This window comes from Haliotis asinina, chromosome 4, assembly GCF_037392515.1.
Source record: "Haliotis asinina isolate JCU_RB_2024 chromosome 4, JCU_Hal_asi_v2, whole genome shotgun sequence".
NCBI lineage: Eukaryota > Metazoa > Mollusca > Gastropoda > Lepetellida > Haliotidae > Haliotis > Haliotis asinina.
This window is the reverse complement of record NC_090283.1, coordinates 55,991,003-56,062,414: the sequence shown is the minus strand read 5'-3', so window position 1 is coordinate 56,062,414 and position 71,412 is coordinate 55,991,003. Positions and strand designations below refer to the sequence as shown.

Genomic DNA, 71,412 nt, shown 5'->3' with positions numbered 1-71,412 from the left:
ATTAAATACGACCCTACAGGCTGTGGCTGTCCGTCTAACTCTCCACATTGCTATAACACTTTGTTCGTTGTATGTTTCCCCGTCGTCAACACTTACTGTTAAGGAACTTGATAATTTGATTGATCAACTCCCAAAGCCCTTTATACTCGTCGGTGATTTGAATGGGCATAATCCTTTGTGGGGTTCGTCCAGTTATAATAATAGAGGTAAAGTTCTCGAAGATTTTCTTGGTAAACAGAATCTTTGCATATTTAACAATGGTACTAATACGTATTTACACCCGGCAACGGGAACGTATTCAGCGCTGGATTTATCGGTGACTGACCCTTCTCTATATAATGAATTTACATGGTCCGTTCATAATGATTTATGTGGTAGTGATCATTTTCCCACAATACTTAAGACCATCAGTCCTCCACAGGATCTACCCACATCAAAATGGAAATTTACAAAAGCTGATTGGCAGACTTTTAATACTCTATGCCGTGTTAATTTGAATCCTGAAACTTTTGTTAATAAAATGGATGAGATTCAAACATTTTCCGAAACACTGCTTACTATTGCTACCAAAACTATCCCTAAGACCTCGGTTAATCCACGAGTTAACACACCATGGTTCAATGACGATTGCAGAAAGGCCAGGAAAACGAGGAAAAAAGCTGAGAGAATATTCAACAAATCTCTCTCCCCGGATAATTTGAATAATGTCAAGGTTACACGAGCTAAGGCTCGTCGATGCATAAAGCAATGTAAACGTACGAGTTGGAAACAATTTGTTTCTAAAATAAATACTCGTAGCCCGCTTAACAAAGTGTGGAATATGATACGCAAAATCAAAGGTAAAGGTTCCGGTAACACTGTGCAACATCTCAAGATAGATGGCAATGTAGTAACATCTGAAAAGATCATTGCTAATACATTGGGCGAAACGTTCAGTCAGAATTCTTCTTCTTCTAATTACGATCCCGCCTTTCAAAAATACCAGAAGCAGCAGGAGAAGAGGCATCTGAGTTTTCAATCTGATAATTCAGAAGATTATAATGAACCTTTTTCCCTTAGTGAATTACAAGAGGCTCTTCAGAAAGCTCATGATACAGCATCAGGGTCTGATGATATACATTACCAATTATTGAAACACCTCCCTGATGAATCTCTCATCACGTTATTAAATATTTTCAATAATATCTGGGAAACTGGAGATTTTCCCCCTTCCTGGCATGAAGCAATGATTATACCAGTGCCAAAACCAGGCAGGGATCATACAAATCCTACTAATTACCGCCCTATAGCTCTAACTAGCTGTGTTTGTAAGACCATGGAACGTATGATAAATGCTCACCTCGTCTGGTATCTGGAATCAAATCACCTTATTACAGACATTCAGTGTGGCTTCAGACACCGGAGGAGTACCATGGATCATATTGTCAGATTAGAGTCATTTATTCGTGATGGTTTTATTAAAAAGCAGCATGTTGTTTCTATTTGCTTTGATTTAGAAAAAGCATATGACACTGCTTGGAAATATGGTATTTTGAAAGATCTCCATACGATGGGCCTTCGTGGTTGCATGACTGATTTTATTGCACGGTTTTTAGACGATAGACAGTTCAAGGTAAGAGTTGGGTCCACCCTTTCTGACATCTATGATCAGGAAATGGGAGTTCCACAGGGAAGTATTTTATCTGTCACTCTTTTTAGCATCAAAATCAATAGTCTGGCTAAAGTTCTCAATGGCAATGTCGATGGCTGTCTATTCGTTGATGATTTTAATGTCATGTCGGGGTTCTAGCATGAATAGTATTGAAAGACAACTGCGACTTTGTTTAAACAAGGTACATAGATGGTCACTAGAAAACGGTTTTAAGTTTTCGAAAACTAAAACGTGTTGCACTCATTTTTGTACCAAACATAAAATGCATAAAGATCCTTAATACCACTCCCATAAAAATTGTCAGAGAAGCTAAATTTCTGGGCATTACGTTTGAGCATAAATTATCTTTTATACCCCACATCAAAAATCTCAAAACAAAGTGTTTAAAGGCTCTTGACATTCTGAAAGTTGTTTCCAATGTCAAATGGGGTGGAGATCAACTTACACTACTTCACCTTTATAGATCATTGATCAGATCCAAACTTGACTATGGCTGCTTTATCTATGGTTCAGCTCGCAAATCGTATCTCAGAGAGCTCGATTCCATTCATAATCAAGGTATCAGGCTGTGTTTGGGAGCCTTCAGAACCTCCCCATCGAGAGTATGTTGGTTGAAGCAGACGAACCGTGCTTAAAGTTACGGAGAATCAAACTCGCGCTTCAGTATACTGCTAAGCTTCACTCAAGTCCATCTAACCCCGCTTTCAACTGTGTATTCAATCCTTCCTATAAGGATTTATATGCTAATAAACCCAAATCAATCCCACCTCTTGGTATTCGTATACAGTCCCATATCAGGGATGCCCATTTAAATTTTGAGAATATATCACCATTCAACATTTCAGAAATACCGCCATGGCAGTCCATACAGCCGGATGTCAATTTAGATATGACAAAACTGAAGAAAGCTGCTACAAATACATTATTGTACCAACAAGCATTCTTAGAAATTAAAGACAAATACTCCTCTTACCAAAGCCTTTACACAGATGGATCAAAAGATGGCAATAAGGTGTCAGCAGCTGCTGTTGCTGGTGATAACATCTTATCCCTCAGACTGACTGATGGAAGTTTCATTTTTACAGCTGAATCTATGGCAATTTTATTAGCATTGCAGTTTATTGAAACATCTCGAAACAACCATTTCATCATTTTTTCCTGTTTGCAGGCAATCAAACACCGTAAACATAATCACCCGTTTTTAGACAAGATTTTAAGTCGCCATTTAGACCTATCTATGGCTGGGAAGGTTATTGTGTTTTGTTGGCTTCCAAGCCACTCTGGTATAAGAGGTAACTCTCTGGCGGATTCCGTAGCTAAAGAAGCTCTACAAAGTTCAGTTACCAACACTACCCTTCCTTTTTCTGACCTCAAACCTGCTATTCGACAATATATAAGAGATCAGTGGCAGCAGAGCAGGGATGATCAAGCCTCAAATAAGCTTCATTCCATCAAACCCAATATTGGACAAAATCCATGTACTGGACTTAGACGTCACGATGAGGTTGTGCTACGGCGATGTCGTATCGGTCATAGTTACTATACATATTCCTTTCTCTTGAAACGTGAAGACCCACCATTTTGCATTCCGTGCCATAGACCGATTAGTATCAAGCACATTTTACTTGAATGTATTGACTTTGCTCATATCAGAAAGCATTTTTATGACGTTGTTCCTACTTTATGTGCACTTTTTAACAAAGTTTCTAGCCACTTAATTTTAGCATACTTAAAAGAAATCAAACTATATGAAAAAATATAGCTTTTATTTCAGAGATCAGTTCTTACCATTCCATGTGATATGTAGCTGATATTTTAGTGATTTTCAACATCACTTTTTATTGTTTTCCAAGTGTTGTACAACGAGAGACTTTTTCTCGCCGCGAATAGCTGCAATATTGCTGATGTGGCGTTAAACAACATTCATTCATTCTATCCCTGAATCAAGCAAAAAGTCGTCGCAAAATCCTGTGTACCCTTCTCAGCGAAGCCACCATTTTGAAAGAAATCGGTCATCGGTAGTGATGTCACACGTCAACATTGTTACACATATTAGGCAATTTCTTTGAGGTGAAGGTCGGTTTAACAAGAGTAAACACAATTCCCATACCATTCCGATTGCACTTTTAGTATTGTGATGTATATTTTGCGCATCGTTCAGATATTTTTTCGTGAAATTGATTTCGGTATCTACATATATCCATGTTCAACACCATATCATGTGTGGATATAAGGTATCCGTTTTTATTCTTTGAAGGCTTTTGATTGTTTGAATAATATTTACATATGAAATTGACTCAGTAAGTGCATTATACCACATTTTAAGCCTCTCCACAAGTGTTGGAATATCACACGTAGCCATTAGTGCAACATGTGGTTTAGTTCCCGTGATGTGCAATATTCAATACATTGGGACAAATATTGCAGTTTCATATGACCAGGTTACTAAATAGCGATTTAATTCCAACCTGTAAGTAAAACGGATAATGTTAATGAAAATGATTTGTACATCTTATCAAATGTAGGGGCACACATACTACTATTTAAAGGAATTGTCTTGTTCATTGTATTGGTTTGTGTCGTTTTTTATAGACAAAACTATTATGAATATTAATTGACCAGGTGCGAGTTTGTCAAAACGTTTCACGATTCATTATCATTGTTTTTCGATAATAAAGTCAATTCAAATGCGATTAAAATATATCTGATGGCAGAATGTCTAACTCAAACAATATTTATACGAAAATTGTTAAAAATATATAAATCAGGTCATGTCTTAATTTGGACAAGTCTTACGTCCATTTTCTAATACTTCTTTACTGAAAAAACAAAAATGTGAATTAATGCCAAAAATCTGCAAATAGCAAAAGCTGCAACCATAGGTTCAGAATATTACATCTGTCAAGTTTGGTCTAAAAATACTGAGTGGTTTCTGAGTTATGCTCCAGAAACAAAATGATTACGGAAGGACGGACGGACGGGCGGACGAACGGACAAAGCGTCAACTATATCCCCCCGCATTACATGCCAGGGAGATAAAAACTGGGGATGAGTGGTGTCAGTCATCTGGGGGAGGGTGTCTCACCTTGGTCACTCTCCATGTAGACAACTAGGGGTGAGGGGTGTCAGTCATCCAGGGGAGGGTGTGCCAAGTGAGTCACTTTCCATATAGACAACTGAGGGTGTCAGTCGGTCATCTGAGTCAGACTTTTGATTTGTCCTGAGATGCTCAGGATTTACTAGGTCAAGTGTTGAAACCAACACCATTGTTGAAACCATTGTGTAACCCAAGATGACTCCAGACACCAAGGACTAAGACGAAGACTACGCACTTGTTGGTCAAGGTTGGAGGACATGGCGCTGTCGACTCCTGGCTGTGATGGCATCTGTACCTCAACAAGCAGGACCTGAAACAAGAGCAAAGAGAGACGACTTATAGGGTATACAACATTGTTCATCTTGGGTGGATTGCTATGATGTATCTGGCCTGTATACAGTCTCTCTGACCAACACTTCCAGAAAACACCTTTAACATGAAGTTGTGCAACCCACCTTCACAAAACTAGGGAGTCAATCCCTAGCTAGGTGTCAACAGCAAATGCTTCAACCACTGGGTTACCTCACCATCCCCTTTAACATGAAACTAAACAAACCACCCTAAAGACAAAATCTATGGGACTATTTGATGACTCACAGAGTATATCGTTAACCTGAAGCTGGAAAAAACACCTTGAAGACACCCTGTAACCTAAATATACCAATGCTAGCATAAACCACCCTGAAGAAACCCTGTAATCTAAATCTACCCATGCTAGCATATATAGTACTTAAAAAAAGGAACGCAGAGCTGAAAACTGTTATCAATCTATACAATTAATTTTCCGCAATATAGGGCTGTCATGAAGAAAACCTGAATGAACATTAACGGTGCAATCCTGCAAGATGTTGTATGTTACAACAGTCAAGGTCGCAGAGCAGTCAGTATCTTGTATGGCCACCATTAGCATGAATGGTTGCTTGGCATCGACGTCCCATAGACTGGACCAGATTCCAAACGAATTGCCTGGAAAGGAGTTGGTACTCCTCACAGTCTGATCAGAAATTGTTCTGAGTTCTGGCACTACTTATATTGTGGAGGATGCTGAGGTGAACCTGGTCTGCAAATGTCGAAGCCGATCACGTGTTGACCCATGCTGCTGATAGCAAAGTCAAAGTCTTGCTATGGTACTATGGGGACACATTCAGTTGCCTTGCAGACTGAGACTCCCCAGCATCCAAATGACCAATTGCATTGTTGCACTGAACCTCGGTAAGTCTAGGCATGACTTAAACACCAAGTTTAAGGTTGTCAACTGTCGCAAGAGCATTGAAACCCCACAACTTTTATTGGAAATGATGCACGGAATGTGTGTGCTGAAGGAAATGCATAAATTTGTTCACGATTGAGGACATGCTTGCCATAAAAGGTGACTATGCTTGTCTTAAGAGGCAACTAACAGGATGGGTGATCAGGCTAGCTGACTTGGTTGACCCATGTCATCGGTTCCCAGTTGCGCAGATCGATGCTCATGTAGTTGATCACTGGACTGTCTGGTCCAGATTCAATTATTTACAGTCCGCCGCCATATAACTGGAATATTGCTGAGTGCGGCGTAAACCTAACCTCACTCACACTCACTTATTTATTGAGGAAAACAGATATTGGTGCGTTTTGGTGAGCTGTCCTCATTAGCAATGGATTCAAACACAGAAATGTTTGCAGACAGCGTTCATCATAGATATACTGATAGCATAGACACTAATGACTCAAATTCGAAAAGTTAAAAGGAAAAGTACTACCTATGCGTTTCATTTTTAGAGCAGTTAATATGGCGGCTCTGTATAGTTTCCTTGACCAACATTGACATTTTCCACAGCAAACTTTATGCAGAGGCCACAGAAAACAAATCACCTGCAAGATACCTGCAAAACAAACCCACCTAATGTACCTATGTCATTCATCTGGTCACTTTAGAGAGTCTGTTTGACCAGTTGACACTATATAGAGATCCTGTAATACAAAACTCTACCTGAGCCATGATGCATCTGATTTGGTGTATTTGACCATTTCAAGAGGAAACTTTTACCTGCAGTTTCACAGGACATTCTAGTGCATGCATGTGGAGAATCACAATCACCCAGGACTTAAGTGACAACATGGAAACACTTCAACTACTGGCCTTTCTTTCACCTGAAATTCTACAAGCCAGCAATATCACATAAAGAAACAGTAGAAATGGGTTTCGCACACTGAACCCATGTGGAGAATCAAACCTGGGCCTCCAGTGTGACAAGCCAGCGCTTTAACCACTAGGCTACTGCATCACCCCTTCACCATTTTGAAGTGAATGTTACCAACCAGAACCTAAACTATTTACCTTTCAGACACCATGCAACCTACCATTGCTGCCTGGCTTCAACACATAATCTATATGACACCTCTTTACCATGTCCAGAGATAAACTTTATACAGGACAAAAATGCATCCTGTAAAGCCAATCTATCCGTGCTACTATTTTAAGCATGTGACACTTGGTGAATTACATTTAACCTGAAGCAAAACAAACCATACACAACACACCCTGTAGTAACTGATTACCTTAGATAAACTTTCATTCCCTTACCACAGAGGTTCCTTGTCATATCTTCCTGCGAACATCTGTTCTAATACAGCCATATTTAGCGGCTTTCATGAAACCCCCTAGCAGCAAAAAATTGCAAACTTGAATTATCTCCCTTCTTTCTATCTATTGCAACCAAGAGGAGGTTCTAGTTTTCCCGAAGCGTAAGGAAATTACCACCACCTTCACAGCAACATCCCAGTCAGGACCCTGAACACTCGCACCATGAAAGGGTCATATTAGAACAGTGGTTTGTAGGAAGATATGACAAGTAACCTCTGTGGGATGAGAATGATTAACTTTTCGAGCGCTAGAAAATGTCCAGACCATCTACATTTAACCTGATACTACGGTTGTATCTCCTGGGAGCCTGGGCTTTTATGTGCTACACCCACAGCCTTGTAAACATTTTCAGTGACAACTGCCTTCAGAAAAAAACTACTCCTTGGATCATGTGATCACCCTTGCTCACTTATCAATTGACACCTTTGTACACAAATGTGTAGATGTCACTCACTGCATTGTGTGGTCCAAACACCATTATTTATTCATTTGTCTTAAAGCTAGAATCCTGCTGAATGCAAAGCTTTCACTATGTAACAGAAGTCAGCATCAAGCCAAATACTGATGAAAGCATACAAATATACACGTAGTACTACGGGAGTGATTTCAGTTTAACCCCACTTTATATGTTTCAGCAGTGTCACAAATGGGGACATCAGAAAAGGGCTCTACATGTTGTACGTATGTAGGAACTCACTCACTCACTCACTCACTCACTCCAGAGTATCCAGCAAATGCTTTTACCAATAGGCTACCCCGCTGCACCTAATTCTATATGAACCCCTAAGGCATTGGAACACAATCTTAATGGACTGAAAAGAGATAACATTCCAGTCAGGAAAAATGCTCAGCAACCTGGATCACCATAAGCAGTTAAAAACATCTACACACTGAAAGGATTTGCTCCTTAATACAAACCTTTGCTCATTCAAATCAGGACTTGTACCCTGGAAACATCTTGATCTTGTTGTATGGAGTTGTAATGAATCTTGAATGGCTGGTGTAATCTTGGACCTGTCAAACATAATACAGAAAATATATAATCACTCGTATAAAATTGACGGTTTATCAAGCAATTTTACAAATTCCACATTCAAATCTCTTATGATTACACAGAAAGAAACCCGACCTTGCATCTCTAAATTTAACCTTCACCCAGCATCACATGACACCCAAAGTTGGTGACTGTAAACTCTAATGCAATTACGACATCTTAAATTCATATTTCAGTTCAAGAGCAATGATCTTGGCCATCATTTGGTCAAAAAGCTGAACTATCTCATATAACTAATAGGGCTACCCAGAGACAATACTTACTCAGAATCAATCACAGAGATTTGTCTCCCTTACAGAACACTGACTCTATGGTCTGTGCATGGATCTGGTTACCTGAGTATGTCTGGTCATGTGGGTGGAGGTGACGATAAGGGTCGATCTGGTAGAAAGAGTAGTTCTTCTCACTTTGGTGGACCTGGTCATCCGGGTTGTTCTGGCAATGTAGTAAATCTAGTCATCTGGTCATACAGGTGGATCTGGTCATACAGGTGGATCAGGTCAGATGGATGAATCTGGTCATTCGGATGGATCTGGTCATCCAGTGGATCTGATCATGTGGTGGTTCTGGTCATGTGGTGATTCTGGTCATTTGGGTGGATCTAATCATGTGGGTGGATCTGGTCACATGGGTGTATCAAGTCAGATCGAAGGATCTGGTCATTCAGGTTGACCTGTTCATCCTGGTGATTCTGGTCATGCAGGTGGTTCTGGTCATGTGGTGATTCTGGTCATTTGGGTGGATCTGGTCATATGGGCGTATCAAGTCAGATGGATGGATCTGGTCATTCAGGCTGACCTGGTCATCCGGTGGATCTGGTCATCCAGCTGGTTCTGGTCATGTGGGTGCAACTGGTCCTATCTGGTGCATCAAGTCAGATGGATGGATCTGGTCTCACGGGTGGATCTGGTCACGTGGTGGATCTAATCACTTGGGTTGATCTGGTCATCCGGTGGATCTAGTCATGTGGGTGGATCTGGTCATTCAGGTTGATCTGGTCATCCAGTGGATCTGGCCATGTTGTAAATCTAATCATTCGGGTTGATTGGTCATCTGGTGGATCTGGTCAGGTGATGGATCTGGCCATATGGGTGGATCTGGTCATACAGGTGGATCAAGTCAGGTGGATGGATCTGGTCATTCAGGTGGATCTAGTCATCCATGGTCATGTGGTGGTTCTGCTCATCTGCTGGGATCCGATCCTGAGGGTGGATCTGGCCATGTGGTGAATCTGTTAATCCACTGGATCTGGTCTTTCGGGTGGATCTGGTCATCCGGTGGAGATTTGGTCAGGCGGATGGATCTAGTCACTTGCATGCATCTGGTCATCCGGTGGATTTGGTCAGGTGGTGGATCTGGCCATGTGATGAAACTGGTCATTTGGACTGATCTAGTCATTCAAGTGGATCTGGTCATTCGGGTTGATCTGGTAATCCAGTGGATCTGGTCATTCAGGCGGATCTGTGCCCCGTTGTTCAAAACAACCTTAGCTAAGATCAACCTTAAGCACTAAGGTTAGAGTTACGATCACCTTAAGAAAAAGATACGCCTGTTGCACAAAACAACCTTAGGGCAACCTTAACTTGGGCTCCAACCTTAGCCGTAACCTTAACCCGTGGATGTCGTTTTTTTTTTTTCAAGCGCACATTTTCATAAGGTTTGAAAAGTGAACGTTGTGCGAAAATTGCGCTAGCTTGGTCCTGGATCTGTGTACGGCTATGAAATTACACAGAAATGTAGAATATTTAATTTCCTATCCGTTATTATAAATATAACTGCGAAACCTCAGGGATTTGAGAAATAGATACTGCTAAATGTTGTCCAAAACTTTTGTGTGCGTTAAAAAATCATTAAATTTCTCCGCTTTCATCGTGTACCAATAAAGGCACTCTGCTACGATTTTTTAAGTTTATCATCTTTACGAAAAGTGTGAGCGAAGAAAATACAGCCTAATGTCAGAACGACATAAGTGTATGTGAAATGGATTTGTGTGTTAATGCACAACGTTATACGCTCAATATTAAAAATGGATAGCAATAAATGTCAAAAATGGATTCTCTCCTATGACGTCCACAAGGAGACGATGCATGCATAAAGATAAGGGGGCATAACCCCACTATGCTTTACATCAGGTCAGTGTAACTAATATCATATGGAGAGAATATGATGTGAATACGGACAGTAATGTTTTGTACACAGTGAACAAACCTATTCCAATACAAAGTTCCCCAATGTGAGGGGAGACTTTTTGGTAGTTTCACAGTTTATAAGGAAAGATACCAAAGTACTACATAAGAAATCGATTTGGATTTAGTGCTTAGATTCCCAAATTCTCCTGTTTGTGTAGATGTATTTTGATTAATTTTGCATTACTATTAACGGAGTAACAGACACATCTTAAAATGTAATGACACTATAAAATAACAGAACTGAGAACTGAACATTTTAGTTAACGTCATGGCATGTTTTGTGCATTTTGTGACGTCGGAAAAACACGAGTCGGATTGCTGATTAGTATATATCTAACCTAATTTCCATTGAATATGTCAAAGGTCTCGGCTTCTATGCCAGAATTCAACACTCTTTACAGAAAACGAAAAAAAAAATATATCAACAATTAGACAGTTTAACTACGTATCTTATTGTGAGCAACACGTGCACCTGCCTAGCTTCAATTTAGCGTAAATGAATATTCATTTAGGCTATAAACATTTATGATTATATTTTTTCTCTTCATAGGTATGTAATGAAGGGTAAAAAGACAGAACTATTAGATTGTGTACGAAAGGTTTGTCCAAATTAAGACGTGACCTGTTATGTATTCTTAAGCAGTTTTCGTATAAATATTGAGTTAGATATCTTAGTTGCTATCAAAATATGTTTCAAAACGTTTTTGACAAACTCGCACCTGGTCAAAATACGCAAAATATACATCACAATACTGAAAGTGCAATCGGAATGATATGGACATTGTGTTTACTCTTGTTCAACCGACCTTAGTAAAGGTCTTAGGTTGAAATCTTAGAGATAAGGTTGACCTTAGAGATAAGGTTGTTTTGAGGAACGGAGCACTGGTCACTTAGGTAGATCTGGTCATCCGGTGGATCTGGTCAGGTGGGTGGATCTGGCCATTTGGGTGGATCTGGTCAGGTGGATGGACCTAGTCAGGTGGTGAATCTGGTCATCTGGTGGGATCTGGTCCTGAGGGTGCATCTGGTCAGGTGGATGGACCTAGTCAGGTGGTGAATCTGGTCATCTGGTGGGATCTGGTCCTGAGGGTGCATCTGGTCAGGTGGATGGACCTAGTCAGGTGGTGAATCTGGTCATCTGGTGGGATCTGGTCCTGAGGGTGCATCTGGTCAGGTGGATGGACCTAGTCAGGTGGTGAATCTGGTCATCTGGTGGGATCTGGTCCTGAGGGTGCATCTGGTCAGGTGGATGGACCTGGTCAGGTGGTGAATCTGGTCATCTGGTGGGATCTGGTCCTGAGGGTGCATCTGGTCATATAGGTGGTGGGGGATACCCTCAATCAAATTGAAATAAGCCATTGTCTTTATGTAATCTGCCCACGTAACACGTATCTGATCACCTTCAGTCAATCTGTCCAACTGACTGACCTAAAGCTGCACAATGCAGGGACACCATGCTAACTAACTGAGCAAATGGAGCTATTCAGGATATATACCTTCAACCAGAATCTAAACAAACTGACCTCAAGGCAAACTATATTCCACATCTACTCTAACTTCACAATCAATCTTGTTTATGATCTAAATCTACCCAAGCTAGCATCTATCTTGACTATGTACACAGTCTACTTGATGACATTCAGGGAATACCTTTAACCTAAAACTAAACAAACCATCCGGAAGACACCCCTATCATCTAAATCTACCCAACCTAGCATGTATGCTGCCTCTGCACACAGTCTACTTGATGACTTCAGAGAAAACCTAAAACTTGAAGCTACACAAACCACCTTGACACGCCCTGTAATCTAACTATGCCAAGTTAGCATGTATCTGACCTCTATTATTAGTCAATGTAACTACTTGATGACTTCAACAGAATACCTGCAGCTAAACAAACCACCCTGAAGACACCCTGTCATGTAAATCTATGCACGCTAGCATGTATCCTGCCTCTCCACACAGTCTGCTTGATGACTTCCACAGAATACCTTCAAGGTAGACAAACCACCCTGAGCATGCCCTGCAATCTAAATCTGCCAAGTAAGCATATATCTGGCATACCTACCTGATGTACCTACCACAAGAATCCATCTGGTGATTGAACGCAGTGTATTGACCAAAACTTGGCCACTTCCAGAAAAACCAATGAAGATACACAAACCACCCTTAAGACACCCTAGGCCTATAATCTAAGATACACAAACCACCCTTAAGACACCCTATAATCTACCCATGTTGATATCCATCTGGTGATTGCATATAGTCTATTTAACCACCACTTGACCATTTTCAGAAAGGCCTCTGTATTGAAGATACACAAACCTCCCTGAAAACAACCTATAATCTACCCATGTTAGTATCCATCTGGTGACTGTACACAGTCTACTTAACCACCACTTGACCTTATCCAGAAAGGCAACTATGTTGAAGATACAGAAACAACCCTGTAATCTACCCATATTAGTATCTATCACAGTCTGTTTGACCACCACTTGACCATTTCCACAAGGGCCTCTACACTGAAGATACACAAACCACCCTGAATACACCCTGCAATCTACCCATGCTAGTATCCATCTGGTGAGTGTACAGAGACTATTCAACCACCACTTGACCTTATCCAGAACAGCCTCTACACTGAAGATACTAAACCCCCCTGAATACACCCTGCAATCTACCCATGTTAGTATCCATCTGGTGACTGTACACAGTCTATCTGACCACCACTTGACCTTATTCAGAAAGGCAACTATGTTGAAGATACAGCAACAATCCTAAAGACGCCCTGTAAACTACCCATATCAGTATCTATGACAGTCTATCTGACCACCACTTGACCATTTCCAGAAGGGCCTCTACACTGAAGATCCTAAACCACCCTGAATACATCCTGCAATCTACCCATGTTAGTATCCATCTGGTGAGTGTACAGAGACTATTTAACCACCACTTGACCTTATCCAGAAAGGCAACTGTATTGAAGATACAGCAACAATCCTGAAGACACCCTGTAAACTACTCATATCAGTATCTATCACAGTCTGTTTGACCACCACTTGACCATTTCAAGAAAAGTCTCTACACTGAAGATACTAAACCCCCTGAAAACACCCTGTAATCTACCCATGTTAGTATCCATTGAAGATAAATCAACAACCCTGATGACACCCTGCAATCTACCCATGTTAGTATCCATCTGGTGTCTGTACACAGTCTAACCACCACTTGACCATTTCCACTATCTTGCAATCTACCCACATGGATCCCCTTATCAGGGAGAGGGTGTCACCCAGGTATATCTACATGGGCCACCTTATGGGAACTTGTCATCTGGGAGAAGTGGGAAGCAGTGTTCACCTGGAGGGTCCGCCATCTGGGTGTATCTACATGGGTACCTTTGTTGGTGTCTGTCATCTGGTAGGACAGCTTTTACCTGGTGGGGCTGCCATCTGTGGGAAAGTGTCATCTGGGGATGGGCATATCACCTGTGGGTATCTACATGGGCACCTTATGTGGGTCTGTCATTTTGGGAGACAATGTTAGAGGGGCTTTCATCTAGGTCTATCTGAATAAGTACCCTTACTTGGGTCTGTCATCTTGGACAGTTTCTACCTGAAGGGGCTGCCATCTGGGAATAGGTGTATTACCTGCAGGTATCTACATGGGACGCCTTATGTGGGTCTGTCATTTTGAGGGACAATGTTCACCTGGAGGGGCTGTCATCTAGGGGTATCTAAATGAGTACCCTTACTGGGGTCTGTCATCTGGGACAGTTTTTACCTGAAGGGGCTGCCATTTGGGGATGGGTGTATTACCTGCAGGTATCTGATGGGTGTATTACCTGTGGGTATCTACATACGACACCTTATGTGGGTCTGTCATTTTGGGGGACTATCCCCATCCCCCCAGATGACACATCTCCATATGGGGTCCCATGTAGATACCCCGAGGTGACACACTCTCACCCAGATGACAGACCCTCAAGGTCAACATCATGACCCAGATGACAGACCCTCAAGGTCAACACCATCCTCCCAGATGACAGACCTCAGACCTCAGGGTAACCTCATTTGGGGGAGGGTCTGTTATCTGAGGGAGGGTGTTCACCTGCAGGGTCTGTCATCTCAGGGTATCTACATGGAACACCTTAGGGGTCTGTCATCTTGGGGGACAGTGTTCACCTGCAGGGTCTGTCATCTCAGGGTATCTACATGGGACACCTTAGGGGTCTGTCATCTTCGGGGACAGTGTTCACCTGCACTTTCTGTCATCTGGGTGTTTCTACATGGGACACCTTAGGGGTCTGTCATCTTGGGGGACAGTGTTCACCTGCAGGGTCTGTCATCTGGGTGTTTCTACATGGGACACCTTAGTGGGGCCTTTCATCTGGAGGGACCCTGTTCATCTGAGGGGTCTGTTATCTTGGTGTTTGTACATGGGACACCTTAGTGGGGTCTTTCATCTGGAAGGACAGTGTTCACCTGCACTTTCTGTCATCTGGGTGTTTCTACATCGGACATCTTAGTGTGGTCTTTCATCTTGGGGGACAGTGTTCACATGAGGGGTCTGTCATCTCAGGGTATCTACCTGGGACACCTTAGTGGGGTCTGTCATCTGGAGGGACCCTGTTCATCTGAGGGGTCTGTCATGTGGGTGTTTCTACATGGGGCACCTTACTGGGGTCTTTCATCTGGAAGGACAGTGTTCACCTGCAGGGTCTGTCATCTGGGTGTTTCTACATGGGACACCTTAGTGGGGTCTTTCATCAGGAAGGACAGTGTTCAGCAGAATGGCACATATACTATTAATATTACTACAAGCGACATTTCAAGTGGCATATCAAGAAAGAGACTATGGAAACAAAAGAGAAACCTACCCTTTTGGTGACACGGGAGCATGGTCTAGCACCCAGCAGCAGAGCAGCAAACACGAGCACGAAATCCGACAACATATTGAAGACAGGCATTGTCCATGAGTCAATGTATAAAATAATACCATTTATACATACTTGAAACTACCACTGTGGAGTTAAAAACAAAATGCAGAATCGCGCCTACTTTTAAATGTACCTTTAAATGGCCCCTGCTTTGAGTGCCTGCCAGGGTTCCAAAAGATAATTAACGTGATATTGTAAAACACATATAAGCTGTTCATCACATTCAATATTCTGTTGTTGTATCTGCAATGTTTATGAAAATCATTTAATATGATCTGGTATAGTCTGTCATACGTACATGCACAGAACTAGATCTCGAAGTACCCAATGCAGTTTATGCAGGGTTAGAATATGTGCTGATAGCTAGTTTAGATAAGGAAAATCCCTTTGCTCCTGCTATACTGAATGAATAAAAGGTTGGAACTCTATATTCTGACACACGTGCTCATTTCAGAGACTAGATGTTAATGTTAGTCTAACCATGAAATATCACGTTTGCAGACGTCGTTATTTGTAAAAGCCATATTTTGTTCTCTGGCCAGTCGGACAAGACATAAAATCTCTATCTGGCATAAGCTTCGACAGGCGACCTGAAGCCCATGACGTCAGACATATAAACATGACGTCATTACCCTTGTCCTCGTATCTTGTAAACTTGGCAGTGACTCAACTAACAGTGGCAGACGTCTAATCGCAGTTCGGCCTGAAAACCGGGGCATTTTAGAAAAACTGTTTTCAAAGGGTGACTGTTTCACTAACTGGTTTTGGATTTGAAGTAATATCATCGATTCATTTCAATGAGATCTACTCTTGTTTTTAATTTACAAATTTGACCTGGAACACCCATGCAAATGAATTCTGGATTCTATAGAAAAAGAAATAGATCTATATCTACCTGCAATGTCACGAAACTTTTAATGGCGGCCGGGTCAACTAAACATCTATCGACCCTAAACTTGAGACGAAACTTAAATATATGTTTGCAACAATTAAGCGATTAAAATTCATGTGGACCATTGTGACAATGTTTCAGTGAGCCCTTTAATAATCAGGACATTTTTCTTCTTTTACAATACCTGAATTTTGAGAACATTCATGATGTCAAGTGATTTTTTTTTAAGATTGATCACACTGGTGGTCAATTCTTACCGCGATCAGTTAAACTGCATTTATATCTAGTGAAGGGAAACTGGCTGTCCCAACCCAACTACATTTTTTTGCTACTCTCTTTAATATTCCTGTCTTCTGTAAGTGTTCTATGACGGACCAGACAACCCAGTGATTGGCATCTTCATCATCGATCTATCTAATTATTCAACAAGGCCTAGGATACATGGGCGGGTCCAAAGGTGGTTGGGAATGGGGGGTTTTAGGGGGTTCGAACCCACCCCCACCCCCTTTGAACATGACGTATGACCACACTGAAGAATTATTTTCTCCATAGGCTGACCGGGTCAAATGGGATTCACAGGGTTCGAACATTCCTCTCCACCCCCCACCCCTACACACTCTAACCAACCATTTTAAAATTCCTCGATCCGCCCATATAGGATAGAATGATGTACATCCATCACCCGACCCATTCATTTGCTGCTTTAAACCGCCACTTATCCCCAGGCAGGCACCTAAATTCCAAACTGGAACCATCACGGATTACCAGTTGTTAAAATATGTTGGTGATATATTTTCTCTGTTTTCCATCATTTAGTCAAATATTCATTCATGTCATATCATATCAACATATTATCATATACCTGGTTAAACTCATATCCAAACGTACCTTTTTACATTCTTTATACACTCGCCCTGAAGACATCTGTACATTTGAGTTTCCAGCAAAGAGTGAGTGAGTTTAGTTTTGCGCCACAGTCAGCAATATTCCAGCCATATGGCGACGGTCTGTCAAGAATCGAGTCTGGACCAGACAATCCAGTGACCAACAACAGGAACATCGATCTACGCAATTGGAAACTGATGACATGTGTCAACCAAGTCAGCGAGCCTGACCACCCGAGCTCGTTATCGCCTCTCACGACAAGCAGGTACAAAGTGCGAAGTCCATCCTGGTGTCCCCAGAGTACCAGAGTGATATTGTTGGATTATTGCTACAAGCAGTATTAAACGATAAACTCACTGCCCCACAAAAATGGGAACAGTGATGTACCCTCTAGCAAAGACAAACATAATTTACTGAATAAATAATAGTTAGGATCACTTAATAAAACAATATTCAAGAAACTCGTTTTCAGACAGGCACTAATTTTATACAATTGCATAGGCTTTCTAGGATATATTTGTTACGGTTCGGGCGATTGGAATTCACGCCTCAGTTGTCAAAGTTTCGATACCATTTCTTCTTCAGATCCAAAGGCGTGTATCTACAGTCTGTCCAAGTTTTATAATCTGGCTACGGCCGTTTCATCATAGGCTTCTGGTCCCCTGTGAGTGGGAGGGACTGTGTTGCACGAAATTCCGGTGGTTGAAACTGACACAAGACGCAAGGATATGCAGCATAGGAGAGCCGACGCTCATGTCATCTATCTTCAGCCAGTAGTTTTGAGTGAGTGAGTTTAGTTTTACGTCGCACTCAGCAATATTCCAGCTATATGGCGACTGTCTGTAAATAATCGAGTCTGGACGGACCAGACAATCCAGTGACCGACAACATGAGCATCGATCTACGCAATTGGGAACCGATGACATGTGTCAACCATGTCAGCGAGCCTGACCATCCGATCCCGCCAGTCGCTTCTTACGACAAGCACAGTCGCCTTTTTTATGGCGAGCATGGGTTGCTGAAGGCCTATTATACCCCGGGACAGTCACGGGTCTTGTCAGTTTTGAATATCGGTGTATACTCTCCCCGTAGCTCTGACAACCGAATCCACATTCTTCCATACCATGGGAACGCGTCTGTGTTTCAAACTTGACAAAGTTTAGAAAATGTTCTCAGCTTTGATAAAATATTTTGAGTAGGCCTTAAGTCAAAATCAAATTATTTAACTGTGACCAAACATTTGATAAACCCGTGAACATCTTTTAGAAGATTATCAACAAAACCCACCATATTCCAGCTACATGTGATGGTAGTTAGTAAATAATCAAGTCTGGACCAGATAATTCAGTGACTGTCATCATGAGAATCGATTAAATTACAAATGGTCTGTGATCATACACAGTCATTTAGCATCACACAAGAATATAAAATAAAATTAAAATTTCATACCGTGTGGCCTCAACATGTCGATAAGCTGTCCATGTCCAAGATCCCGTCTGGTTTGTGTAGTCCTGCTGTAGTCCTCGAAGGGCGCTTTCTAGGTCATCTCCATGGAGACGATGGCTCAAAACACTCCTGACCATGTGCTATGGTAGGATATATTGCGTCTTGTTATAATGAGTGAGCTTAGTTTTACACCGCACGCAGCTATATGACGGAGTCCGGACCAGACAATCCATTGATCAACAGCATGTTAATTGATCTGCGCAAATGGGAACCGATGACAAGTCAGCGAGCCTGGCCACCCGATCCCGTTAGTCGCCTCTTATGACAAGCATAGTCGCCTTTCATGAGTTGTTGAAGGCCTGTTCTACCCCGGACCTTCACGGGTCGCGTCTTGTTTGTGCCCCCTGCGAGCGAAATAATTTTACTAATTAATCACAAGCAGCATATGAAATAAATCTACACCGAATTATATGAGAATTACATAAACTTTGCTATAATGGACACAGCAAAATGACTGAAATGTTGCAAGGATTCAGATATAAATAGAGTACATATAAGTACGAGTACATAGTACTGTATACTTCAGAGTTAAGTAAAGTTAGATACGTCTATATAATGTTTTTATAATACCAAATAAGCGCATGTGAAATCAAGACTATTTGCATGTTTTTGTTTCGGGAAATTGTTACAATTTCCTGACTTGACGTCCTGACCATATGCACAACCACGACATTGCAATATTGTTGTACAAATGTATCACACCGACTCCCTCGGCTGCGTTGCCATGACGACAGAGGTCGTACTTGGTTTTGTAAGGCTTTGGTGCAGTGTTATATACATAACGGAATAAAAAAGATTCTTTCTATACTGTCATTTTGAATTTTGAGGAAAAATATAGTCATGTAGTCATTAATTTTAAGTGGTGATTATATGACTCCGTGAATTTTAAGTGATCAATGAGGCGACAATGCTTGTCGTGAGAGGCGACAAACGGGGTCGAGTGGCCAGGCTCGCTGACACATGTCATCGATTCCCAATTACTCAGATCGATGCTCATGTAGTTGGTCACTGGATTGTCTGGTCCAGACTCGATTATTTACAGACCGCCGCCATATAGCTGGAATATTGCTGAGTGCGGCGTAAAACTAAACTCGCTCACTCACTTAAGTGATCAATGAGAATTCTGTGAACAAACAAATGTAACTTTTTTATTATTAATAACAAAATTGTCAATCCATAGAGGTCGTTGTTCCCGTCCTGGTTGTTCAAAACACCCACTTCAAAATGCCACTCAAAGAATTTACGGAGCTCTGTATTCAATAACAGTATTAATCTCACCAGGTCGTCAGATGTAAAATTAACTTCCTATAACATGTCAGCATGACAATGCAGCTGCGATGAGAGATGAGAGCTGGATAACTGTAACTGTCTACTGGGTAATGTACGTCAGGTTCTTGTCGCCAAATTACACCGCGTTCAGAATGCTGCTGCACGGATTATCACCAGAAGCGGGAAGCGGTCACACATCACACCAGTCCTTGTCAAACTACCCTGGCTGCAGATCAAAGCAAGGATCGAATATAAGATCCCGTGCATCACATACCGCTGCATATATGGCTCGGCTCCATCCTACCTGTCCAACCTAGTGAAAGAGTACGTTCCATCTCGCTGTCTCAGATCAGCCAACAACTCGATCACTGCTCAAAATTCCCACAGCCAAACTGAAAACCTTTGGACACAGACGCTTCTCGTTCACATCCGCCTTTCTCTGGAATGATCTGCCCGTCTTTATTAAAAACACTGAAACACTGTCTAACTTCCAGTGAAAGCTGAAAACTTCTCTCTTCCAAACATATTACCCTGATGTCTAGACTAGCTGTCTTATCAAAAGCGCCGCGAGCAATCACTTGGTGTTTGCACACTGTGCGCTATAAAAGACGACTTATTATTATTATTAAGAAACGAAAAACATATGGGCGGTCTTATTCAATTAAAAATAATTACTTGTTTGTTCTGTTGGCTTTCTCACGCAGCACTCAGCATTAATTCAGCTATAGACACGTGAAGGAAGAGGGTCGACGCTCATACCATTGATCACTGGATTGTCTGGTCCACACTAGGTTATTTACTGACAGCCGCCATATAGGTGGAACATTGCTGAGTGCGGCGTAAAACTAAGTTCACTTACTCACTAGTTCACCTATAATGCTGCAGGCTGTACCAGACAATCCAGTGATGATGAACACCATAAGCATCGATCTGTGCAGTATTGGGATACGATACCATGCATCAGTCAACTCAGCCGGCCGTTAGTTAGTCACTGAAATATATCTATGTGCTACGGGCGAGCGGTTTACCATCTTTCGTGAATAGTGGCATTAGAATGAATGTGTAAAGGGATGAATGAGCGCGGATTGTTAAATATTTCTTCTCCTCCAGCAATATATAAGGGAGGGGACAACAATTCTGGCTTCACACAGTGCTGTAAGGATCAATCGTGGCATTCAACTGGCTGATGCAGTCAAGTCTAACAATATAATCCACTACGACTGTCTCTTTGTGACGTATCGTCTTAGGTGCAGCAACCTTTCTTGATTTATAAATATATACAACAAAGGTTAGCTGTAACAGCGAAATAGATTTAGTTTAATCAAGACTCGTAAAGAGGTACACTCTTCTTGATCAGCAGAACTTCTGATCTGAAAACAGGTATGATCGGCTTGTGTGAACGACATGTAAGATCGGAAATTCAACACCTTACCTATAAAAAACAAACCAACTTACTGACAGAACACAAAGAAATTGCATATTATAGCTATACCGGGTGGTACATTTAATGGTGCAGTATGGTACATGTCAGTGTTGATTTTATGCGATTGATATTAATTTCAGTTACAGGGAACAAAAACATGACACCCCCTCCCCCTGTCATGTCATATACAATTTATTAATTTTTCCACCTTAATATCGGACCATACTTTTGCAATATCATCCAACATACGCCCAGTATAGATATCACACGTCAAATACATGATATTTTGGGGGTCTTTTCTCACTTTATGAACATTTGAATTGTTTTTTGTTTTCTTTTGCTATGAAATGCACGCTGAAGCTAAGTATTTTTCGCACAATGCATTTTTTTTCAAAATCTGTTTTCAATCTAAAAAGTTTCCAATTCATGCTTGAAGATTTCTTTTGGGATATATGGGTAGCTCTGAAAAAGGCTGCGGCCCTGGACCCAGATTTTCCAAGCTCTCTTTAGGCATAGATAGTCGTAAGTGTCATATATTAACATTAACTTACGATTAGCTTACAGCGCTAATGGAGCTCCGAAAATCTAGGAACTGAAACGGGCCGTTATGGGAAGTTGTCAGGGGTAAACTTTCACCATAATTCCACGTTGATTGATTGATTGATTGAGTGAGTGAGTGATATTTCTGCCGACATATATGTCAATGATGCTCTGCAGCAGAAAACTGTACGGATGAGTGAGTGAGTGAGTGAGTGTTCTGCTGTCATGGATGGTAGTCTGCAACAAACCAGTGAGTGAGGAATGTGTTACCGCTAGGGCCAGCAAACCAGTGGTGAGGTGAGGTGATTTATTGATTGGTTTAGATGGTGCTCAGCTAAAGTTCGTTCTACAAACCAGTGGGTAAGTGAATGAGTGAGAGTTGCTTCCGTCGGTGCCAACAGTGCTATAAATGACGCAGAACACATATCCTTCAAATTTGAATATCAGTTTGAAAAGACCAATTGGGATACTGATTTCAAGAGTGAAATGTCAACACGATATAGCCATATACCTATACATGACTTACTGAAATGTTAAGTTTCATTTCTCCTTCAGATGGCACAGTGCTGGCCTTCAGTATTTATTTCACTTATTAAGTCAAACAGTAGATGTGAAAGATTATACTATTATTGAAATAGACGTTTAATGAGGGGCTACAGCTTCTGAAATCTGTGTTCATGGTTTCCTCTGTTGCTTGTTTCCTTTCATGACATCTAAATACTGCTGCCTGGGTCAGTCTATTCGGCTCTAGCAGCCCTATGGTATATACTATACTGAAATAATATCATATTTGGGATCAGTAACAACATTTGAAATTAATGTTTTTCATAATTATTTTAATTAACAATTGAAAGAAATACGCAAAGACATTTTCAGTCACACTCTGTCCGCTAATGTTTGTAGCACTTGTTCTAAGTGGTATTTTAAATGCAGTACTAATCAATGATATTATAAAGTATTACATGGTATTTGGTATTCTGATAGTGGTTGGTACCCTCACCTATAGAACTGCATAGAGATAGAATTATTTGCGAGAAATTACTCTGCGGCATTAGAGAGTACAGACAGTGCTTTTGAAAAGAGTGAGTGAGTGAGTAGGGGTTTTGACCTGCAGTACACAGTCAATACAACACCAGAAAACAACCAGTCTTCACTTTGACGCCTTTGAATTTATTTGACTGGAAACGTAAAGTCCTACTTCTCTAAGGATTCGAGATTGGGTGCATAAAAGAGGTGGCAGAACGGGTACTTTCACATGTAAACACTATCGTGGGGCCCACATTAACACTCCCAATGTAATGGCTTCAGTTGCTTGTGGGTTACACATTGTTCATACAGGTTGGTGAAATACAATAAAACGACTTAATCTGCTTCTCATGCCATCTAATAGACCTCAATATAAGACCGATGAAATGGAAGCTAGTCTTGATTCAGTAGGTAGGCAGAACTGTCAACTAATTTTAGAAATATTCTATTTAGTTCAGGTCTTGGCTGTGCTTGGGTTTACTGGGAGGTTTCATGTAGAGGTAGTTTTGTTACCACTTTTCAAACCAGAGTGGAAGATATGTGCAGCCAATAACGGACAACTATATTAACATCTAGCACTAGATATGATTGGTATTAAGAACCATATTATTATTAATTCTGGACTGGCAACTATCCAGCCGGTCTTATAACTATCAAAAGCTGTCAGGCTGAAATTTTGGGAGTTTACAACACTGATTCAGTATTTGTCGTTAGCCTTGCTTTGTAGTATGTTTAATACTGTCTGTATAATAGATAAACGCGCAGTACATCTGAAAATGACACTGTCCTAAAGTGGCAGCCTGTTCTCATTACTTACGGGAGATCAATCGTTATCACTGAAAATATTTTTTATTGACTTAGAGACTTATGCATGCCCAATCCGCTGTAAAAGGTAAACCACAGACACAGTGACACCCTGTCACATCCGATCCCTGCCGAAGCCTTTTAAAAGAATTATGTACATAATGATAGCTTAAACATTTCTCATTTTCTTTTGCTAATGGTAAAGTTCCAGTATCTTGGTAAGATGATATATTTGACCCAATACCAAAGCTCGCGACTTAAGAACTTACTTTTCTTATTTATACATTGCCACCCTGCAGAGAATGGGTACCCGGTGGGATAGAGTAATGTGATTATAACTCTGTAACATAACAGACAGCACACACACCCCCCACCCCCTACACACATTCACTTGGACGTACAAACACATTAGAGGCATTCCCAATTCAGATTCTTACATCATTGTTAAGCATGCACTGCATACTTTCTGTCTTTGTTTTTTATAACATTATATGGTTTATATTAGCATTATTTTTATATTCTAAAAAGTTTCGCTTTAGTTTATACACACAAAAATTAGAAGTTTCACCTTTTCACATTTTTTTGCTGTGACTACACTTTTTTGGGGACAAGTTGGCCTCCGCCTTCAAATACTTTGATTCAGAACGCAAGCCAATATTCTAAGCAGCCCAAGCAAAATCTATTGTTAAATTGTTGTGCTTTGTATGGAGAGATCTCACTGAAATTCAAGTATCTTACACTTCCTTTTTCATAATTTGATCTACCATTCTACCACGAATTATTATGCAAACTCACATCCTTGTACCACTGAAAGGAGCTGCTACATGTTCATTCAAACAGACAAAAAATGCGGTTAAATGAGTTTCAACGCAATTGGAAACTTGCTATTCAGGAGATCTGCGTGTCATACAAAGTCACATATTGTAAATGCCACTTTAAATCATAATTGAGAAAAGTTTCAGCACAGTAGGCTTTTAATATTGATAAGAATTAACTTTATTGCAGTGATTTTTAGATTCCTGTGTTCATCTTTTATACAAATGAAAAACACTGTATGCTTGTGCTGTTTAATAGAGTTATATGCAGAGTTACCCTCACATAGGATAGTTGAACGAGTGGTAAGAGTACATTTCGTTCGCAGATTAAAAGAGAACTCGTCTCGGCGTTGACCGAAGGTGTACAGAATGGATTTATACACCGTTAGCATGATACGTTGAGTGGGCTGTAATCAATTTGCTTCTATGAGGAAGGTTAATCACTTGTCACGCCCTGCGACGGTATAGAATGAGTTCAATGTAAAGTCACAGCTGTTTTCCAGCACTCATACACCGATTCCGTCGGTGCGTAAATGGTACAAATATCACATCTATTCATCCCGTACAGCTATCACAAGAATGCCAACAAGACGGAGCCTGTATCGAACTTATAAAATATCTACAAGATGTCTGAAAAGGACACTTTACAGATGATTGACAGGTTGGCAAACCACTGAAACAGAACGTCCAAACTTTGAACTCATATACTGGTACCATCTATGTATCTATGGCACAAATATCATGTTTGTTCATTCACTACTGTTATCACAAGAATGCTGACAAGAGGGTGTCTGCTTTGGTTTCGGAAAGCTTCAGAAATATCTAGATGTCCAAAAACGACACTTTACAGATGGTTGGCAGGTTGTCAAACCATCTCAATGCAGAATTCAAGAAATGTTTTAAATGCTTACTCTTCCTTCCTCGTGCTATTCTTCAATGTGGTTTAAGCATAATTTATTCACTTGGAAAAGGACTGGCAAAACAAGCCTGTATGGCTTATATTAATGCATCTCCAGAACACATACTTTGTTCACACTTGTACGAAGACATTTTACATAATATTACTCTACATTGACATAATGTTGTATTAGATGAGTCAGAATGTTTCGTACGATAAACCAGTCAGTCATCAAAGTAAGAACGGGTTGCATTTGTATAACAAGGTTTAAGTTACATTAAGAAGTAAACGTAGTAGCTTTACTAATATTTGATCATATTTGTTTCGTGGCCAGTTAATACATGGAAGTTATTACCTACTAAAAGTTTTAAGAATCAAATCGTTTTGATGCAATGATGAACTGATGAACTGAGTGTAGAATATCCATATTTGTCTGATATGAGACTGAATTATTGCCATTCAGCACGTCTCGTAGTGTGAAACCTTTCGTATAGAAATATGATTTATGTCGTATACTGTTATATTTAGGACACGTGAAGGAATAATGGAAAGCATCCTCAGAAACATGTGAGCAGGAGCAAGAAGCATTATCAGAAATGAAACGGTTGTATTTGTCACTGTTTAAGTGACTGCATCCCAGGCGACTGTGAATTATTTGACTGAATCGACTACCATAGTCTAGATCAAACTTAATATCAGTATCAGCGCGGGATGTGATTTGATTCTTAAACTGTCAAACAGAAGAAGCACTAATCGCATTAGTAGGTAGATTATTCCACAGTCTGATTGTATTGGGTAGAATTTTATAAAACAATGTTAATTTGCATCTTTGTATTCTTTTCGCTAAGGAGGTTTGATTTGTGTCATTATACACCTTATCATGGCATGTGCCTCTGACTGCGCCGCGTATTGTGTGTATGGCATCTAAGTGGAGGTGTTCTAACGACAAGGATTGCTCATTTGTGCAATTGTCCCAGTGAGTGAGTGAGTGAGTTGAGGGCTAATTTTGCTGCTCATTTCATTTATGTGGGAATGCCAGCTTAAGTTATCCTGAAAGGTACTACCTAAGTGTTTATGTGTCTGAACATCTTTTATGACCGTATCATTCATGGTGAGGGGAGGTTTTACAGAGTGTTCAGTTTTACGTGAGAATTGGATGGTTTCAGTTTTGTTTAGATTACATTTAACTTGCCAGGTTTCTGCCCATTGTGATACACTGTCTAGATCTGAGTTTAGGGCAAACGAGCTTGTATAAGGATCGTCAGTTATCACGTAGAGTGACGTGTCATCTGGGAAGAGACGTATATTACTTTCGATTCCACCATTAATGTATACTAAGACCAGAAGAGGCCCAAGAACTGATCCATGGGGAACTTCGGCTACAATCGGTTTGGATTCTGACTTTTTACCCTGAATAACTACTCTCTGCTTTCGATATTGTAGATACCTTTCAAACCGTTTCAATAATGTTCCGCCTTTTTCGCAGGATTTAAGCTTATGAATAATTCTTTTGTGCCAAACTTTATCCAATGCCTTGGTTATAGCGCAGAATACAGCTCTAACTTCTTTTCCATAATCTATAGCTTTAGCAACAAAATTATACAAATGTGTAAGTTGATACGCTGGTGAATCTCCTGGAATAAATCCAGATTGTACGTTTGAAAGGCAGTTATTTTCACTCATGAAATTAAAGACATATTTAAATACACATTTTTCAAAGACTTTCGACAAGCAAGACGTCAAAGGAACCGGTCTATAATTACAACGGTCGTTAATGTTACCTTTCTTATGCATAGGTATGGCAAATGATGCTTTTCATATATCTGGGAAGACTGATTTTTGAAGTGACTGGTTAAAACGATGAGCTAATGGCAGAGACAAAGAAGACGATACCAAACGTAAAATATGATTTCCTATCCCATCCGGTCCTGTCGCTTTATTAATGTTTAACGATGATAACACTTCTTGAACATCCTTTTTTGAGTAAGATGTAAATCAGTCAAATATGCACTGTTGTTATTCAGGTTCACGTTTGGAAGATTTTTATTAGGGTCAGCTACTGTTGTTATTTATTTCAATATCTAGTTTTGCAATATAACCCTTCTTGGCTTTACTAACTGCAGAAGTAACTTAGTTTCGAAGTGTTCTAAAAGTGAGTGAGTGAGTGAGTTAATACTTAACGTCACATCGGCAATATCTCAGCCATATCGTGACGAGAACATTCAACAATGAAAAAGAGCATATATAAATCATAAAAACCCGTCAACGAAGGACAGTAAAACAACTAGAATATCACAATTTCAATTAAAACTAGCATGGAAAGTTAAAACTAATACCACTATTTAGACAATACAATATAAAAACAGACTATAGATCGCCAACAACAGAAGGTAGATCACCACACTAGGAACCATGGGGACTTACAGTACCTTTGCTACCTGCATGGTCCCTAGTTGGATTTACACCATCCCTTCAGCTGCTGGCGATTGTATGAAAAGTTAGCCGAAATTAAAAGAACATGAATGCTACGATTAAAATCCTGGTAGACTTAAATTTACTGTGAATGTTTGTGGACTTACGTACCCTCTCAGGAGGACAATAATTTTACAATACTTCAACCCCCTTTGAGGGTACAGCCACCAAAGATTCAAGTTACTAATTCAAACTACCAATCATTAAAATGCATCTATTTACACAACATAATTTCAAAATTCCACCAAAAAATCAATTTCTTTTAAAAAACCAATAATTAAATGACAACTAACAGTGCTAAAAAGGTCCTTGATAGTTTTGACATTGAAAAATTTATCCCTTGTGATGGAGAATTCAACACAGTCAAGCAGAATATGCTTGACCGTGACTCTCTCATCACAAGGGATACAAAACGGAGGATCCTCACCTTTTAAAAGGTATGCATGAGTGTATCTTGTATGGCCAGTGCGACATCGTCGCAAAATGACTTCTTCAAATCTGGACTGACAACCCAAGTATGTATAACCAATGTAAGGTTTTATTTCATGTAGTTTATTTATACCTACTTGGGTGTCCCACTTCTTCTGCATCAGATCACGAGTGTAAGCTCTAATGCTAGCTTTGTAGTCAGAATAAGGAATAAGAAGTGGTGTCACAGATTTGTTAAGTGCTGCCTTAGCAGCAAGATCGGCCATTGCGTTACCGGAAATGCCAACGTGGCTGGGTAACCAACAGAAGACGATGTCGCATTGGCCAGTAGCAAGATCATTATATAATTCAATTATTTCTATTAAAAGTGGATGTTTACAAGAAATATTTTTAATAGCCTGAAGGCAAGAAAGAGAGTCGGAATAGATTATATATTGTTTATGTTTATGGCGTCTTTGAATATATTTAAGAGCTGTTAATATGGCGTTAGCCTCAGCGGTAAAAATAGAACTGTTGTCTGGTAATCTAGAAGATATTGTTCTGGATCCAATGACAGTGGCACAAGCCACCGCGCCACCGTCCTTGGACCCATCTGTAAATAAGGATTTATAACTGCTATATTTATGTTTCAATTCATGATATTCTTGTTTATACTGTAATTCATTAGTTTCTGATTTTTTAAATGTGGTCAGTGTTAGGTCCACTTGGGGCCTAACCAACTGCCAAGGAGAAGAGAGAAGACGGGAAGGAGCTATATTTTCCAGCTCAATGCCGGCAGCAGCAAGAAATGGTTTAATTCTTAAACCAAGAGGCGGTGCAAGCGAAGATTTCATATTGTATAAGTCCTCACACAGAGGACTGAAAACACAGTTATATGCAGGGTTTGACTCACTGGAATATAATTTTGTTACATACTGTAAAGCTAATTTGATACGTCGCTGCTCAAGAGATGGCTCATCAGCCTCAACGTACAGGCTGTCAACAGGTGAAGTTCGAAAGGAGCCAAGACAAAGTCTTAGACCTTGATGGTGAACAGAATCTAAAAGTTTCAGGTTGCTTTTACAGGCTCCACCATAGACAATGGAGCCATAATCAAGTTTTGACCGGATCAGTGATCGATAAAGTTGCAGGAGGGTAGCTTGGTCCCCTCCCCATTTAGAATTTGAAACGACTTTCAACAAGTCAAGTGCCTTCAGGCATTTAGTTTTGAGGGATTTGATATGTGGTAGAAACGTTAAATGTGAGTCAAAAATTAATCCCAAGAACTTGGCCTCCTTTACAACTTTGATGGGAGTGCCATCTAGAGATAGTTCTGGGTCCTTATGTGGCTTATATGTTCTGCAAAAATGTATACAATTAGTTTTGGACTTCGAAAATTTGAAGCCGTTTTCAAGACACCATTTATTTATTTTGTTTAAACACAACTGCAGTTGCCGTTCAATAGTATGCATGTTTTTACCTCGACAAGAAATATTAAAATCATCCACGAAAAGCGATCCATCAATTGAATCGTTTAAAACTTTTGATAAACTGTTGATCTTGATACTAAAAAGAGTGACAGATAAAATACTGCCTTGTGGAACACCCTGATCCTGATTGTAATGATCAGACAGGGTAGAACCCACACGGACCTGGAATTGTCTGTCATTTAAAAAGTTGGCAATAAATTGAGGCAAACGACCTCGCAAACCAAAGTCATGTAAATCCCTCAAAATACCATGTTTCCAGGTTGTGTCATATGCTTTTTCAAGATCAAAAAAGATAGACACAGCATGTTGTTTATTAATTAGTGCGTTTTTAACAAATGATTCTAAACGCACTAAGTGATCGACAGTACTTCTGTTTTTACGGAAACCACACTGTATATCTGTGATAAGATTATTTGTTTCCAAGTACCAAACAAGTCGATTATTTATCATGCGTTCCATGGTCTTGCAAACACAGCTAGTTAGTGAAATAGGTCGATAATTGGACGGATCCGTATGATCACGTCCAGGTTTAGGTATTGGTACTACTATGGCGTCACGCCATGACGGAGGAAAGTTACCCGATGTCCAAATATCATCAAAAATATTGAGAAGAGTTTCTAGGCAGGATTCCGGTAAGTGCTTCAGGAGTTGATAATGTATGTTATCAGCTCCAGTAGCAGTGTCATGAGCTTGATCAAGAGCAGTATGGAGTTCATGAATAGAAAACGTTTCATTATAATCTTCCCCATTATCAGAATTGAAATTAATAGTTTTCTTTTCTTCTTGTTTTTGATATTGCTGGAATTTTGGTACATAATTAGAAGAGGAAGAGTGTTTAGCAAGGGTTTCACCTAGTTTATTAGCAATATCTGATTTATCAGTAAGCAATTGATCTCCATGTTTAAGATGATGGACAGTAGATTTAGTACCTTTACCTTTGATTTTCTGGACCATGTTCCATACCTTGGACATGGGTGTCCGAGAATTTATTTTGGACACATAATTTTGCCAAGATTGGCGTTTGTTTTGTTTAAAAGTACGCCGTGCTTTAGCATTTAAAATTTTAAATTTATTTAAATTATGCACCATAGGATGGCGACGGAAATAATGTTCTGCTTTCTTCCTTGCCTTCCTAGCTTGTTTGCACTCATCGTTGAACCATGGTTTTCTTATGTGTGGAACTACAGAGGAATTTGGTATACACTCATCAGCTATGGAATTCAGTTCATCAGAAAAAGATTTAATAGCATCAGGAACGTCAATAAAACGTTCTGGTTTTAGTTTTTCAGCACACAGTGTTTCATATAAAGCCCAATTAGCCTTTTTAAAATTCCGCCTTGATGATGGAGGAACATCAGATGGAGTTACAGCTTTTAATATAGTAGGAAAATGGTCACTTCCACACAGGTCATTGTGGACTGACCATTCGAATTCATTTAATAGTTCGGAATTTGTCAATGACAAGTCGAGAGCAGAATAAGTCCCAGTACCAGGGTGTAAATATGTGTTGGAACCATCATTATAAATACATAAATCATTGTTGGAACAAAAGTCCTCCAACAATTTCCCTTTAGTGTTTGTAGTTACACTACCCCAGAGTGGGTTGTGCCCATTTAAATCTCCCATTATAATACAGGGCTTCGGGAGCTGGTCATATAGAGCTTGAAGATCAGTTTTGGCAAACGTTGAAGACGGCGAAATATAGAGAGAGCATAGCGTAAATGCTACATGTAAAGTAATTCTCACTGCAACAGCCTGCATGTTAGTAATAAGTGATACAGGGCTTTGAATAACGTTTTGTCTGACTAGAATGGATGATCCACCAGAGGCTCTATCACCCGGAGGTGAAAAACAATGATATGTATTAAAATGACGAAGGTCAAATGTATCTGTTTGTTTTAAATATGTCTCTTGGAGACATAACGCTGAAGGTGTGAAATCTTGGACTATTAGCTGTAATTCATGTAAATTAGTCCTCAGTCCTCTGCAGTTCCACTGTACAATATTATTGGAATAAACTATCTTTTGGGGGGATTTATTGGGGATCTACCCCGCACTCTTTTGGAGGGCGACAAGCTATGTGCCCTTGTTTGGATGTTTTCGGAAACATCCATATCTTCCAAGGATCCGAACTTATTAAAAAGTTGGATTTTGTTACTAGACCCCTTTGAGGCTCTTCCACTTTTACCCTTTTGTGAAGATTCACATCTAGATTTAAGCTTGTTTTTCTCAGTTTCTTTCACATTGGATTGAGACGTCCGTTTTGCATTTGTCTGAGATAATTTCTCCTGTGTACAAGGTACATCCTGAACACCCATGGGCTCCGGAAGTACGTCAGCAGTTTGAGTGGATGATTCAGGTAGCAAAGTCTGAGGAGTGTCAGTATTAATCCATGTTAAGTTGGTTTGACAGCAAACAGAAGACTTGATTACATTCACGGTTGGCGAAGGCGATGTTCGGGTAACAGAAGCATAAGTTTCTGTTAAGTCTGATCTTTGGACAAGTTTTTTTGCATCTGCAAAGCTAATGTTTTGAGTATATTTGATTTTGTTGATTTCCATGTTCCGTTTCCAAACTGGACAGTCTTTTGAGAAAGACGAGTGACTTCCGGCGCAGTTAACGCATTTCTTAAAGTTGTTGGTACAATCTTCTGTTGTATGTGTCTGCTCACCACAGTGAGCACACGTGACAGACAATGTACAACTATTCACTCCATGTCCAAATTTTTGCCACTTAAAACACCTTAATGGGTTAGGAACATAGGTATCAACAGCGATGTTACAGTATCCAGCTTTCACAGATTTTGGAGCAGTTGGCGAGGAAAAAGAAAACAAGTATGTGTTTGTTGGAACAGTTTCTTTATTTTTCCGGGTTGTAAACCTTTTGACATGCATGACACCTTGATCTTTCATCTCTGTCCCAATATCTAATTCCGTCATGTCCGCAAACAACTGATCACGATCTCGAATTATGCCTTTGCTAGTGTTGAGCGTCCTGTGAGCTGAGACTGACACAGGAATTCCTACCAACATTTCAGTTGTCATCAGGTTTGTAGCTTGCTGTCGTTTACTACATTCAATGAGAAGAGCTCCTGAACGCAAGCGTCTAACATTTTTGACATCACCCGCAATGCCTTGAATAGCCTTCGATACTGCAAACGGGTTCAACTTTAGTGGTGTCTTATCATGAGTCTCGATCACTATAAAGCGTGGCCAGTAGTCAATTGATTGGGTCGGTCTGTGTTCATTATCATCTTCATCAGGGTCCAGTGGACGTTTTGCTTTTTTAATGGGGGTTTCGTAAGCCATAGTTGGTTTTAAATGGTTCATCATCCGAGCTCCCCACCCACCACGGAGTATCACAAGGACAACGCCAAAGCAAGCGGGCCTCCAGCTTGCAGCACCAAGGATACCCGGATGATATACTCCAGTAGAAAAATCAAAAGATTAATATTTCCACCAGATTGGCCCATGAGCCACCGCCTTCTGGGCATACGACTCTAGGCAAAAACAGATATAAAATGATGAATTTCAAATTACAATCTCCAAAGAGCCAAGCATGAAAAATCAAATTACCAGTTTCATAAATTTTGAGCATGAAATAGTTGTAGCTCAGGGCTTGGCGTGACCAGCCGATTGATAGAACTGGGCCAGTTCTACCACCCGTCTAGGTGAAGTAAGGGCCAAAGTGGTGTGTTGAGCAATAGGAACATTGGTCCTGCTCCCATTGCCCTCAACCACCAGGATCCCCTCCTCCACCGACACAGGGCCGCAACCCACGGCAAACGGGTTGGTGGACCAAATATCCCCCCGGGTCCACTACGGGGGTGTCGGCGAGCTCTTGGCGTTACCCAGCACCCACCACGAGGAGGTGGCTCGCCACGGGTGCCTGTTCTAAAAGTAGCCCAATCGGCTTCACGATGTTTTTAGCTTCGCGATTTTATGTCGTCCAGTCCATTTTCGAATGAGCTTGAGGATATTACTATTCATCCACAGGGTATCTTTACTTCTTATCGTAACAGTTTTCTTTGTTATATGAGAGTCACATATATGTGATAGAGTTGTCAACGAGTGGATGTAGTCATCGGCTCGTGGTGAATTAGCTCATGATTTTGATGAACATTACGCTGACGAAGACAAATGCATAGTTAAGTTGTTCAAACTTCTTTACTTGGTTTCACAAGACATGACACATAAGTATACATGAATGAGGTGAGCGGACTTCCAGCTCAACCCCAGGGCCTTTCCTGCGAGCGGCATAATCCTGCTCGCGGTCGTCCCTACAAAGACAGTCGGATGCCACACTCACATCTCACGTACAGTATAGATGTGAGCATACATATATATAGTTTTTAACAACAATAGACAGGCAAAGATTCAACAATGGACAGATAGAGAAACAATAGCACTTCCTTCTACAGCTGATGTGATGACAGACAAAGTCATGGGGAATGACCAATAAAGGCCATAAATGTCATATAGAGTAATTAATGGAAGTGACAAAGAGGAACAATTTAGGTGACAAAACAATGTACTCTGTGGTAGTGATAAAGATCAAGATTGCAGATTGAATAATAATAACTAAATATCATATAACCTGGCTACATAGTTTGTGGTCTGTAGAAATATTTGGAGAGACTGTCCTGAAGTATAACACTGACACTATAACAGAGGTTTGACGAACAAATGTGTATTCATATTTATATCCGGTGATGATAGGTACGTTTTCCCAGTCAGTATTTTCGACATGGGAGCAAATATTATCTTTATCTTAATCTTACCTAATGTTTCCATACGTTTAGCAATGAGTGTGTTCTTAACGTAAATAGCGACCCTACCACCCCTTGTAGGTCTATCTTTCCTGAAAGGACACTGAAAGCTTGGAATCTGAATACAATGATCTGAAAATTCCTCCACGGAGCCAAGTTTCTGTCAAACAGATAATGTCATAGTCATTCAATTCTGCATTTATGAGATCGATTTTATCTTTAACACTGCAAATGTTTAAATGAATAATCTTGAGTTCAGTGTAGTGAAATGGCCCTGGGTTGGGATAGACATCGCCACAGAGTAAGAGCAACAAGGTTAACATTAGGGGTATTCTAGCATCGTAAGGACAAGCCATCATTACAACAGACTTATGAAGGTCTAACAGACGTGGTTTATCAAACGATAATTTTAGGGAGAATAAACCCACCGATTGCCTGTATTGAGAAATGTCATCTGGCATTATCAATCATGAAACTGTCAAATAAACGGCGGCAGTGGTGGGAGTAAGATCTATAACTGGTAAAGACTGGCCACGAAACATGAACTAAGTCAAGTTTATGATGGACTAGATCATTGGCAAGCAAAACAGGCAAATAGATTCTGGTTTCTCAGGACAAACCAGGCAAATATACATACATTTTGTGAACTCGAATCAGCTGTTCATGACGGGAAGACGCAAAATCAGCATTTGGTTTGGGGAACAAAAAACGAAAAAAAAAGAAAAAAGTAGCAAGGCAGATCATGATCTGCGGGTTAGAAAGAAAAGATCTTTCATGGAATTTGTGGAAACAACTCATGCATGTGCACACACCAATTATAGTAGGAAGTGATAACCATGGTTGTAATATGGAAAGATATAAAACTTATATACATGTACTCAAAATTATATATCATACACATCTTGTGAGGTGTAAACATATATACATACACTCAAACATGTACACCATATGCAACTTGTAAGATGTAAAGGTGGTGTAAGATTTATGTGCATATACTCATGCCTAAACGCGCGGACAGGCACATAGCGACCCAGACACACAGGTAGACAGAAGACAGGCAGTCGCGGAGAGAGACAGGCAGAAAGACAGACCGTCAGACAGACAGGGGGACAGACAGACATACACTCCCACACATTTATTTACATGTACTTATATATACACACACAACATGTATACCTACCTACCTACCTACCCGTCTACCCACCTACATACCTACACACATACACATTCAGATATGTACATACATACATACATACATACATACATACATACATACATACATACATACATACATACATACATACATACATACATACATACATACATACATACATACATACATACATACATACATACATACATACATACATGCATACATACATACATACATACATACATACATACATACATACATACATACATACATACATACATACATACATACATACATACATACATAAATGCACATATCTACACACACATACACATATACATGACATACATATCCACATATTCATAAACACATACATATACATGAATATACACACCAACAAGCTTGTACATATACTAACATATGCCTACCCGAATACATATACATATACACACATACCGATATACATATACACCCGCATACATGCACACACACATACACAAATGGATATACACGTGCACATACATGCACATACGCACGTACACATATCCAGATAAACTCACTTATACACGCATAGTCGCACATACACATATGTAGATACTCTTCAATGTACACAACCCGGTTTTCCGTGCAGTGTACCCTACTGGCAGTCAGTTACCACCTGTCAACAACATCTAGGTACTATTACACATGTAGATAATGTATACATATATTCATGACACACTTAACCAACCCCAAAAGTTACTGCATAGCTAATGCTACCTTACTGGTTCGTCATTGACTTGGATATAACATGCGAGGTAAGACGCTTTAAATATAGTATGTTTGTGGATATCACCCAGTTTCAAAAGACATGCTATCAGACCGACACATGAAATCCACATGTATATTATATCACGGTCATTATTAGCCAACGTATTCAGTGTATTAAAGAGCACTACCCTGCCCTGACTGTTTCAACTCTTGCTGGATGTACCATTACATGTGGAATCTGATGTTATCGAACTCACACGAGTTTCACCGCTTCAGTAAGTCACCGACCATTTGAGTCATGGTAGGGGTGGGGTAGGGGTTGAGTTGGAGATTAGATATCTTTATGTCTGTACCTCGAATATTGTGCGTTAAAGAACGAGTGTTTAGGAAAATTACAGCAATGCAAGTAACCCATTTGTCATCATTTCTTGTTCATGCATGTCCGTGTACAGATGGTGTTTGTGCCCCGGTCACCTTGTGTAAGATATTGTGTACAGTATGACATAACTACATATTTGATAGCCCGAGAATATTTGTTCCCTGATAATATTTTTTAATCAAGATTCTGTCTGAAAAGGTGGACTAAATAATTTTTTTTTTCTAATAATTCATCAAAACGACAGAGAGGTATGAAGACACACAAAGAGCAAGTCACTCAACTCTGCTAACGTTGTTGAAATATTCAGCTAATAATCATTATCAATGCAGTCCCACTATTCACATATTCATCTTTCCCAAGATCATTGGCAAGGTCGTCACTGGCAAGGTCGCGTGATGTAAAGGAGTCGTCTTATGTGATGTCCCGCCCTGACCCTATATTGACGGGACAGATCCTTGAAAACAGTTTCGCCATGGCGAAACTGGACCTGCCATTTACTTTACCCAAATAAGGATAGCACTGCAGAGGATAAAATGCCTCAGTATTTACTAACAAGGAAAGCTTCACTGCAGCATCTACTAACAAGGAAAACATTATTGGGTTTCGAAGGCGTGTACTGCTTAAAGCAGCAACGACCTCGGAAAGGAAAAAGGTGTTCGTGGTTTGTGAGAAAAGGGCCAAGTGAATAGAACCTCCGTAATTTCTTGCTGAGTGACTGAAACAACATTCTGATGGTGGCTAACTTTTCGGCTTGCTGACGCTCTTCTCTGTCCCTTTCTCCCGTGACATTGCAGCCCGCAACAGAGACGTATCATGTTTGGGACTCCACAGTACCTCGGTACTAAGATTGTTATTATGGGTTACTCCACAAGTGATCAGTACACCAATTATTTCCACCTTGTCCGTGTTCAACAATTCCTTACCCGACTATGATCTATGCATTTTGACAGAAATATTTTTTTTTAAAATGTGTGAGCGTGAAACGCGAAAAATATAGAAACGTTATTGTGATGAAAATTGAGCCCTGGGGTCAGTTTTTACCCGAAGCATTACACAAGGGATAATTACAGGAAGGATGTCAAAATATAAACAGCTGACACTACCCCATTCAATCGCAGCTGCCACATGTTTCTGTATGTTCTGTTGTAACATACGGTACTCGCTCAAGGAGCACGTGATTATGATTCTCGTCTGTTGTAACATACGGTACTCGCTCAAGGAGCACGTGATTCTGATTCTCGTCTGTTGTAACATACGGTACTCGCTCAAGGAGCACGAGATTCTGATTCTCGTCTGTTGTAACATACGGTACTCGCTCAAGGAGCACGTGATTCTGATTCTCGTCTGTTCTAACATACGGTACTCGCTCAAGGAGCACGAGATTCTGATTCTCGTCTGTTGTAACATACGGTACTCGCTCAAGGAGCACGAGATTCTGATTCTCGTCTGTTGTAACATACGGTACTTGCTCAAGGAGCACGAGATTCTGATTCTCGTCTGTTGTAACATACGGTACTCGCTCAAGGAGCACGAGATTCTGATTCTCGTCTGTTGTAACATACGGTACTCGCTCAAGGAGCACGAGATTCTGATTCTCTTCTGTTGTAACATACGGTACTTGCTCAAGGAACACAGGATTCTGATTCTCGTCTGTTGTAACATACGGTACTCGCTCAAGGAGCACGAGATTCTGATTCTCTTCTGTTGTAACATACGGTACTTGCTCAAGGAACACAGGATTCTGATTCTCTTCTGTTGTAACACATGGTACTTGCTCAAGGAGCACGGGATTCTGTTTTAGTGTAGTGGAAACAAAAGTAACTACCGTGGTTTGTTTGGGTTGATGTTTCTGAACAAACCATCCATGACTTCGACGTAATGACATAAAACGTCAACCCAAACTGTATTGAGTACTTTTCCTTGACGTATACTGTTATGTAATAATCAAGAAATAGCTGAATATCATCTTTCAAATCTGACTTAAGGCGTGAGGATTTGGTTTAGGATTGACCTTCAGCAACTCAGGATCGGGTGACCCGGTTCACTAACTTTGTTGATACATGTCGCCATATCCTCCATTGTATCAACTGATGCGCACGTGTCATGTAACACTGTATATATTTATTTCCGCGTGCGAAAATTGAAAACCTTGTTTCGACCCCGGTCATCTTTATATACTGTGTTTGGAATAGACATTCAGCAGTGACTGAGCTTAGGCTATCAAGGTACAATGCAAAAGCACATACACCTGCCTAACACGCAATCATACAGTGGGGACTGGTCTTCCACATTCCATATTTTTTCGTCAGAGGTAGCTGAAGTGACTGGATGGTCTGGCTCGCTGGCAAATTTGATGCATATCACCGCGCAACTCAGTTACACACTATTAGAGAGATATTTACAGATCATCGTTTCTTTCCTCTGAGATCTTGCTTGCTGCTTCATTACAAAGCACATATCCTCCTTGGTGCAGGAACGATGGAAGTATCCAGATCAAACATAGACCGAGGTTACGCTTGGGTGACCCTTGCAGCTGCCTTCACTTTACAGTTCATGGCAGGAATACTGGTGTACTCTCCTGGTGTCATGAACATCGCTGTGTTGGAGGAAATTGAAAACGATCTGACCAAGACCTCATGGATAGGCTCAGCCAACTTCGGAGCGTGCACTTTACTAGGTATGCATGATCGGATTTGAATGTCGTCTTCTTACACAAAACTGTCGGCATTTTCAATGTGCAAATACGAACTGAAACCGGTTGATCAAACGCACTGCATGTTTGTAGACTTCAGATTGATTAATATAATCTATGGCAACGAGCCATATGTCAAGGGTTTCTTCAGACCATAGACGACTGTAAGTGGAACTGTTAGTCTTTGGGACATGCCTGAATACGTTTAAGCTTTACAAGAGTGACAAACGTCAATGACATGCATGTTGTTTATTTTTACTTTTGTAGAAAGGCTACATGACTCATGCCAATAGTAAAGAAATGGGCAAATATCTGAGTATATGCGGTATTGTATCCCTTTGCACACATACTCTCCACAAGGCGCTCACGTCAGTCTTTCCAGCTTTTTGTCAAATTCACAGGTCCAGTCGCTGGGCTGATACAGGCTAAAGCTGGTTCCCGTGTGGCAGCTATACTTGGTGCCGCGTTAGCCCTAACTGGCATGACTGTTGCCTCGTTTTGCAAAACGACGTTTGGCCTGGTGCTCACCTATGGTCTTGTATCAGGTATGTACTCTTCTTACCATATTGCATCAGAATAAACCTTTACCCTTGTAAACAATGTGTATTTTTGGAAAGGATATACTATCAGTGAGTGAGTTTAGTTTCACGACGCACTCAGCAATAATAAAGCCATATCGCCTTTTACAACAAGCATGGGTTACTGAAGATCAGTTCTAACTCAGATCCTCATCGTTCGAATTGATATACAATGATGTGCAGCACGCAAATGTCTTCTTTATAAACTTATAGAAAAAAACGTAACGACGGTTTATCAAAGAGCGTGAAACAAACTTGTATATTCTTATTTGGACTTTCGTATTTTTCAGGACAAATACTTAATGTGTTTTTGTTTCAGGATTTGGTGTTTGTCTGGCTTGCAATGTTGTTGGCGTTGTAACAGGGAAGTACTTTTCAAAGAGGCACGAAACAGCTTTTGGTGTGTGCATTGCTGGTGGAGGCTTGGGTCTCTTTGTTGCCGGACCTCTGGTGAGATACCTTCTCAGTCAATACAACCTAAGTGGGACGCTCCTTATCCTTGGTGCAATAGAATTCCACATGTGCGTTGCAGGTGTTACCTTGAGACCACTGCGGAAGGAACAGGCTCAAGGTGTAACTGAAAGTAGGAATGATCAGCGAGAAGACACAGCCACTGACAGAGGTTACATTGACAGGTTGTTGGAATCAAATGTTTGCAAAGTCTTCATGTCTTTTAGAGTTCTAAAACATATTGGATTTCTTCTATACAATGTAAGCATCATGCTCTGGGCACTTGGCGAAGCAGCAGCTGTGTTCCATCTTCCATATTATGCCCAACAAAAAGGAAGCTCTCCAGATCAGGCTGCAACGCTGTTCACTGCAATGGGAGTTGGAAGTGTATTCTCGAGACTAGCTGCCGGAATAATGGCCTCCGATTCGAAAATCCCATACTTCACTCTTCACACAGGCTTTACTGGCATATCTGGAATATTGCTGCTGTTATTCCCTCTTTATTCGCACACATACACTACACAGCTTGTATTTGGGAGTCTCTTTGGGACTTACAGCCAAGGTATGAATACTCTGGTCGGTCCCATAGTCCTTACCTTGGTGGCTTTGGAGGAGGTTCCAGTGGCTTATGGGTGGTCATAGCCTGTCCTATTTCTACCTATCCATCCACACTTTCTCTTGAAGTGTTTTTAGTGTTTGTTTTAGTCTTTTCGCTGCTGTTAACAATATCTCAGGAATATCATGGTGTGGAACATCGGGAATTAGTCTCACACTTTGTACACATGTGGAGATTCGCTGGAATAACAAAAGTCCCGAGACTCGATGATTGTTCAGCAGTGAGATCAGATTGTACAGCAGCAGTCCACCCATCATGTCATCAGTACCAGCTGCATTTATCTGCTGTTTGATCTTTACATTGTTTGAATATAGCCTATCAAGGCTTCTTCCGCCACCAGAAAGCTTAAATATTCCACTCAAACACACAAACGTGAAGCACAATGAGTTTTTCTAAAGTGGGTTTTGATCATGAGGACACAAATATCGCTATCGACTTGATGTGATTATTCAAAGCAGGTAGTATATTGTCCAATGTAACCTTACTCTTTATTTTCAGGTTTGATTTATAAGTTAAGTGGCGTTTACGATTTTACCTACGTGTTTGCAGGTACGATTTTACGTCAGTCCCAGTGAATACACACAGTGCACAGATAATGAAGGGTTCAGTAATTGTGAGATCTGTCTTATAATTACGTGGAATGATATAAATTGCCAAGCTTTCATGTCGCCGTGTATCACCATCTGTACTCTCTTGGAAACATGTTTTACATTGTCATCTTCACTGCTCTGTACTGTTTCATTGTAACAGGATCGTCCATGGTGTTAAGTTCAATGTTGGCAGCAGCTGATGGGGTGGTAAGAAGAAAGGATTTACAGAGAATGGATGCATTGACTCCGGATGTACAACAGGGGGATGTCAAGTATTAATGAAATCGGCAACAACCAGAGAATACTCCGTTGATTTACATTCCATAGAAGATTATCATTTTACCTAGCTACGGTAGTGTTATCTCTAGCTCCATACGACAACTTGGATACATACCTGTCCATACAGAGACAGTAACAAGCCTAGGCTGGTGTTCACGAATTGGTTTCCATGGAAGACTGCCAACCAATTCACTTCCTCGTATATCTGCCATCAAATGTGTGTACTTCTAATTTCGATTAAGCGCATTTCTAAAACCGAGAATGTGCTGAGCGAAATGAAAGATACAACAGTTTTGGTTTCCAAATCGATGAATGAACATACGTTTTTCCAAAATAGAAAAGCGAAAGCGAGTGCCTCAGGAAATGAATCATATTACGTCTCCCGACAGATCACGACACATGCAGCTTACTGAAGCAAAACAAGAGTGACAAACAAAATATACTATACGACAACTTCTTTGAGTGGCATTATGCAACGTTTCAATACAGATTATTGTGTCTTTGTTCCAGCCTGACAACGATACAAGAATCTGTATCGAAACGTCGCCTCATCCGAATAAAGAAGCTGTTAATCCACAAAGCTTGTCCTTATAATACTAAGGGACAGTCTGCGGCTCTATACTGAGACAAGTTCAGGTCAAAACCTTTATGCAAAGAAGCACAGATATGTGTAATGCAGCAATGTTCTACCAACCTGTTCAACAGTCAACAGGAAGATCACCCACACCAGCATTGCATTGCTGTATATATTCACATATGTACATCTCTATGCGTTTTTGCGTCTACACAATAGAACGATAAGGAAATAAACAATCGTAACACCCTCATCCAGTGAGTGTTGTAACCTAACTAGTCCTTTTCCCTATCTCAACATCTTTAGGTCTGTGACTGTCCACAAGTAGCATCACGTGAGTGAGTGAGTGAGTGAGTGAGTGAGGTGAGTTTTAACGCCACTCAGCGATATTCCAGCCATATGGCGGCGCTCTGTATATAATCGAGTCTGGACCAGACAATCCTGTCATCAAAAGAATGCCCACTTGGGAATCGATGACGTGTCAACCAAGTCAGCAAGCCTCACCAATCCCGTTAGCAGCGGACATGCGTGGGTTACTGAAGGCCAATATTCTAACCCGGATCTTCACGGGTGGTAGTATCAAGTAGGTTTTGGGACATATTGACCGTGTTTTAGACTGCCTGGTAAATAATCAAGGATATAGGACATCATGCAAGTAACAGAATCCAAAATATTCTTGAAGTACATGTATTACTTAATGGTGAATAATCGATGGGAAGCTGACAGTAATTCTCCAATCACGAGGTACGACATGAGACCATGGGGTGATTTAACTTTAAATGAATCAGAAATGTTGTATCGGGACATGTAACAAGGACGAGACAGATATGAACACTTTAAAGACACTGTCAATAATAGGAGGGTGGTGCGGGTTTTTAAAATGTCCAGAACATGGCGATTGTTGCAGGTCCTCGTTTGGTATAAGGAGCTTCCCTATCCTGTCCAATCCAAGTCACCATGTAATGAAGAGAAGGATTAAGTAAACCTATGTGATTATAAAACCTGGTGATTTAATTACTGTCTTAATGTGCGTCAGCACATGAATGCAACGTGTATAGTCTGGAGTCGTGGTCATCCGAACCCTCACTCCTTGACTCAGCATCCCGAACGGACAAAGCGAGTGTATAACTTGAGCTTACATTTCCCTTGGCAAAGTGGAACGACCATATCAGTTGGTAACTGTTGTAGGCTTTTGTATGGTGACCTACCTTCAGTTGCTGGCAATCTGTAGAAATTTGTCATTATGGGAAATCGAACCCGAGTCTTCGGCGTGACGAGCCAACGCTTTACTACTAGGCTGACTCGCCGCTCCACGACACCAAACGTGGTGGCAGATCTGACTGACATGCTCCAATTAAAATAACGATGCCTAACTTCACTGAAGCTGTGGTGGAGTGTGTGGACCTTGGGAGAAAGTATTATACTGGAAAAGTGTCTTTCAACGAAGATCGTCAGTTGCTGCTATCCATCGTTGACGGTGGGGTAGCCTACTACCGCTTCGATTCCCCACATGAGTACAATGTGTGATGCCACTTTCTGCCACGTCCCGTCACATGATAATTCTGGAATCTTCTGGAATAGGGGCTTAGAAACACAGTCACACTTACTCGTTCATCCATCGAAATACCATACCATTTTTATTCACGCACTCCAACCAGGGTCCATGCAGGGTCCAATATTAATGTAAGTGCTTTTTGTCCTGGTATGGTGATATACCCTCAGTTGTTGGCGGTCTATAGCTAGTTTTTATATTGTATCGTCCTCTATAGTTCACCTGTTTTAGATTTTAGATTTAAGTATTAGTTTTAAATATCTCTCAGTGATAATGTACTTGTTTTACTGTCCTTCACTGATAGAGTTTTACCATTTACCATTTATTATTATATTATGTATAAATATTGCCGATGTGATGATAAATATTAAGTCACTCACTCACTCCTATCGTCAGTATCGTTTTCCAATAATTAAAGCACTTTGCGCTTCTCGTCAGTAACACCTGCATACCTCATCGTTATATAAAATGTAACTGCAAAGGTCATAGTCGCTTGTATACATACCGGTATATTGTAGAGAAAGTTAAATCTCATCAGTACATGGGGTCGTGGGTAACGTGATGGTAAAAGCGTCCGCTGATCACGGTTGGCACCTGGGTTCGATGCCCCACTTGGTTACAATGTTTGAAAGGCACTTCTTGTGTCCACTGCCATGATACTGAATCAACATGGGGGCCTTCTAGACGCCCCCAATTCTCAAAGGCCACTATCCCTAACATCACAGGGAGGCCCTTCTTCACATTCTCAAAGGCCACCTACCCCAACAACACCAATAATCCCTGTGTTTCCTGATGGGAGAGTCATGAGCAAGACAATGTCTTATCCTGTGCATATCAGCACACGCATCACCAACCCATCGTCATGTTTTCAGGGTGGCATTCTTCACAGAGTGAGAAGTGGTGGTGCTTTTAGGGCAAGAAGGGGTGTTTTGTCGTACACGATCCTCAATTACTGCATTTCTCCAATTCAGTGAACAAGCATGCGTTTCATCTTGACAGTTATGTATCGAGTATCATGTCAGTAATGACTCCAGCATTTGATCAATTCATCTCAATAACAGAGGCAGCATTTGTCATTTGGGTTCCAAATAAATACAAACTGACAAAGCATGTGTTGACACACAGCATAGATGTATCGGATACCAGGACAGCCGCCTGATGATGTGTGACTAATCTGTCTCAGAGTCCCTGAACCACATTATATTCCCTACTGTCTTGTCCTCCCAGCACTACTAAGCCCTTCGTGAAGCAAGTCTAGATTCCCTCTGAATCTCTTATCTCACAGGGGCACCTTTTCCATTTATTATATAAGAAATTACACACACACACACACACACACACACACACACAGAGAGAGAGAGAGACATATATATATATATATATATATATATATTCATAGTTATTAAGGGTTTTGAAACACATGATTTCATTCAATAAGCAGTGATTTTTAAGTTGGGAGTTCTTTTTTTTTAATGGAGACGTGGACTCTGTCAACATCATCACATTATGGATTTGATGTTATCCCCCATACAGTACAGTAATTCAGTAAACCAAACATCACTGTTCGTTTTTTTTTTTATTGAATAAATTGTTCTCGTCACGATATGGGTGAAATATTGCCGACGTGACGGTAAATATTAACCCACTCACTCACTCACTCACTCACCCAAAAGTCCATGACATGAGCAGTTTCAGCACCAACTGTATGACTGAAGATGTACTTTATGGAAGTTCGACATGTCGGTAACTGTGTATTATTTGATAACATGCCATTTCTTAATGCAAAAAGATAATTATATAATTTGTGGTGATATGTTAAATGACTGTTTAACTGCTGACAAATTCTATCGTAGGTGTCCACCATTTATCCTGATGCTGGCTTGACGACGACGACAAATTTATTACCCTTAAGCGTTTAAATGTAGCTTATCTTTAAACGACAACAACATTCAACCCTCGGCAGGGTGAGACGCTACACATTTCGCTATGACTTTTTATCCCCAGAACGGTTATAAACGGAGATAGCTCAGGATGGATTAATGTATGATAAAAATGAATGAATTTGACGTTTGTTAAGCGGCATGTGAACTGCAGAAACATTACATTCATTTTTGTCATTTACTGAGACAAACGGCACCCGTGGCGAGCCACCTCCTCGTGGTGGGTGCTGGGTCACGCTAAGAGCTCGCCGACACCCCCGTAGTGGACCCGGGGGGATATTTGGTCCACCAACCCGTTTGCCGTGGGTTGCGTCCCTGTGTCGGTGGAGGAAGGGATCCTGGTGGTTGAGGGCAGTGGGAGCAGGACCATTGTTCCTATTGCTCAATACACCACTTTGGCCCTGACTTCACCTAGACGGGTGGTTGAATGGGCCCGGTTCAACCAATCGGCAGGTCATGCCCTGTGCATGGACTGTGTATGTGTCATTGCACAATTTTGATATTTGGAATTGTTTTGAAATTCGGTCTTCGCACTACTGTTGATTTGTAACGTTTTTATTCTGAATTATGATTATGAATTATGAACTTTGCCTAGAGTCTTATGCCAGAAGGCGGTGGCTCATGGGCCAATCTGGTGGATTAGTTATTTATAATTCTTCCGCCAGAGTATATCATCTGAGTATCCTTGGTGCTGCAAGTCGGAGACCCACTTGCATTCAGCATTGTCCTTGTGATACTCCGTGGTGGGTGGGGAGCTCAGATGATGAAATCTAACTAACTAAACATGGCTTACGAAACCCCTAAAAAAAAGAGCAAACGTCAGCTTGATACTGATCCCGTTGAAACTGACCATAGACTGCCCAACTAAATTGATTACTGGCCACGTTTTCTTGTTGTTGAGACTATTGACAAGACTCCTTTGAAGTTGAATCCTTTTGCCGTAGCTAAAGGTATACAAGGCATCGCTGGTGATGTTAAAAACATTAGGCGAGTACGTTCCGGTGCCCTTCTGGTTGAGTGTGCAAAAAGACAGCAAGCCACCAATCTCATGAGTACTCAAACTTTTGTCGGTATTCCAGTTACTATCTCGGCTCACAAAACACTTAACACGAGCAAAGGAATTGTCAGGGACCGTGAACGTTTGTTTGCTGACATGTCAGAACTTGACATCGCCTTAGAGATGAAGGATCAAGGTGTCCTCTATGTCAAACGTTTTACAACCCGTAGAAATGATGCTACTGTAAACACAAATACGTATCTGTTCTCTTTCTCTTCTCCAAATGTTCCAAAATCACTGAAAGCAGGATACTGTAACATCAACGTTGAAATGTACATTCCAAACCCTCTTCGATGCTTCAAATGCCAAAAGTTTGGCCATGGGGTTAATAACTGCACATTGTCTGTTGTTTGTGCTCACTGTGGTGAAAAGACACATACAACAGAAGATTGTGACAGTAACGTTAAGAAATGTACGAACTGCACTGGTGCCCATTCATCGTTTTCCAAAGAATGTCCTGTCTGGAAGTATCACATGGAGATCAACAAACTAAAATTCACCCGAAACATTAGTTTTGCAGATGCCAAAAAACTGGTCCAAAGTTCTGAACCTAAAGAAAGCTATGCTTCCATAACTAAAACACCGTCGGAAGCAAGTATAACAAACTCAACCGCGAGCTGTCAAACTGACTTGACGTGGATTACATCAGAAGCTCCTCTGATTTTTTCACCTCCAATATCTACTCAAACGCCAGAATCACTTTCGTCTCAAATCCGATCGGTAGCATCCTCTGATCATGAGTCTTCTCAAGCAACTCCAAAATCTTCAGAAACTGTTAAAACTAAACCTAAAAGGCCAGATCCTATGAAAAAACTAAGTGGCAGAGCCCCGAAAGGGTCACAAAACAAAATACAGTTGTTTAACAAATATAGGTCTCTCGAAGACATGGACGTTTCTGAAAACGTCCATTCTAGGGCACATAGCTTGTCGCCCTCCAAAAGAGTGCGGTGTAGATCCCCAATAAATCCCCCCAAAAGATAGTTTATTCCAATAATATTGTTCAGTGGAACTGCAGAGGATTGAGGACTAATTTACATGAATTACAACTATTAGTCCAAGATTTTACACCTTCAGCGATATGTCTCCAAGAGACATATTTAAAACAAACAGATATATTTGACCTTCGTCATTTTAATGCCTATCATTGTTTTTCACCTCCGGGTGATAGGGCCACTGGAGGATCACCCATTGTAGTCAGACAAAACGTGATTCAAAGCCCTGTTTCACTTAATACTAATATGCAGGCTGTTGCAGTGAGAATTACTTTACATGTAGCGTTTACGCTATGCTCACTCTATATTTCGCCGTCTTCGGCGTTTGCCAAAACCGATTTTCAAGCTCTATATGATCAGCTCCCGAAGCCCTGTATAATAATGGGAGATTTAAATGGGCACAACCCACTCTGGGGTAGTGTAACAACAAACAGTAAAGGTAAATTGTTGGAGGAATTTTGTTCTGACAATGATTTATGTATTTATAATGATGGTTCCAACACATATTTACACCCTGGTACATGGACTTATTCTGCTCTCGACTTGTCACTGACAAATTCAGAACTACTAAATGAATTCGAATGGTCAGTCCACGATGACCTGTGTGGAAGTGACCATTTTCCTACTATATTAAAAGTTGTAACTCCATCTGATGTTCCTCCATCATCAAGGCGGAATTTTAAAAAGGCTAACTGGCCTTTATATGAAACACTGTGTGCTTAAACCGGAACGTTTTATTGACGTTCCTAATGCTATTACATGCTTTTCTGATAAACTGAATTCCATAGCTGATGAGTGTATACCAAAGTCCTCTGTAGTTCCACACATAAGAAAACCATGGTTCACCGATGAATGCAAACAAGCTAGGAAGGCAAGGAAAAAAGCAGAACATTATTTCCGTCGCCATCCCATGGTACATAATTTAAATAAATTTAAAATTTTAAATGCTAAAGCACGGCGTACTTTTAAACAGAACAAACGCCAATCTTGGCAAAATTATGTATCCAAAATAAATTCTCGGACACCCATGTCCAAGGTATGGAACATGGTCCAGAAAATCAAAGGTAAAGGTACTAAATCTACTGTCCATCATCTTAAACATGGAGATCAGTTACTTACTGATAAATCAGATATCGCAAATAAACTGGGCGAAACCCTCGCTAAACATTCTTCCTCTTCTAACTATTTACCTCAATTCCAGCAGTATCAAAAACAACAAGAAAGGAAAACTATTACTTTCAACTCCGATAATGGGGAAGATTATAACGAAACTTTTTCTATTCATGAACTCCATACTGCTCTTGCTCAAGCTCATGACACTGCTACAGGAGCTGATAACATACATTATCAACTCCTGAAGCATTTACCAGAATCCTGCCTTGAAACTCTTCTAAATATTTTTGATGATATTTGGAAATCGGGTAACTTTCCTCCTTCATGGCGTGACGCCATAGTAGTACCAATACCTAAACCTGGACGTGATCATACGGACCCGTCCAATTATCGACCTATTTCACTAACTGGCTGTGTTTGCAAGACCATGGAACGCATGATAAATAATCGACTTGTTGGGTACTTGGAAACAAATAATCTCATAACTGATATACAATGTGGTTTCCATAAAAAACAGAAGTACTGTCGACCACTTAGTGCGTTTAGAATCATTTGTTAAAAACGCACTAATTAATAAACAACATGCTTTGTCTATCTTTTTTGATCTAGAAAAAGCATATGACATTAACATTAACATTAACTTCGTTTAAAAAATCAGAAACTAATGATTACAGTATAAACAAGAATATAATCAATTAAAACATAAATATAGCAATTATAAATCCTTATTTACAGATGGGTCCAAGGACGGTGGCGCAGTGGCTTGTGCCACTGTCATTGGATCCAGAACAATATCTTCTAGATTACCAGCCAACAGTTCTATTTTTACAGCTGAAGCTAATGCCATACTAACGGCTCTTAAATATCTTCAAAGACACCCTAAAGATAAACACTATATAATCTATTCCGACTCTCTTTCTTGCCTTCAAGCCATTAAAAATATTTCTTGTAAACATCCACTTTTAATTGAAATAATTGAACTGTATAATGATCTTGCTACTGGCCAATACGACATCGTCTTCTGTTGGTTACCCAGCCACGTGGGCATTTCTGGGAACACATTGGCTGACCTTACTGCTAAGGCGGCACTCAACAAATCTGTGACAGCACTTCTTATTCCATACACTGATTATAAAGCTATCATTAGGTCTTACATCCGTGATCTGATGCAGAAGAAGTGGGACACTCAAGTAGGTATCAACAAATTACATGAAATAAAACCCTACATTGGTTACACCTACTTGGGTTGTCAGTCCAGATTTGAAGAGGTCATCATGCGACGATGTCGTATTGGCCACACACGATATACACATGAATATTTGCTGAAAGGTGAAGATCCTCCGTTTTGTATCCCTTGTGATGAAAGAATCACAGTCAAGCATGTCTTGCTTGACTGTGTGGAATATTCCATCACAAGGGATAACTTTTTTAAATCAAGAACTATGAAGGATCCTTTTAGTAATGTTAGTGCTCATTTAATCATTGCATTTTTAAAAGAATTAGACCTGTTACATGACTTGTAAATAGATTACTATTTTATAATTGGAAGTTGAATTAACAACTTAAGATTGTTAGTGGCTGTATCCTCGAAGGGGGTTGAAGTACCGTAAAATTATTGTCCTCCTGAGAGGGTACGTAAGTCCCAAAACAGTATAAGTCAGATTTAATCTTCCACTTTTTTAATCGTAGAAAATGTGTCATTTTAAATTGTGGCTAATCTTGCATACAGTCGCCAGCAGCTGAGGGGATGGTGTAAACCCAGCTAGGGATCATGCAGGTAGCAAACGTACTGTAAGTCCTCATGGCCCCTAGTATGGTGACCTACCTTCAGTTGTTGGCGATCTATAGCCTGTTTTTATGTTGTATTGTCCGAATAGTGATATTACTTTTAACTTTCCACACTAGTTTTAATCCCAGTTGTGATATTCTAGTTGTTTTACTGTCCCTCGTTGACAGGTTTTTATAGTATCCATATATTTCATTTCAGTATTTAACGTTCTGAGATATTGCCGATGAGACGTTAAATATTAACTCACTCACTCACTCACTACTGAGACAAACAAACGTAGTGTCAAAGTTATTTCTACAACCCGTGGTGTGTGTCACGTGACAGCTTTGCCGGGGTGTACGGTTCGTACACCATGGCAAATCCGCCTACATAGTTCCGCATGCTTTGGTTATTGACCAATCCGAATTCGACAAATTTATCTTAAGGATAATAAGCTGTCATATCTCAATTGCCAAAATCGATGTTCATGGTTTTGATCACTGTATTTTCTCATTCAGACGCGTTTATTTAGAGACCGTCGCCAAATAACTGGAACGCGTTATAAAACTAAACTCACTCACCTACTCAGCATTTCATCTGATGTCTTTCCATAAAGGCAAACATCTTTGTTTTTGTCTCAATTCCTAAATAATGTGTCCACATCTGAAGTATTGTTAACTGAAAACTAAATATATGACTATGTATTCTTGTTGACAGCTAACAAACACCTTTACTGTGAACGACATCATTTAAGAGCGGCTGCATAGGAAGGTGCCCTGGTGATTTTACATTTGTCCATCCTTCCGTGTCATCTGCCTGTGACATTCGGTATTTATCATTTCAGTTCATTACACAAACAGATGATCAGTGAGGACCCTGATCTATACACATTTGGCTAATTGAAACAGAGGTCGCTCATCAGCAGAAAGCATTTACTTCTAACAGTCAAAAGACACTCTCGCATCACAATGTGCGTGCAGTAGTCAGCTCTCAGCCAGAAACAGTCAAGTTGTCAAATTTCATCAATCTACAACAGTCAGCAGTTCTCAGCCAGAAACAGATAGTAGTCAGACATCAGTCCTCAGACGTCCGAAGTCAGCAGACAGGCATCGTCATCGTTAATCGTGATCAGCTGACAGTCAGTCGTATTCAGTGCAGAGTGCGTCAGAAGTAACCATGGATGTGACTGATATGGCCACAAACACAACTGACACTGATCAAAACTGGACTCAGTCTACAAACATCTCTAACGGAACAACCTTGATAACAACCGACCAGACATTTACCTACCTGATGATTAAAGCTTGCCTTATACCCTTCATTCTAACCAGCAACGTGCTCATAATTGGGGCCGTGATCTTCTCCCAGTCTTTAAGAAAACCCATCTACGTCTTGGTCTCAAGCCTGGCCATCGGTGACTTTGCTGTGGGCGCTGTGGTCCTTCCTTATGATCTGTTGCACGGCTTAGTTCCTGGGTTGAAGAATTTAGAAATGACGTGTATATTTAAGGTGTGGATATGGACCTCTGGACTAGCTGTGTCCATTACTCACCTGTTTGTCATTGCACTTGAGCGTCTTCTAGCTGTTCGCTTTCCCTTTCTCTACAGAACATCGTACACAATGTCCAAGTGTGTATTGGTTGCTGTTTGCGTTTGGACGGTGTCATTCGCCATAGGAAGTGGTGCCCTTTCTCTTAAGAATTGGAATCAGGAGAAAGGTTGTGTTTTACGAGACATGTTGATGTCTCCGTTTGGGAAGTTCCTCACTATCTACCAAGTCGTGTTAATCCTTTCTACATTCTCTGTTTACATGCATTTGTTTTACGTGATCCGGCAGAGTTCGAAAAGACGGGCAGAGATGACGAGTGCAAGACTGAAAGCTGAACACAGACAATCCATTCTATCGTTCCTGGTGTTTTTCTTGTTTGTTGTGTTCTGGGTACCAGTAGCATTGAACGGAGTAGTGTCCAGGCTCCTTCGAATAACAGACAGGTCACTCTCACGGCCTGTCGCCATCTTTGCGATGTCAAATTCTTTCGTCAACTTCATCGTGTACGGTCTGAAGAACGACGAGATGCGGATGGCGTGGAAGAAAATGTTTCATTGCAGACAAGCACAAGCACAAGCACAAGCACAAGCACAAGCACAAGCACAAGCTGAAGACGCTCCACCACCCCACATTCCTGCTGTGTCTCACAGCAGTACGTCTGTCGGGAAAACTGCATCTACTACATCAACATCCGTTTCCTTGGTTACATTGGAGGCAGGTAACGTGCAAGAAGTAAAATGACTACAACTTTATAAGCAAAAACTTGTCGACAACACTAAGTCAAAATCTGTATACATTCAATGACTGATATTTAGTTCTCAAAAACACATGTTGCTTGTGTGATGAGTTTAGTGGGAGTACGCTGTAAAACCGGTACTCGATAAAATTGTGTCAAATTTATTCACGGGGTAACATGGACTTCAGACAGAGAACTGTATTGATATTAATATTTTATTCTTCCTATTATTATTAATAATTATCATCAAAAGAGATGGATCTTCCATCGCCGTTGCAGATAACATGGACGAGACAATGTCTGTGTAAATATTATGTGTTTGGTAATTGTAAGTCAATTTTGGTTTCAGACAGGCGAGTGAAGGTACATTATCTTACCTCACACATGAATGTCGCTTTCTGATTGGCTAAGCGCCCTTGTATTATTTTTCAGTGTACCACGATTACAGACGATGTATTTTTTTCAATGTACACAGCTGAAAATGCCGAACTCATTTGGTTCTTCATGGAAGTACTTCATTATCTCGAATAACATTGAATCACGCATGATACATGGAAATTACCTGGAGTATCTGGTACATGTTGCTGTCATGTTTGTTATTGCTACAGTTAGTTTGAATCTGTTTATCTGTTAGTATATATGTTATAATAAGTAATAGTTGAAAAGAATAAATTCTTATGAATTAAGTCTTTTCTTTTCATTATCTGTTGTCTGTTTTGGCTGTTGTTGATATTGGCTTTATTGCCTAACTGTGGTACTCCATACTACGAGGCTGTACCAGTGCTTCAAACAGTTCAGAATTAAAATTCAGGTGTTCGGTAAGATAAATACGTTGTTCTCTCAGACTGGTACCTCAGGGTCCATGGGTTCATGGACCCTCGAGGTTTGTTTATGTTCCCTGCGGGACCATTAAACAACTTAAAATGTTTGCGACCTTTGTAGAATATACTAGTGTGCATTATTTAGTTAACATGAAATGAAATTCAGCACATCATTTCTTCTCTCGTTGAATCCAAGAATAATGTTTGCGTTAAATTTCAAATGGGTGTCTGTTTCATTTTCTCTCCACACTGAATAGATCTTGCGACAGCTCTTGCCTACCGCTCCATGATCCTCATAATTGTACATTATATGTTTTCCATAGATTAATTACGATATCTGTGTTCAGTTGGTTACTTTTATTGCTTTCTTGTGTAGAAGCCTATTGTAAAATACGCTACATCTTTCTCAAAGTAGTACTTCCAAAATTAGAAGGAATAAAAGGTAAATTTTTCTGAATATCAATTTCGAACAAAGTCTGTTTTGAATATTTCAGTGAACATGATACTCCTGTACATTCGTGGAAATTTGTTTTAACCCAGACTAATAACTACGAATTCAGTATAAGAAGGAAATGTGCTTTTAGGAAGTCATTTATCGTTCACATTTTACATATCCGTTATTGGGTTTGTCACTGCTGTTGCCCATAAGTATTGTATGCTGAGATGCTGGTCATTTTCATATTCACTTTGCCCTTGTAATTCGGACCAGCCTTCAAATACATCTATCCAGAATGGGCTGAGGAGTTTTCGAATGTTATGTGTCTTCAGATACATGCTAGTGTTGTCCAACTGCGTAGATCGATGGTAATGATGTCAGTCACTGTATTGTCTGGTCCAGACCTGATTGTTTGCATACCGCCGTCTTATAGCTGGAATATTGCTAAGTGCGGAGTAAAACTATACGCACTCGTTCACACATGGGGGTTAAATTTCAAGTTTCGTCCTTACACACATGAATAGTAGTTAAAAGTAGGAATCTTCCTTTCTGTATACCTTGTGATGGGAGACTCACAATCAAACATATTTTGCTGAGTAGATTTCTCTCTCACAACGGATCTATAATTTCATTCCACTGCTTTAAAAGATATTATTAGTGATGTAGATACTCATTTTATTCGTAGTCTGGGGGAAAATGAACTGATAGATAAATCGTGAAATCGATAACTGTTTCAGATTTAGATTAATATCATGATCAACTAAGAACATAAATAACAGTGTCACTAAGAGAGTTAAAGTAGTGTAAATGCATTGCCCTTCTTTCCGTGAAACATGAGTCCATTGTTGATCAAAGTATATAAAATATTTTGTTTAGCGTTTCACATTTATGATCAGTATAGCAAAAATCTCACATTTGTGACAGTATAGCATGGATCTCACATTTATGACCAGTTTAGCAAGGATGTCACATTTGTGATCAATATAGAACGATAACGATGTCAAGAATACACTTCCAGCTGTATTTCAGCATTTGAATGCGAACCGTGTTTTAAGAGAAAGCCGCGCACTTAAAACATGTACATATATCATCAGGAATGACCCGGCAGTTTATCATTTTTACGACCACATGTGTGGATCCTGCATCTGATGTTTGTTACTGCAGGTTCTCATCAACAAGCACAGGTTAACACATCAACAAGCACGGGTTAACACATCAACAAGCACGGGTTAACACATCAACAAGCACGGGTTAACACATCAACAAGCACGGGTTAACACATCAACAAGCACGGGTTAACACATCAACAAGCAAGGGTTAACACATCAACAAGCACGGGTTAACACATCAACAAGCACGGGTTAACACATCAACAAGCACGGGTTAACACATCAACAAGCACGGGTTAACACATCAACAAGCATGGGTTAACACATCAACAAGCATGGGTTAACACATCAACAAGCACGGGTTAACACATCAACAAGCATGGGTTAACACATCAACAAGCATGGGTTAACCCCACTGATCGTGTGGGCTAGGGTCCGAGGTTTCATCATGCATCTAGTCACCTTTATGGACATGACACAGATATTTCATAATTCCTTAAAGTACTGTCGTAACTGGCGATTTGGGTGTTAGCAAACCCTATTACCAGTTACCTGTTACGACGGCCGCTCTGCCTTGTCGGGGGTGATATAAGCTCTGGTTGTATACTCGCTTGGTCCGTCCCGGCTGCTACATCTAGGAATGAGTGGTCTGACGACCGTGACTCCTAACTAACACATAGCATTCATGTACTGGTCCTCTGGCATAACAGGAATCACCCAACACAAGGTTCTATACTCACATAGGTTTACTCGATCCTTTTCTTCATTACACAATATCGTGACTTGGACAGGATGGAGCACGTTATGTCCCAACTATGGAAATGTACAATCCTAGCGTTCGAACATTCTGCCAAATCTGTAATATGCGCTCGCGCTGCTTTTGGTGCTGACGGGATCTTTTTAAGGTGGTAGAACCTGCTCCAACCTTGTCACATGACCCTATTCAATCCCTCTGATTTGTTAAAAGTTACATCATTCCATGGTCTCACGTATGCCTCGTGATCGGGAAAATTCCATTAATTCCCATTAGTGAATCATCCTTGATAAAACTATTTTATTCAATTACTGACATATTCTCCTTTCCCGACGACTGGGTATTAATCTTATCTCTAGAAATAGAAACTCCAATGTCAATGTTCTGTACTACACTATTCATCATGGATGCAATTTTGACCTTATAACACTACACTACACGTACCAAGTTAGACATTGATTCTCTAATCAACAGATGAACATGGAAATTTCCGGAAATGAAAGGGTCTAAATGTTTTGACGTTGATTATCTCAGATTTTGAAGATAATTATCTGATAGAATACAGTCTACAAGGTCACGTACAAGGTCAGCATGTATCTATACTCGTGGCAGTTAGTGATATTAGTTTTACGACTTAAAGCAATATCCAGCAACACCGGAAATGGGTTTCACACATTGCGCCCGTGTGGGAATCGAACCCGGGTCTTCGACATGGAGAGATGACGTTGTAACCACTAGGCTGCCCCATTGCCCTAAAATAGTGATGTACGCAAGGGCCCCCATTCTCGATACGTTCGTAGCCCTAAGAAGTCCTAACTTTGACTGTAGTCAGTGTGTAAATAAAAAAGCTTAAGAAGTTCGGAAGGCTAGGAAGGTTTCGAGAATAACTAGCCAGGACCATAACCATGCAGCTCAGGAACATCATTTCCTTTGATGGTTGGGTCGTAGACTCAAAAGTAACATTGAACATTGTGAACTATGTCACATCGAGGTGTTCACATCTAACAGTATCAGAACTACACAAGACTACAGCGAGTTCATCTTGACCCGAGCTACTCTCTTGACCCGGGAGGTGAAATGGCACACACTGCAGGTCGAGCTCCTTTATTAAGTAGGGGAACAGAGGATCACATTAATGCTGCGTCCGTGCGAAACATGCATACATCGATTCGTTACAGACCTTTGCCCCGGGAAACCAACACTGAAGAAACAATAATTTCATCTTTTATTTGACTTGTGTATGCAGTCACATGCTCTCTGGTTTGGGGCCCGTGAAGGTCTCGGGGTAGACTAGGCCTTCAGCAACCCATGCTTGCCATAAAAGGCGACTTTGCTTGTCGTAAGAGGCGACTAACGGGATCGGGGGGTCAGGCTCGCTGACTTGGTTGACACATGTCATCAGTTCCCAAATGCGCAGATCGATGCTCATGTTGTTGATCACTGGATTGTCTGGTCCAAACTCGATTATTTACAGACTGCCGCCATATAGCTGGAATATTGCTGAGTGCGGCGTAAAGCTAAACTCACTCACTCACTCTCTGGTTTGGTTTACTAACGTTACAACGTACAGCCGTCAGTTACTTTCACAATCTGCTTCGGTCTCGCTGTCATTTTCTACCATCTGTAGCTTCTTTTTTGAAGAAAGGTAGGACATTGCTGACGATTCCCTGACACTGAGATGCCAAACGGCGACCTTGTGTCGGCTCTTCGGGCATGTTGGCTCTCAACTGAGAAAGGTGCATTCCTTCATAATATGAGACACAACCATGCATTGCGTGACAGTGTCAGGTCAAACGGAATAAGCTGTAGAAAAGACGACTCATTGACTTAAATCTCACAAGATCGAGTTTTCAACCCCCGCGTACATGGATCCACGAACTGTAGACCCACTCTAATTATCCTCAGTAATGTTACATAGCTGGAGTCGTATCCCAGTTGTGTAGATCGATGTTCATGCTGTTGATCCATGGGTTGTCTGGTCCAGACTCAATTACTTACAGACCGTCGCCGTATAGCTGGAATTTTCTTGTGTGCGGTGTAAAACTAAACTCAATCTCTCACACATGCATGCAGCATGATGGTAAACGTCAGAGGATTCACTTTCAAGTTTCGTCTTATAACGGAAATTATATCCAGCTCATTCTACTCACTCACTCATACACTCACACACGCACAAATACCAGCAAATCATACAGCAACCTACGATGAGACGGCAAATGCTATGGTAATGCAGATGAATCGGTTTTACTTCACAAACAAAACGTCACGTGGTCCACGATCGAGAATACTTTCAGAGTGTTCAAACACAGTAGTGAGTGAGTGAGTGAGTGAGTGAGTGAGTGAGTGAGTGAGTGAGTGAGTGAGTGAGTGAGTGAGTGAGTGAGTGAGTGAGTGAGTGAGTGAGTGAGTGAGTGAGTGAGTGACATGGGTTTACGCCGCTTTCAGTAATATCATATAACAATATATAACAAGATTATCAGTGACCACAGAAAGAGTGCTGAGGCCAATCAGCATACCCTGCTTTTCCGGCAGACATACACTGTGTCTCAATTTGACGTGGGCCATCACTGTAATTCCCTGATGAAGTATGTTGTAAATCCAATAAGTAACACACTTTATTTTCCTATAAATAACCAACAAAACAGCATCCTGTCATGTTGACAATGTTCCGTCTAGATTCACCGTTGTTTGGAACAGACTTATTCCTGCCGTCGACATGGAACTTAGCAAGAAACATGCACCTGAAACCATAGAAATAACATTATACTTTGTCTGGACTGATTTCGTGAATTTTCCCGTTACAATAACTAGGAATAGGAATCTTTTATTCTAGGGTAACATTATTTGGTTTCATTTGATTTTATCAAGCAACTTCAAATTGCTCCAAACGTACTACTTCAACTACGTGAAAACATTGGCGCAGCGTACCATCATCTTTGTACTGTTCAGTATGATTTGCATCTGATATTTAACCATCATCTTTGTACTGTTCAGTATGATTTGCATCTGATATTTAACCATCATCTTTGTACTGTTCAGTATGATTTGCATGTGATATTTAACCATCATCTTTGTACTGTTCAGTATGATTTGCATATGATATTTAACCATCATCTTATGTATTTTGACATATGTTATTGTGAATCATACCTCCCAAGACGAACGTGTAATCATACACTTGTGTGACGTCATAAATAAAGCCTGAAAAAAAACATAAAGATCATTAACACCAATTATTTGTATCATATATTTCGGTCAAAAGAATTTTCACATTTGATAATTGGATCTGATGCAGAGATCTCCAAGATTGAAAACAGCCACCGAGACGCGGCTATCATGTCGTCCAACTTGAGTCCCATAGTTAACATATCGTCATCTAATAACTATTTTTTCATGTTTGGCAACTTTGAAATATTGGTGCATCTTAGTACATATGTGAACATTAAGATTGTCTTGTACTTTTAACATACAATTCAGCAAATGTCCAATTCAACCTACATCACGTTTTCTTAGTATTGGTGTCATTTGTCGTGGCCTGAACAGTAAACCTTATCCCATTTATCAAACTATGTACAGTTTATCAACATAAGAATTTCACTGGGCACGTAATTTCATATTAAGCTGACAGAGAGACTGAATGCACCTCGTTCAGCGAATTGTGAACAGTAAATGATATTCAGTGATCTAAATTTCATCTGATTAGTAAAAAATATGCATGTCTCTCAAACTTACTTGCAATGACTGGTCCCAAGAGATATCCAATTCCACAAGAGAAATACACTATTCCAAAACCAATGGCAACATCAGACAAACTGGTAAGTTGTATAGTTAATGGTCCCATCAAAGAATTTGTTCCATGGCTATACAAGCCATACAATAATGCAAACACCATCTGGCTGTGATATGTACTGGAAAATAGGGGGAAGAAGATGGTGACGAGTCCCGTGACACCAGCAATCCCAAACTGAAGCAACTTGTATTCCGTAGTGGGGCTGGAAGCCATGAGACCGATGAGAACCCTCGTGAAGATGCCACCGGCTCCCATTGCACTTAGCAGACTTGCTGCCTGTGTTGGCGAACTGCCTTTAGTTTCTGCATATTTCGGAAGATGGAATATACATGCAGCATCACCCATCGACCAGAACAAGATTGCAAAGTTGTACAAAAGAAAATCCATTTTTGTGACTAGTTTAAACAAGCGTCCTATATTACAGCATTGTAGTTTCGGTTCCTCGCTAGTTTCTGTTCGAGGTGTGATGTCCTCTGAGAGAGATGGAATTGCTGTTTGATATGTGCTGGCATCATTCATGTAGTGTATACCAGCAACTGGTGTATCACCTTTCAGACAGATGTCATCAGAGTGTTGACTTGATGCATCTTTGGCTGATACACCATCTTCGTCTTGGTGGACGACTTTGAAAGATTCGTTGGAAGTTATTGATGGTTTTCGCAGTAAGGATGCCGCAATTGACATATGGAATGAAATGGCCCCCATTATCAACAAAGTTCCATGCAGGTTATATTGGTCCAGAAGGTATATAGTGAGTGGACCTGCTATGAAGAGCCCCAGTGCACCTCCCGCCATGCACACACCATAAGCTGCTGGCCTCCTCTTTTCGAAGTAGTGGCCAGGGACCACGACCACCACGTGTCCACAAAGGGATAATCCAAAGCCTAAAAAGGCGAAATATTATAAATCAGGTTGCGAATACATATTGCTTTACCTCGCAGTCTGCACTATTCCACCGATTAAGAATTAATTCACTCAACGCTGGTAATACATGTGATTAACAAGAAGGTTTTGTTTGCTGTTTAACACAGAACTCAGGAATATTCTAGCTATATGTTGTGCTGTTAATAGAAGTATTATCTGATACTTCACTATTCTATGTCAATGACACCTGCAAAATAACAGATATGGTATATTATTATGCAGCCATGGCCATGATGATCCATGGTCCACCATCATGTAAGTCAACAGACATCTATATTGAATAGACTACAAGAGCTAAGAGCGTCAATCTGCTGTGTAAAGTAATTCCTGTCATGGCGTTCACACAATATCCATTAAATATGGTTATATCCCTGACACACAATTCCCAGCAATAAGTCTCTTAAACATACAGATGCCCATTCTGTTTCTCCAAGCGTCTCACTACGCAACGGACTGAATGCCTTACAAAGACATTGTAAGTCTGTCACCTACCCAGCAGAACCTTACATTGTTGCTTAACGCCATACTCAGTAATATTCAATCTATATGAATTCACAATGCCATTTAGAAAGTGAATGTAACACATGCTATATTTAGGATTACACTTTCTCAGTAAAGTACAGATTTTAGAACTTTTGTTCGGCTGAGTGCCAGCGTCTATGCTTTATCTTTAGATACCAACGTATATATTCCAAGCATTAGTGCTAGGATGCATATGTGATATGGGAACATTATGTACATATACTGGAAACTATGTCGATATTAATATGATTGTACTCAATGCCGCAAATGTTCCCAGCAAAATTTAGTGTATTCATCAGGTGTGTGGTGGCGATTATATTCCTTAATCGGATGGTATGGGTTTGAATCCAGTGACCATATATATCTTGGTGTCGGTTCACATGGAATGCCTCATACTGCCTCATGTCTAATACATTCTAGAAATGCGAGATTCATAATTTTATTATTGAGGTAATTATTTGGAATTCGCAATTATCACTAGGGCTTACCTGATATAAATCCGTATGTAATCAACAGTCCAGCTACTGTCCGACAAAACGAAGCGACTGTCATGCCGAGTAACACCAACATTGCGCCACCAAATGTTGTCAATTTGGAACCGACACAATGTTGAATGAGACCCGACACAGGACCTGGAAGAAGAACATATTTGAAGGGGATAACACTTTGATTAAGCATACGTACATACATACGTCGGTTGACGTCATTATCATTACGCTCTGTACATCGAATCAGATCCATGAAGACCCAGTTAGGATTGGCCTTGCTTGTGAGAAGCCACTGATCGGATCGTGTGGTCAGTCTTGCTAACTTGATTGACACATGTCATCGTTTCCCTCTTGCATTTATCGATGCTTACACTGGTTATCACTGGATTGTCTGCTCGAGACTCGATTATTTATTGACCGACACCATATAACTGAGGTGTAGCGTTAGACAACAAACAGACACACCTGTAATAAGATAATCCAACAATTTTAATAACTTACACAAAGGACAGGGACGCTACATGTTAGTAAATGTAAACACATATCCTCGCGTAAAGAGGGATCTAATGAAATGCAATAATGCTCATTTCAATTCCTTGCCTCTACAGAATTATTCATTTGATGGGCGAAATGAATGAATACGAATGAGTATGAAAAAGAAAAGAATGAATACGAATGATTATGAAATATGTTTGCAGTCATGCGTGATTTAGTCATCATAATGAATATATTTCGTTATTCTTTCCGCATCAGCATTTGGTTACATGAGTGCAATGTAATTTATGATATCAATCATATGTTGCTGTGTTGAATGTTCTATATGAAATGTCATGTCTGCTGTTTCTGTGAGTGATGGGTTGTTGCATAAATATGTCGAGGTTTACATCTAAATCCTACCTAAAAGCGTGAATGTGCCACTCTGACATGATTCAATCCATGACGTCTTGGTGATGTCATTCTCCACCTCTTCCATGATAGCGATGTTAATGACACCTGATGAACACAACGAAAGCCACCATAAGCTGAATGCTGAGTGCTGCACTTAGGGCAACCCATGCATAACCATGGTCGATGTCGTTCTTGTGCGCCATCCTTCCCGGGATCAGGGAATCGCAGCCTGTGTATAGAAGCAATGCACATAATCAAAATGGAGTCGTTTGTTCAGAAATATGAACCCAGGACACGTTTACAGTCAGTGTGTATGAAACATGTATTTCCTACACGTTTTTCAACTCATAATTTCCATTTACAATTCGATACAGCCTGACCCTGTCTCTCGCCAGGTCATCTGTTGAAGAGATAGAGCTTGTGAAGCATCGAATGGAAATGATCTGACGATGATGTATTTCGCTGCCACGTTTCAGCACGTGATTGCTTGCTAGTACTTGTCTTATGATAACATAGTAAATATAATCCGACTTCAAAGGTGACAAAGATCGCGTATTTGGAGAATATCCGTCCTGGCTGACGTGCTGACGTGCTGACGTACTGACGTATTGGATTTGACCCATCCATGATGTATTATGGCGTGAAGCTCATGAAATGATAGTCTGCACCCTGCCTCTCTAGGGTCATCCTTGTTAAACACCACGTTTCTGTAAAACAATATTATATTTTGTTGAGGCGTCAGCCCCCCCCCCCCCCCCCCCCTCCTGACAATAATAGTCATAAGGGCCGTATTCTATATGCACATTCGTATCGAATGTCTTACCCCGTTGCTGCTTTTTCCACTGCACAACCAGGTCCCAAGGACCGTTTTCTAGATGCACATTCGTGTCGAATGCCCTCTCTCTTTGCTGCTAATTCTACAGCACAACTAAAAGCTTTGCACCACTCTGACAAAGGTCACATGAGCGTGGCCTGCATTTGACGTTGTGATGAAAATAGCCCAACACGGTTAGCTTTGATACATGCTGCAGGTGAGTAGTCGAGGACAATGGAGTAACGAGATGACAGGGTTAGGGTTGAAGAGTTCTTTGCCAGCTGCTGGTGTGACGGTGACACGCATAACAGAGGTCGCCTGGGCATATATCAGGTCGCCTGTGCATACCTCGTCCGAAACACTGTATGCAGCTAGATCAGTTATGATATCAAACCTTCAGCATGGGATATAAATATTCAGGTCCAATGTATACCTCCTTGTCAAAGGCCTTGGTGAAATGGACTTTGCAGAATTTGATTGGCCACTGTGTCAGTCTGCAATCATATATTTACGTTCACCTCATAAATATAATGTATACAGCTGCAGACTGTTACGAGGGATGGCATTGAATATCCATGTCCAATATATACCCCTTTCGCTTTTTAAAGAAAAATGCTGGTAACTGATTCGTCAGCATCTTAATCCTTTCCTGGGGTTTCACTAAAATCGTCGTAAGTTTGCTTCAGTCTGGTCTTTCATCCTGCGCTGATGAGATACACCATGACCTAAACGAAAACACGCAGATGTTACCGTGTTTGTCAACACTGAGCAGGGAGTTATAGCTTGATTTTTTTAACCTGCTTTTAAACTTCAAGCATTATATAGTTAGCAGTAACGCTCTGTTTGCTGTGTCGCTCTGTTCTCTGGTGTCCACAGTTTTGACTGAGTGAGTGAGTTGGACTTTGCGCCACATTTTGCAATATCAAGGATTTGGGCACTAATATGACTTACATGTATAGTGCCCAGTGTGGGAAGTATGACAAGAGAGCGTCTTGGGGGTATCCTAAATTTCTAAATCTAAATTTAAATTTTGGCGTTCCCAAAACACCTCACAATGGGGTTAATCTACACAAAGAACTTTGTTAAGTATCCCATGACATATCTCAAGACTGAATAAGCCCCGATCGTAACCCTTTGGAGCATATCTGGGACAAAATTGGTCCTCATGGGCTACAAAACGACCCTCCTGTACAGAACCCCGTCCAATTGGAAGCTGCTTTGCATGAGGAATGGCGTAGACTGCCCCTTAAGAGGTCTAGGAGACTGACAGGGTAAGAAGGAGGAGGAGAGTGTTGGCTGCCATACAGCCACAGGGAGTTTACACTTGGTGTGGATACTGAATCGTGTTAGACATGCAAATTGACATTTCGAATGTTCACAACCACCAATACATTGATTCTTAAACATTCCAGGGCCATACGTGTACAGACATGGTTTTGTATGAAAACGAGACACGGTGTTGTTTTTATTTCAAATGAGCAGTTATCATCATAAATTTACTTGACACAGACACAGTGTTGTGAGGCGTGGTTAGCAATGCCTGGCATTATATAATGTGGATAGTTGTTCCTGGTTTCAAACAATGTGGGTAGTAGTTGTGGGTAGTAGTGTCTCGTGTTATATAATGTGGCTGTTAGTGTCTGTGCTATACGATGTGGGTTGTCGTGTCTGGTGTTATATAATGTGGGTTGTAGTGCCTGGTGTTATATGATGTGGGTTGTAGTGCCTGGTGTTATATAATGTGGGTTGTAGTGCCTGGTGTTATATAATGTGGGTTGTCGTGCCTGGTGTTATATAATGTGGGTTGTCGTGTCTGGTGTTATATAATGTGGGTTGTAGTGTCTGGTGTTATATGATGTGGATAGGAGTGCCTGTGATGGGTTTCGTGGATAGTCGTGCTCAGCGATGTGACGTGTGAATAGAAGTGCCGGTGTTGGGTTTCATGGATAGTAGTGCTCAGTGCTGTGACGTGCTTAGCTGTGGCGTGCTGTGTTCTGTGTTGTCGGGTTTGGATAGTATTGGTCAGTGTTTGCGAATTTGATAGGTAATTTTCACATTTATGTGGCAGGTATAGTGGTCTTAATAGCTGGATAGTCATTTTCTGGTAACATGGTATTGATCCCCCCCTGAGACATAGCTGTTAGTCTAGAGTTCGGATACACTGGGTCGCTTCAGTGAACTGTGACTCAGAAATATTTGCACAAGGTTCCTGGACCATATCACCACGACATACTGGTGTGGAATACCAGAAGCGCATTCAGAGAAAGCACATTGCAACAGAGGCCCAATTAGAAACAAGATGCATCAAGATCTGCGTGTTAGCCGGTTATTGGGAGCGGTGGGGTAGCCTAGTGGTTCGGTCGTCACGCTGAAGGTTCGCTTTTGATCCCCGGAACTATGTACAAACCCCGTTTCTGGTGTCCCAGCCATGATAGTGCAAGAATGTTGCTAAAAGCTCCGTAAAACCAACCTCACTCACTGTTGGATATTGCACACACTTGATGGAATTTCAGTGATAACACTTGCTTTTCCTTCGGTACCTTTCATTTTGCTTCTCAACGTCCCGGGAATATTTACAGTGATTACATATATAATCCAGACAGACATTCTCACCGGGAAAATACAAAGATCATCATACACTCACGATTAATAGCGAAACGAAATAATATCATTATATTCCAAATATATTACTCTGCAGATGACACCATTTCATAAAGACACTATCAGAGTCGATGTCACTGAAGCAGAATATTAGCTTGATACTTGTTCAAATGAATCTCACAATGAAAGCAGTATGTGCATTATTACAAAAACGGATGTCATATATCATATTGCTATTATGTAGGTGACGATACAGACAAACAAGTGGATTGCTGGATCCTGATATTGAATGAAATAAAGCATTACGTTCCATAACACTATGACAGCAAGGAATGTACAATGGCGGCCTTCACAACTGGGCAAGGCACCCGTGGCGAGCCACCTCCTCGTGGTGGGTGCTGGGTAACGCAAAGAGCTCGCCGACACCCCCGTAGTGGACCCGGGGGGATATTTGGTCCACCAACCCGTTTGCCGTGGGTTGCGGCCCGTGTCGGTGGAGGAAGGGATCCTGGTGGTTGAGGGCAATAGGTCCCTGCAACTGTGTTCCTGTTGCCTAATACACCACTTTGGCCCTGACTTCACCTAGACGGGAGGTTGAATAGGCCCGATTCAACCAATCGGCTGGTCATGCCAAGCCCTGAGCATTGTCATTGTTTTTGCTTAAATTTGACTTTTTCAAATGTTTGTAAATGGGCCTTTGTCATATAGCTTGTAGACCAGTAATATCTATTGATATATTGATGCCACATTAACCAAACTGTTATTACCTAGAGTCTAATGCCCAGAAGGCGATGGCTCATGGGTCAATCTGGTGGATTTATTGATCTTGAATTGATACTTCTGCTGGAGTATATCATCCCAGTATCCTTGGTGCTGTCAGTAGGAAACCCACTGGCATATAGCATTGTCTTTATGATACTCCGTGGTGGGTGGGGAGCTGGGATGATGAAGTTCTATGACTTTACCATGATACCCCCAAAACAACTCAAACGTACTTTAGAGGATAGTTCATCTTCTGATGATGACACAGTCTCCAAAGGCAAATCTGACCATTGGTCTCGTTATTTAGTGATTTCTTCTTCAGATGATGATCCGTTGAAACTGAATCCGTTTGCCCTGTCAAAAGCGATTTATGGCATTGCTGGTGACGTTGTGTCAATGAAAAAGATGCGATCTGGTCTTATATTACTTGAATGCAAATCAGCGTTTCAGTCATCTACACTCTTAGCTGTTAAGCATCTCGTGTCCGTACCTGTTACTGTGTCTCCACACAAAACTCTCAACAGTTCTAAAGGCATTGTCAGAGACCGAGAACGTTGTCTGCTAGACATGTCTGAAGATGAGATAGCGTTTGAACTAAAAGACCAGGGTGTAACAGGTGTAAAACGTTTTACAAGTCGGCAAAATGGTCAGATTGTAAACTTAAACACGTATCTGCTCAACTTTTCTGTTCCTGTTCCACCGTCATCCATCAAAGCAGGGTACTGCAATATCAATGTTGATAAGTACATACCGAACCCGCTTCGGTGTTACTCATGTCAAAAGTTTGGTCATGGTGCTAAATCTTGTACCAACAGCAAGAAATGTCATCGCTGTAGAGAACTTGCTCATGACACGTTAGATTGTCCAAACAACCCTAAATGCGTTAATTGCTCTGGCGATCATGCTGCCTCATCAAAATCTTGCCCTGTCTGGCAACAACAACATCAGATAGTGAAACTTAAACATGAAAGAAACATTACTTTCACAGAGGCTAAACGTTTGGTTGCACATGACAACACTCCAGTTGCAACTGTGTCATACTCTGCAGCTGTTACCCGTCAACGTACTAAGACTGTTAAATCAGTTGAATGCCAGACTGAAATCACTTGGGTGAATACTGAGACTTATTCTACGTGTGAAATGCAAACTGTTGCTTCCACGCAAACAGCATCACAATCCCGTCCACAATCTCGTTCACCATCACCTGTTATCGTGAATGCTAGCAAGACAGTGAACTATTAAAAAAAGTCAGATCGGGTTCCAAAGAGTCAACGGAATCCGGTACAAATATTTAATAAATATCAACTTCTGGAAGGTATGGATGTCACAACCTCACCACTGTGTGCGCCAAAAAAGTCATTCGCCACGGTCCAGGAACAGATCGCCCGTGTTACCACCTAATGTAACATGAATAATACACTTATCCAGTGGAACTGCAGAGGCCTTAGGACCAACTTAAATGAAATACAATTATTAGTACAAGATTTTCAACCATCAGTTTTCTGTCTCCAGGAAACATATCTTAAGCAGACTGATAAATTTGACTTACGTCAGTACAGCTCTCACCATTCCTTTTCTCCTCCGGGTGACAAAGCCACTGGAGGCTCCTCTATCTTGGTGAGGCAGGGTATAATACACAGCCCTGTTGATCTCACTACTAACCTTCAAGCTGTTGCAGTTCGGATTTCGTTACACATTGCGTTTACTTTATGCTCTTTGTATATCCCTCCATCTTCAAACCTCCAGAAATCTGACCTTCAAGCTCTGTATGATCAGCTCCCTCATCCCTGCATACTCATGGGGGATTTGAATGGACATAATCCTTTATGGGGGAGTAATGTTATCAATACCAAGGGTAAAATAATAGAAGATTTTATTTCTGACAACAGTCTCTGCATATTTAATGATGGTACACACACATATTTACACCCTGCTACAGGTAGCTATTCTGCCTTGGACGTTACACTCACAGATGCAGATCTTCTGAATGAATTTTCATGGTCAGTTCATGATGATTTATGTGGAAGTGACCATTTCCCAACACTTCTCTCAGTCAATAACCCGTCTGATGTTCCACCCTCATCAAGGTGGAATTTTTCAAAGGCTAACTGGTCTAAATTCACATCATTGTGTACTGAGAAACTCAAACATGAAACGTTCCAGAATATTGCTGACCCCATTCAATTGTTTTCAGATGCACTGCATACTATAGCTACCGAAACAATTCCTAAGTCCTCTGTGCATCCACACATTCGTAAGCCATGGTTTGATGGCGATTGCAAACAGGTTAGGAAAAACAGGAAGAAGGCGGAAAAATATTTTCGCAAACATCCAACTGTACATAATTTGAATAATGTTAAAGTAACCAGAGCTAAAGCTCGACGTACATTCAAGCAAAATAAACGGAAGTCATGGAGAGCCTATGTCTCCAAGATTAACTCCCGCACACCTATATCAAAGGTGTGGAATATGGTACAAAGGATCAAGGGCAAGGGTTCCAAAACAAGCGTTAAACACCTTAAAGACGGAGATCACATTTTGGAAGATGCTTCAGATATTGCAAACAAACTTGGTGAAACATTAGCTAAACATTCGTCTTCATCAAACTATCTTACTGAATTCCAGAGGTACCAGAAGTTAGAAGAAAAGAAAATCATTAATTTCAACTCTGACAATGGTGAAGACTACAACGAAGTATTTTCCTTACATGAACTACAAACTGCTCTAGTGCAAGCTCATGATACAGCAACAGGGGCTGATAATATTCACTATCAGCTCTTGAAGCATTTGCCTGATTCATGTCTTGAGGTACTTTTAGACATATTTGATGAAATTTGGACTTCAGGAACATTCCCTCATTCTTGGCGGAATGCTATTGTGGTTCCTATACCTAAGCCTGGTAAAGACCATTCAGATGCATCTAATTATCGACCTATATCATTAACTAGCTGCGTTTGCAAGACTATGGAACGAATGGTGAATAATCGTTTAGTGTGGTATTTGGAGACCAATAATCTGATTTTTAACATTCAGTGTGGTTTCCGTAAAAACAGAAGCACTATTGACCATTTGGTTCGATTGGAATCTTTCATTAAGAATTCTATTGTTAATAACCAGCATGCTGTATCTATATTTTTCGACCTTGAAAAGGCTTATGATACTACATGGAAACATGGTATTTTAAAAGATTTACATGAATTTGGTTTACGAGGTCGTTTGCCTCATTTCATATCACAGTTTTTAACGGGCAGACAGTTTCAAGTCCGAGTAGGGTCTACCCTCTCTGATCATTACCAACAGGACCAGGGTGTTCCACAAGGCAGTATTTTGTCTGTGACTTTATTTAGTATTAAAATAAATAGTCTTTCAAAGGTTTTAACAGATTCAATCAATGGTTCTCTTTTCGTGGATGACTTTAATACTTCTTGTCGTGGCAAAAACATGCGAACCATTGAGAGACAGTTACAAATCTGTCTCAACAAAATTCATAAATGGTGCCTTGAGAATGGGTTTAAATTTTCTCAATCTAAAACAAACTGCATTCACGTCTGCAGAAAATACAAACCTCATAAAGACCCTGACTTATTTTTAAATGGTGCACCCATCAAAGTTGTCAAGGAAGCTAAGTTCCTTGGTCTCATCTTTGACTCACACTTAACCTTTCTGCCACATATTAAATACCTAAAAACCAAATGCCTGAAGGCGCTCGATTTGTTGAAAGTCGTTTCAAATACAAAGTGGGGAGGAGACCAACAACCCTCCTACATTTATACAGGTCACTCATCAGATCTAAACTGGATTACGGCTCCATTGTCTATGGTGGAGCCTGTAAAAGTAACCTCAAAATACTTGATTCTATCCATCACCAAGGTCTAAGACTTTGTCTTGGATCATTCCGAACTTCTCCTGTTGACAGTCTATACGTTGAAGCAGACGAACCTTCTCTTGGCCACCGTCGTATTAAATTATCTTTACAGTATCTCA

The 71,412-nt window shown here is 40.6% G+C and overlaps 2 protein-coding genes and 1 pseudogene across 2 annotated transcripts; 2 read left to right on the top strand and 1 right to left on the bottom strand.

The window, feature by feature from the left end:
• The first annotated feature begins 39,512 nt into the window (after nucleotides 1–39,512).
• On the top strand, nucleotides 39,513–42,239 carry LOC137281025 (monocarboxylate transporter 2-like; annotated as a pseudogene).
• Nucleotides 42,240–52,411: 10,172 nt separating this feature from the next.
• Nucleotides 52,412–53,524, top strand: LOC137281024 (adenosine receptor A3-like). Its single transcript, XM_067812183.1, has one exon. The coding sequence runs from the start codon at nucleotides 52,412–52,414 to the stop codon at nucleotides 53,522–53,524; it is 1,113 nt and encodes a 370-aa protein (XP_067668284.1).
• Nucleotides 53,525–59,236: 5,712 nt separating this feature from the next.
• On the bottom strand, nucleotides 59,237–63,853 carry LOC137282603 (monocarboxylate transporter 12-like). The gene is made up of 5 exons (XM_067814377.1): nucleotides 63,261–63,853; nucleotides 62,364–62,507; nucleotides 60,372–61,313; nucleotides 59,790–59,840; nucleotides 59,237–59,380 (listed from the first exon to the last, which is right to left on the bottom strand). The coding sequence occupies exons 1-5, from the start codon at nucleotides 63,334–63,336 to the stop codon at nucleotides 59,292–59,294; spliced, it is 1,302 nt and encodes a 433-aa protein (XP_067670478.1). The 5' UTR covers nucleotides 63,337–63,853; the 3' UTR covers nucleotides 59,237–59,291.
• Nucleotides 63,854–71,412: the final 7,559 nt, after the last annotated feature.

Excerpts from the sequence above, each read along its gene's own strand:
- LOC137281024 (XM_067812183.1), top strand. The coding sequence starts at position 52,412 with ATGGATGTGACTGATATGGCCACAAACACAACTGACACTGATCAAAAC.
- LOC137282603 (XM_067814377.1), bottom strand. The coding sequence starts at position 63,336 with ATGGAAGAGGTGGAGAATGACATCACCAAGACGTCATGGATTGAATCA. Across the intron at positions 62,508-63,260 it reads TGGCACATTCACGCTTTTAG|GTCCTGTGTCGGGTCTCATT; the intron begins GTAGGATTTAGA and ends TTCTTCTTCCAG. Across the intron at positions 59,841-60,371 it reads CTTGGGACCAGTCATTGCAA|GCTTTATTTATGACGTCACA; the intron begins GTAAGTTTGAGA and ends GTTTTTTTTCAG.